General features: G+C 49.3%; 6 protein-coding genes across 16 annotated transcripts in view; 4 read left to right on the top strand and 2 right to left on the bottom strand.

Annotated features, from left to right (window-relative positions):
- Window positions 1-1,199: 1,199 nt before the first annotated feature.
- On the bottom strand, window positions 1,200-5,466 carry MRPL37 (mitochondrial ribosomal protein L37). The gene is made up of 7 exons (XM_075759340.1): window positions 4,951-5,466; window positions 4,509-4,692; window positions 3,847-3,962; window positions 3,148-3,333; window positions 2,689-2,846; window positions 1,985-2,188; window positions 1,200-1,422 (listed from the first exon to the last, which is right to left on the bottom strand). Exons 1-7 carry the CDS (start codon window positions 5,399-5,401, stop codon window positions 1,345-1,347), a joined length of 1,377 nt encoding a protein of 458 aa, XP_075615455.1. The 5' UTR covers window positions 5,402-5,466; the 3' UTR covers window positions 1,200-1,344.
- Window positions 5,467-5,580: 114 nt separating this feature from the next.
- On the top strand, window positions 5,581-17,799 carry CYB5RL (cytochrome b5 reductase like). 10 transcript variants are annotated; one of them, XM_075759350.1, is made up of 8 exons: window positions 5,590-5,627; window positions 6,569-6,813; window positions 6,960-7,166; window positions 8,058-8,206; window positions 9,410-9,497; window positions 12,663-12,767; window positions 14,455-14,658; window positions 16,283-17,799. In XM_075759350.1, the coding sequence occupies exons 3-8, from the start codon at window positions 6,963-6,965 to the stop codon at window positions 16,484-16,486; spliced, it is 954 nt and encodes a 317-aa protein (XP_075615465.1). In that variant the 5' UTR covers window positions 5,590-5,627; window positions 6,569-6,813; window positions 6,960-6,962; the 3' UTR covers window positions 16,487-17,799. The 10 variants fall into 10 exon arrangements, 9 of the variants coding, with proteins under 9 accessions (XP_075615462.1, XP_075615463.1, XP_075615465.1 ...); XM_075759347.1 differs by lacking the exon at window positions 6,569-6,813 and having other exon boundaries at window positions 5,581-5,627; XM_075759348.1 differs by lacking the exon at window positions 6,569-6,813 and having other exon boundaries at window positions 5,581-5,612.
- A 279-nt stretch (window positions 17,800-18,078) lies between these two features.
- On the top strand, window positions 18,079-28,464 carry CDCP2 (CUB domain containing protein 2). The gene is made up of 6 exons (XM_075759341.1): window positions 18,079-21,673; window positions 23,425-23,772; window positions 23,854-24,198; window positions 24,691-25,044; window positions 27,722-27,900; window positions 28,098-28,464. The coding sequence occupies exons 1-6, from the start codon at window positions 21,598-21,600 to the stop codon at window positions 28,410-28,412; spliced, it is 1,617 nt and encodes a 538-aa protein (XP_075615456.1). The 5' UTR covers window positions 18,079-21,597; the 3' UTR covers window positions 28,413-28,464.
- Window positions 28,465-41,727: 13,263 nt separating this feature from the next.
- Window positions 41,728-48,879, bottom strand: TCEANC2 (transcription elongation factor A N-terminal and central domain containing 2). Its single transcript, XM_075759362.1, has 4 exons — window positions 48,729-48,879; window positions 47,161-47,298; window positions 45,640-45,833; window positions 41,728-42,705 (listed from the first exon to the last, which is right to left on the bottom strand). The coding sequence occupies exons 1-4, from the start codon at window positions 48,832-48,834 to the stop codon at window positions 42,517-42,519; spliced, it is 627 nt and encodes a 208-aa protein (XP_075615477.1). The 5' UTR covers window positions 48,835-48,879; the 3' UTR covers window positions 41,728-42,516.
- A 68-nt stretch (window positions 48,880-48,947) lies between these two features.
- On the top strand, window positions 48,948-58,017 carry TMEM59 (transmembrane protein 59). The gene is made up of 8 exons (XM_075759361.1): window positions 48,948-49,240; window positions 51,961-52,066; window positions 54,229-54,323; window positions 54,528-54,680; window positions 54,962-55,046; window positions 55,361-55,445; window positions 56,236-56,344; window positions 57,057-58,017. Exons 1-8 carry the CDS (start codon window positions 49,046-49,048, stop codon window positions 57,210-57,212), a joined length of 984 nt encoding a protein of 327 aa, XP_075615476.1. The 5' UTR covers window positions 48,948-49,045; the 3' UTR covers window positions 57,213-58,017.
- Window positions 58,018-61,069: 3,052 nt separating this feature from the next.
- LDLRAD1 (low density lipoprotein receptor class A domain containing 1) overlaps window positions 61,070-67,516 on the top strand; it is a 6,452-nt gene continuing 5 nt past the window's right edge. Inside the window, exons 1-6 of one of the 2 annotated variants that reach the window (XM_075759365.1) lie at window positions 61,070-61,492; window positions 61,895-61,949; window positions 63,483-63,614; window positions 64,040-64,177; window positions 64,712-64,840; window positions 65,628-67,516. The exon at window positions 65,628-67,516 is cut by the window's right edge and continues 5 nt beyond it. In XM_075759365.1, the coding sequence (XP_075615480.1) occupies window positions 61,472-61,492; window positions 61,895-61,949; window positions 63,483-63,614; window positions 64,040-64,177; window positions 64,712-64,840; window positions 65,628-65,773 (621 nt within the window). In that variant the 5' untranslated portion in view covers window positions 61,070-61,471 and the 3' untranslated portion in view covers window positions 65,774-67,516. Of the gene's footprint in view, window positions 61,493-61,894; window positions 61,950-63,479; window positions 63,615-64,039; window positions 64,178-64,711; window positions 64,841-65,627 lie in introns of both variants that reach the window. The other variant, XM_075759364.1, reaches the window with a different exon arrangement.

Raw genomic sequence — 67,516 nt, forward strand, 5'->3', positions numbered from 1 at the left:
GGGCTGTTGCCTAGAGCCGTTCATGTCCGTGTGACATAGCAGAGCATCGACAGCCTGAGAAACAAACACCTACTGGAACAGTCCTCCACAGAGCATGAACGTATTAAAATATATTCCTAAATACCTGGGTGCAAGTCATAGATCTGAGCAGATTTAAATTGATGAGCTCAATTAGGCATCCCCGGAGCAGGCAGAATTAACATGATTTAGATCAATGCAACACTTACTGGATTATTTCTCTTTCAGGCATCTTCTCCTAACTATTGAGGGATTTGTTAATTTAACTTACAGCTGATGCATCCCAATTTACCAGGTGCAACTGTTGATCTCAAATTTGCCTAGGTTTTCTGAAACCTGCAGAGTAGATCAAGACTCTGATGGATTGAGACTGGAACACCCAAGTGGGGTGTTCACCCAGAGAGGATCACAAAGCACAGACCAGCCTCTGACACAAGACACTGGAGTGAGATTAATTTCTTGGAAATATTCTCTTCCACACCTTAAAATAGCGCAGGCTGTCCTATTCATTCCCATGTGCTGGAGGGTATCAGTGCAGAACTGCAAAACATTCTCCATTTGGCTGGAGCTAATTTAGCCTTCATTTTACAAAAACCACACTAATCCCCCGTCTCAAAAAGAACCTGCTTCCTGCTCAGTTAACTCTGTGTGGCAGGAAGAAACTCTTCCTTTGTGTTTTTAGCTGCAAATACCAGCTACCAGGCACCAAAGTTTCACGCTACATTCTACACCACTTTCCCAAAATGGATAGGTCTCTTCATCCAGGCTTGGGGGATAAAAGAACTGCGGTTCTATAGATCCAACAAAGCCATCTCACCGATTAAGTGCTTTGGGAACTAAGCGCGGGGCAGCACGACACATCCCAAAGCAGCCAGGAGTAAAACAAAAGTAAAAGCCAGGCAGAATGAAAAAGGCTCATGTCTCAGGCTCCCCTCTTGAAGCTTTGTAAGTCTCTTCCACACACTCTGCGTTCAGAGGTACTCAAAGCAAACTCGGAAAATAGGTTTGAGTCTAGCTCGGTGCAAAAGCACCCCGAGAGCAGAACCTGCGTAGAGGAATAATGACTGGTTTATGTTCTTTCTAGGCAACGGTGGAAGAGTGCAGGAGGATGCATTTGATGACTCTCTCTAACCCAAATCCAGAGGTGAGCCCCTAAAATGAAAGAGTTTCTTCACGCACGATTCAGTTTAAAAAATTTTTTACTTTTGGTAACAATATAATTTATTTTTGAAAGTGAATTAATCCACCTTTCTTTAATTATGTGATGGTTCTGGCAAAGAGAAGCAGCAGGTACAGTTGGTGAAGTATTTTCATTCGAGCTGAATTTCACACAGTTCCATGCAGATACAGTGCCAGAAACTTCTTGAATGTGTCTGGCTGAAAGCCATATATTCCAGCGGGCTTCTGCAGAGAAAAAGACATGGATGCTCAGTTTGCTGTGAAGTGATTAATGTAGACAAACAATGGCTTTGAATACGCTTGAGTAAGACTTCAGACGTGGTAGGTTCCAAATTGTGCTCTCCCTCCCCAGATGGGTTTTGTCCACGGGTCCTTCCACCGGTATAAATCTCAGACAGCAAAAAACCCCTTTGCCCATCGCACCGAGACGTCCTCCCGGCGTAACCGGGGCTGACAGCACCACGCTCTATTTACTCCACAGCGAACCTGACAGTTGCACGTAAGCGCTTCCTTCATCAGAGCACGAGTTGATTTTAAACAAGCGTATTACGAGCTGGTAGATTACAGATGGGGATATCTTTATGTAGGAGTTCATATTAAGCTTGGCGTGTGGAGCGCACGCTCTGCAGTACATCAGCGCTACAAATACACCCCGTCAGTAACACCCGCTTCAGTAAGAACAAGGCCAGCACCTGTGTCAGGTGCCTTCAGCTCTACGCCAGCTCCCAAACCTCCGGCAGAGGTGAGAGGGTAGGATTTCCAGGATCATTTCCCAAGTTTTGCTTACCGTAACAACTCTCTTCTTGACTTCAGGAATACACTGGGCTTTTTCATACAGATTCTGATCAGCATCAATCCAGACTAGATTTTTTATGCCATCGCTAGAGACAAGGTCTGTTGTGTTTAACTGGAACACCATGAACTGGAAGAGCTGGCCATCTGTGCCAATGCTCTGCACCACTACTGGCTGCTCCAAAACCTTGGGATCATTCTAGGAAAGAAAGAGAGGGGGAATGTTTAAAAAGCCAGTTACCACAGAAATTGTATGAGTACTTGCTGATTCTGCATCTTCTACTTGGTTTAATGCCAAGATTTTAATAAATGTATTGTTACCTTGCCCAGAAAATTACTCTAGTCAAACAAGTTTTGAATGTAGATTTTGTATTTTAATTAAAATTCTTCCTTCAGCCAGCAATGAAGTATCGATTTACATACTGAGCTGTGGGATGAGTTTTACAGTTAAACCCACTCCCTGGTTCCTACCCATTACCACTCTAACGCGTGTTACATCATGAACATGCTCGCTGCTGAGAGATTTTTTTCTGGATTAGCAGAACCATACCTGAAGGTTAGACCTCTGGACTGAGCAGCTCAGATTTGAAAACTACTGTAACATGCCACAACAAGGGAATTTCATGACTCTTTCCACTAGCTGCAGCTTTAGAGAAAGACCAAAGGCCCAGGAGGCCAGCAGCAGTCTCCAATACGTACCCCGTACAGCACCTTAGCCTTTGCCAGCGCGTTGCCAAAAGCAAACATCAGCATTTTAGCACGAAGCTGTTCTGGTCTGAACCTTTTAGGACGAATGTTGGCCGATTCCAGGAAGAACAGAGTGTGAGGATGAGAGAATGGATAACCATCTCTAAAACCTAAACGGCAGATAATCACGTCAGAAATCGCTCAGTAAGAGACTACACAGCCAATGTTTTCTCCTGTATCTTCAGGAACTGTTAAAGTCATTTGCTGGTATTTAAGTTGTTCTCTCCAGTCTGGCTTAGGCCACAATATCCTTGCCACAGGTCTGGAGTGCTTGCACTGCACACCCTGTGCCCAGCTCCTCTGTCCCCTCATTTGCTCCCTACCCACAGCTGTCTCGCAGAAGGGCAAGGACTCCAGGCCAGCCTGAATGCTTAGTCTGACAGAAAATTAGTTATCGACAGCTAGATTTACCTGTATGGTTGAGCTCTTGGTACACATTCACTTCCTGGAGATCAATTGTAGGAGAGATGGGATAGAAGGTCTCCAGAACATGTCCTTCAGTGGCCAGTATCTCCTCCTTGGAGGCTACTGGTGGTATTGGGGACACAGAGTTCATAAGTATTCCGTTCAGGCCTCGGACCTGAAGGAGAATGGATTCTGGGGAGGGAAATGAGGCTACGTTGAAATAGTGCTGAAATAAGATTAGGGAAAGACGTACGTTTCCTTTTGGGCAGCAGCATTCTAGCAAGTCCTTGTTCTGCAAGGCTCACTCTCTCTCCCTCAGCTCCAAACTCATGTTAAATAGTAGCTCAGCTATAGGTTCTTCTAAAATACTAGTGTTAATTGCTGGTGTTTCTTAACTAAACATACTTAGAAAAACAACAGTACAGATTTCAGACACAAAAAATAAACAATCAGTTCTAAAACACTGGTTCTCTTCTCCTGCCAGCTTGTCAATATTGTCTAACACCCTAACAATCTCCTCAGGGCAAGTATCATGCCACCATCCAAGCCTGCCCACACTTACAGCACTAGTTAAAACAGAAAGAATTGCTTGGTTCTAGAAATTGTTTCATTTTCTCCAAGTCCTCAGCCTTAAAGCTGGCGGCTTTGTTACCCCTCTTCTATTAATGGAGAGAGCTAAATGCTTCCACCGCAGGAGCAACTAACCTCTTTCCCACGTAGCTGCTATCTTGTAGTTTCTAGCCAACATTCTTCTAGTCAGAGAAGGATACTTCACAGACATTAACCGACATAAATGTATCAAGTCTTCAAACAGTACCGGGCTTTAGAATGAGAAAAAAATAGTTACATTAAAAAAAAGTTATCATAATGGCAGGCAGAGGCTTCTGGGACATGAATGCTGTAATGTTACTGTGTGTAAACTATATAACAGTGTAACATTTCCAAACAGTTAACAGGGGTTTCAGATTAAGATCCTGCACACCAGCTCTGTTCCAAGTTGGCAAAGGTAATGCTTATCATTAGGTATTTAAAAAACCAACGTTCTGCATCAGCTAGAAGTAGATCTCAAGCTGAAACACAGACCTTGGCCTAAGGAAAACTTTAATGTAGAGTATGTGCTTGGTAGTACTGCCAGTATTCAGAATTGGGTTTTGTTTTGGTGGTTGTTGTTTGTTTTACAAGTTGACAGCCTGATACAAAGGGTCTAACACTCTTGCACAGTAAGTGAATCTCTCAACAGGAGATCTAGGCATGACTTTTCTTCACGGTGTTAAGACTCTGGTTCTTAAGTTACCTGTTTGATGACCGGCTTGTGCTAAAGCCACAACCACGCAGCAGAAAGATTTTCCCTACGACCAAGGACTTACCAATAATGTTCTCTCCTGGGAGCAACTTCTGTCGTGTCCCAGAACCGTGCGTGTGAGATCGCACGCTTTACCCCCTCCTCGTGCTCCTCGAGCCGGTGAGCCGGGTTGGCGACGATGCCGAGCACGGGCGGCGGTAAGCCTTCCACCAGCTTCGTCTTGGTGAGCCACTGCGCTTGCCGAACTCCTTGAAACAAACAAAAAAACCCCAAGAAAATACGTATCGCCGGGCTGACAAGGGTCCGACAGCGCAGGTAGTTAAGGAGGCAGGGCAGGCTCCCACCGCCTGCTTCTATACACTGCAGGAGGAGAAGCCTCGGCTGGCGGTGAGGGGAAAGTGCTTGGACACGCTGCGCGGCCCGGGGCAGCGCTGGGGGGGGGACAGGGGGGCGGCCCGGGCCGGGGAGGGCCCGGAGGCCCGAAGGCAGGGCGGCCGGGCCGGTACCTTCCAGCATGCGGACGCCCTGGTGGCAGATGTAGCAGCCGCGCTCCTTGTAGAGCGGCATCTCCTCGCAGCGCGGCCCCGGCGAGTGCCACGGGTCGTGCCAGCCGCGGTCCCAGGGCGGGAAGCGCGGCCGGGCCAGGCCGGGCACGTAGTGCTGCCGCCCGGCGTAGGTGATGGTGTCCAGCTCCACCTGCTCCCGCACGGGCCGCCGCTCCACCACCCGGGCCAGCTCCTCCGGCGGCGGCCCGCGGGTGGTCCAGGGCGTGCGAGGCAGCGGCCCGCGGGGACGAGGCGGCGCCGCACGGGTGAGGATGCCGCGGGTGGGGGTGGTGAGGATGCCGCGGGTGGGGGTGGTGAGGATGCCGCGGGTGGGGGTGGTGGGGATGCCCCGGCTCCGCGCCGCCGCCGCCCCCACCCGCCTCAGCGCCATCGGCCCCGGCGCTGCCACCATCCTCCCACCGCCGCCTCAACGCCCGCCCGCCGCCATCTTGGCGCGCGCGGCACGGTGGGAGCGCGGAAGGCGGGCTTGCACACACTCCCCCTTCCCCTCCCCCGAGTGACTGACAGCGACGGCAGCCAATGACAAATAGGCGCCCCGGGGTGAGGGAGGGTCGGTAAATTGCTTGGCGGCGGCGGTTGTGAGGCGGGGTGGTGGGCGAAGGGTAGGTGTCGTGTTGGTAAGTCAGGGGGCGGGTAGGGGAAGGTGCCTTCCCTCTTGTGCGGGGTGAGGGGGCAGTTGGGAGACTGGCCCTTGGCGGGCAGGGGCCGCCGGTGAGGGCCGGGCCGGGGCCTGCAGAGCCGCGGTGTAGGGCCGGGCCGGGGCCCTGTGGGGACGGGGCCGCTCCCTCTGTGGGGCGGCGTGCCCGAGCCCCTGGGTACGCACAGTAAGTGCTCAAAACTCTACAAATGTGGTCAGTCCCGAGCCTGGGCGCCCTGGGCTCCACCTGCGGCCTGGCCGGGGTCCCTCTCCTCAACAGCCCTCCGGGGAGCCATGGGTGCTCAGAGCCCCCGCCTGGCTCTGTGGAGCGCAGGGCCGCTCGCCTTTGGGTTCCCTCTCCTCCCCCTGTAACGTTAGAATAAGTGTATTTGTGTGGCAGGGGTGAGGGTTAATTAATTCACCTAGAAAATGAAGCTGCTCTAGGTGCTAAGTGTTCTCTTTCTCAGGCTCCTCACCTGTGGCTTTATAATTTCCTCTGGACCTTCTTTTGTTTAAATAATACAAGTGCGTTGGTGACAGCGTTAAGCCAAGTGTCGTGTAAAAATAGCAGAGTCCCTGAGAGATCAGCATCTTGATTTTGGTTTGAGGAGTGTTCGGTTTGAGTACAGCTGTGAAGCAAGGGTAGTGCTAAGGGGTGAAAATCACACTGGGCCTCCTGCCCTTCCCTTCGTGTCTGCGTTTAAAGCCAAACTCAAATCTGCTCATAACTCAAGTGTTCCATTTCTTTACCTGTGACTCTACCATGTTTGCCCGTAGTCTCTTGGCTCTACACCCCGCTTTCAGCTCCCTGCCCTCCCCACGTTTTAAAGCAGTGCTCCAGCAGACCACGTCTTGGTGGTTGGGGTTTGTTATCCCTTCTCATTGACTGAGCTGCAGATTTTTAAGATGTTTCTGCTCTAGGTGATCAGACCGCTCTCTTGTTGGAAATCATCACATCAGAACAAGCAGGAATAAGCGTGTGCCTGCTGCTGCTGAAGGTGGCTTTGGCCAGGCAGCCAGGCTGGGAAGCAGAGCCTGAGGTTGGACTGGAGTCTGCTGTGCAGCTCTGGGCCAGTGACTGCGATGTCCAGCATTCCCGTGCCGGACAAGGCAGAGGCAGCGAGCACTTGAGTGAAAATGGAGTGTTGCAGGCACCAGATCAGCTCGTGAGTTTTCAGTTTTCTGAGCCTGTGAGATACACGTGCAAGATGCTCGAGTGAGATTTCTCAGCCCTTTTCCAAATAATGCTTGGCTGATGAGCATGTGCTGCTCTTCATCGTGCTGTTTTTGATGCGGGGCTTGTGTTTTGCAGACAATGAGTGGAAATGAGGATGACTGGTTGGCTCTCAAACCCCAGGAACCTTCTCCATCCCAGTGTTGCGGCAGCGGCTGCAAACCCTGCATCTATGATGTGTATGAGAAGGAGCTTGCACAATGGGAAAGGGCCAAAGCAAAGCAAGACAAAAGCTTCCTCATGGAAAAGAAGGAACAGGTCAATTTGTCTTCATCACATCCTAGAGCAAGCGCTTTGATCGTACTTGTTAGTGTGTGGGGTTGTGGTGATGGGTGAGGGATGCAGCAATAGATGAAAGTCTCAAGGCTGTAAACCCAATTCCCCAAACTCTGCCTTCAGAGCCACCCTCCCCCTTGCCTGCTCTCTCCCTGCTGTAATGTGATTTTCCAAGTGTCGAGTTCGCCCTGGTGTCGCATTACAGCTCTGGGTCTGCAGCTTCTCCTGGCTGGGGCACCCCAGGCAGCCAGAGCCAGCCTCTCTGGAAAGTGGGAATGGGTGAAAGGTACAAAGATTCACAATTTTCTCTGACGGCTTCCTCAGAGAAGCTCAGTTTTCCTGACCTTTTTCATCTTTTCCTGATTTTTAGACTCATACCTTAAGGATGAAAAAAGCTGTGTTGTGGAATAGTTGTCTTCAGACCGTAATTCTAAACTTGTCAGGGCCCTTTTACATAAGATTAACTATGCTGGGTCAAGCAAAAGCGATCAGCATTGAAACAGCTAAAAATATTTCCTATTCGCAGTGGTCATCAGTAGGTTTCAAAGTTGCCCCAAAGCAGCGCTCAGCTCTTTTAGCAGTATTATTTCTGTTTGTTTCCAGACATGAGAAAACGATTGCGGTGAGTCATAATAGGATGACCTTGCTGTAAGGTGTAAAAATGTAATTTAAAAGCGGGGGGGGGGAGGTGAATGCGAGATCCCAAAGTGCATGCCGCAGAACATGATAATGAATCAGCAGAGAGCTGAAATTTGCGCTGGGCCCCAGCATTTAATACATGTTCTTCTGGAGTTCTGAGTATCTCCAGCACTAAATTAGCACACACGTTTTCTTCCAAAGAAAAATGAAATAATAAAAGATACCATCTAACCAAGTAATTATTTATTGTTGTTCTTGCAGAGCAATAATTCAGAACTGAATCCAGATACATTTACTGCATTCAACATAAGCTCAGTGGAGCAGCTAACAGAGGACACCTACCAGTACAAATTTGAATTACCGGGAAACAGCAGTCTGCGATTGAGTTTAGGACAACATATCGTGTTAAGGTATTGTTCTCTGTGCTAGTTAAACAGTCTGCATTATGTAACCTAATACATAGGGTTTTGTCAATAGACAAAGGCTTCATACCAGGCAAATCATAATTTCAATACCTCCACAATGACACAGATGAAAGAACTTGTGAGCTCGCTAGCTCTACTAATTTTATGGTAAAAGCCATTCCAAAGCTGTATTTTTCTTCAGCATTATCCTTGTGTCAGTGGGTCAGAAAGAACTAGGTGTGATTAAGAAAATCCATTTGCAGAAAGAAAGACTCAAAGAATAGATGTTACAACAGATGATTTACTCCAGCGTGTTGGAATGAAGACAATGAACTGCTCTTACCCCAGAGCGCAGTATTTTAGGCCCTGTATCTTGGGGTAACTCAGCACCTGGGGTGTAACCCCCAGTGTCCAGGCATTTCCTGACTGATTTCTAGCAAAACAACCCTCCTGTGTAGCTTATTGCTTGCCAGAAAGGGGCCACTTGGGGAAAGTTTATGTCTCTCTCAGCCATCTGTGGTGATCACTGCCAGATAGAAAAAGTCATGTTATGATGCCATTGATCTGTATCTGTTGACGTTATTTGTACGTTAACAGCTGATGTATACAGCTGGCTAGCTGCTGAAAGTACGTACTTCTCCCTTCAGCCATCTCTCATAATGCAGCAGAGGAAAAGATTCAGTTGCTTCAATCAATTACTGTAGTCAGTAGTAAAGAGCAGAGTGGATACATTCTATGGAAGGAGAAAATAGAGGAAAATACAGTGTATATTGACAAGACCTTGGGTCAAGGCTGTGCCCTAGCCTTCATTATTTAATTACCAGATGCTGTCGGAACACAGAAAGGAAAGCAGACCCCAGCCCAGGAGGGATAACAAACTTAACCATGAAAGCATTTTCTCTCCCCTTTGCCACTCTTGCACGTTCGGCCATTTCTCTCAAACCGGCTCAAGCATCCTTCCAGGGATGTGTCCAAGAGCTGGCTATGCGGTACAGCTGGAGCCACCACCGGGAAAACAAAAGGTGCATTTAGCCATTATGTTCCGCCTGGATTTTTATCTCTGGAAGGGAAATGTTTTGCATCTGTGTGCAGGCCAGACCACTGGGAAGAGAACCTGCTGCCTCCCTCGTCTCCCCAGAGAACTGCAGAAGTTTGGTAATACCAGTCAATGACCCAAGTCACAGTGGGTTCCTGTATTTCTCTCCTCAGAGGAGTGGTGAATGGTTTGGAGGTCCAGCGAGCCTATACTCCGATTAGCCCAGGGAATGCAGAAGGGTACTTTGAAGTGTTAATGAAAGTAAGTAAGCCTGTGCAATATGGATTACAGTCTAAGGTGCTGGGGACTGTGTTTTCTTTAGGAACCAAGCACACTGTCAGCACTTTGAGTGAAACTCTCTCAGATCTCTCATGGACTGTTTCTGTGTTGTTTTGAAGCAGTTGTGCTTTGCTGATAAACATTGCAGGTTTTCCCACAAAACTGAAAGCAGAGGAAGGTGACACACAAACAAGTGCCTTGCAGCATAAGCCCTGTTAAGCACTTGGGAGAGCCTCTCAGGAGCCCTGCGGTCACCAGTGTGGAAAGAGCCCTTTCCACTTCCACAATTTCATTTTGCCTTTTCAATCTGTCTTTGAAATTGCACCCAGTTGTCAGCCAGGTTGAACCACTGATTTTGGCAAGTCTTTACCCAGTCCTTATCCTCCCTGCTGTATTTTGCTTTAAGAACACTCCTCAGGAAAAAAAAAAAAAAATTCATTTCAGTGAAAAATGTAGACAGCAGGCAGCTGGTTCTGGTTTGCAGGCAGGGCTCTGGAGCTGCCTGCAGTCTGAGAGGGTCCCTGTGGCCCACAGGACGAAGAGGTGGCCCATGGGCACAGGCTGCACCTACTGGGGTGGCAGAGCCCTATTTTGGACAAGTGTCCTGGCCCTTCTGGAGGCCACCACAAAATGCTGGTTGAGTTCAAAAGGATTTTATAGGAGAACTTGGCTGGAAATTTGTCCGAATAAAGTCTGCATGACCCTTCATAAATGAGTAGTTTGTGTGGAGAATATCGAATTGAAGAAAATTTTTCTGATGCAGCATTTGTATGTCACTAGTGATTCCTCAGGGCAGACGCAGGCTTCAGTAGAGGCGTGGAATTGAGACTGCTGGCTGTCCCACGTGGCTCACAGAGAATGACCACTTGTCCTCCAGGATTTCACATTTTTGGGGTTTATTATGCATTATACGTTTGAACACAAACCCTGTTCTTTAGAAAAGTGTACAGCTTCTATAGGACACCTGTGGGAGGGTCATTTCACTGTTCTTGTGGCAATTGGTGTGTGGTAGGGAAGAGAAATGTTGCATTTGAGTTGCATTACTAGGATACGTTCACAGGATGACTGTGAAATTTCATGTATACTTGCTTATTACTCACAGGTTTTGCATTTCAATAATAATAGTAATGATTGTAATGATACCTTTCCTTTATATAGAACCTTCCATCCCAAAGGGAGCTGTAGTTACTCTCTGGCAGTGACAAAAGAGGTTGGTAACGCCCAGTGTAAAGCACCCATTTTTATAACTCACTCTGTAGGTTGTGGTATATTTCTCACTATTCAGGCAATTTTGGAAAGTACTGTATTATTATTATTATTACTATGCAGTCCAAGCACTGTTCAAATCCTTCTGTCTCCTGTTATTATAGCATTGCATTTGTGATACTACAGTTAAGAGTGAGGGAGTTGCCATTTACAGAGCATAACCCTCCTTTTGAGTGATTTTATAATGTTAGGGTTTCTCTCCATGTAAAACTGGGTGTAGAAGTTTTCCCCCCAGGAGATAAGTATTTTTTTTCTTTTTATTTAGAAAAATTCATTTTAAACCCACTCAATCACTTCTCACTTCAATTTTTGGAAATAATTTTGGTGAAAGAAGGATTGTTTTAGTTTCCATTACCCTGGTCCACTGGGAATAGGCAATAAGTGGGGCTGACTTTTCTGCTCTTGCTTTGGGTTTCCATATGTATTTGAAGAAGGTAGGTATAAAATACTGCTCCTTTGATGCAGCTGCACACTCTTTGAATGAGACATAGTACCTGCCCAGAGCGCTCTGAACATAAGATGTTTCTGACAGTAGCTCAGTCATCAGTGTATGTTATGCATTTACCTTTTGAACGTAACAACCAGTGCTAAGAGTTCTTAATGCTTTAGGTATCTTGTTTAAGTGAGGTTGTTAGGAGGGGAGGAGCATCTATGTTCTTTATTAGCTAAGGCTGCTTGCAAGCGCAAGCTCTGGCTCACTCGCTCACTTTTTCTTAGCTGCTTTGTGGTTCACCCATTTTGTTTGCCTGCAGTGCAGCTTGGTGGCCAGCCAAGGCACTGGGGTGTGGAGCTGGGCTTCTCTCCAATGCGCGTACGGAAAATACCCCGATGTAAGGTTCTCTTGTATGGGCTGGAGTCTTTGAGGGCTTATATCACATCCCATCTTTTGACCTCTGGTTGTGTTGCTCTTCCTCAGGCTTATCAGTGGCATCGCCTCTGTGCGAGACCAGTTGTCTGCCGCGGCTGTTGGGCTTACCTGCTCTGGCTGTTTGGACCAGCCCTCATTCTCTGGTCAGATCCCATAGACTGTGGCCATTCTTCTGTGCGTGATTGTTCTCAGTAACCACAAAGTGGTCATACGTATAGGACATACGTACACATACAACACGTAGCAACAAGACTGCTTGGATGAGCCTTTTGTTTTCCAGCCTCTCCTTGCTTCTCTGTTTCTAACAAGTACCGACCCTTTCTCATCAGTCATGAGCGAGGTTAGCTTTCCTGTAGGCAAAAGCCTAGATAATATTGTTTGTGTCTGGTAGAAGGTAAGGCAGTTTTTTTGCTAATCTTTTTCTTCCATGAGGCCCACCTTAACATATTTTTTTGAAAATGTGAAGGCATCCCTTATCATCCACATGATCTGTTCTGAAAACAAGAGTTTTATAAATGAGAAACCTGACTTTGGGTCACTAATTGTATCAACACAGCATCTGAAAGACTGAAATAAAGCAAGAGCTATGCAGTGTTTATATAACTATCAGTATCCAGAGGGCATTTCCAGACCCTATACCCTAAGATTTGGAGAACACTTGAAGGCTTGGAGTGTGCTTTGCATTCAAGACACTCTTCTCTGTGTGCTTTGTAAGCAAGAACTCTGATAAGTTTTTTCCAGTTTTGGAAATTCAGACTGCACGAGAGTGGATTGTGTTTACGTTATAGTCAAGCTGGAATGGATCCAATATGATTTAATTTAAATGTCTTTGTTTTGGGTATAACTTTGAGTTATTTTTCAAAGAGAATGATCTTTCTTTCTTTTTAAATGCATGAAATTTTTTTTTGCCCCCTTCTTGTTTAAATGTAGATAACTTTATAATTGACGTTAAGCTGGGAAACTTTCCAGCAGAGTATAATTATTCTTTTCTTTTGTGCAATGTTTTTTATTAGTGCTATGAAGCTGGGCTAATGTCACAATACATAAAAACGTGGAAAAAAGGAGACGCGGTCTTTTGGCGTGGGCCATTTGGAGGGTTCCCATATCAACCTAATAAGGTTAGTTCCCTCAGAGACATAGGATATTTCAGCTTGTGGCAGCTAGCTTTGTTTAATACTCCAAAGGGAAGACATCAATTTGATTACTGTTTTCATGATTATTTTAGGGACTTCCTGGGTTACTGTACAGTGCTACAGCATTAGCAGTCAGTTGGAGAAAGTACACCTTATGGAACTGCAGAATATTTAAGAAGGAAGAGGAGAGGGAGGTGGAGGGGAGACTGGAAAATATTAGCAAGGCGCTCTGTTCATCACTTGCATTAGAAGTTCCTGATGTGTTTAACAAAGGAAACGTATTTTGCACCAGCAATGACCGTGGATCGTTTTTTGCTTTGTTTGAACCACATTGCTGGTTTGTGTCTGTGCACGAGTGAAGGGGAGGTGTTGATCTTTTTCTCTTTTGGGTATTCCCTGAACTGTAGCAGCTCCAGTGAGGTGTCATGTCACCCAGCTACTCTGCAAATGTTGATCCCACCTGCTGATACCAGGCTCGCTGCAAAGAAAGGCAGATCCAGTTTCAGGGGAAGGCTTCTCACACATACTAATTGGGTTACTTAATTCTGACCTTTCAAATGAGGAGCAAAATTGAAACACTGGTCATTAACATCCCAAAGCCTTGTTTTTTCTTCTTCTTTTTCTTTTTTCACCCAACAAAAATAAGGCTGTAAAATCCCAGTGGCCGAGCTCCATGCAGAGCAATTGTGTTCAGCTTCCTGAAATACTCTCCCTGCTGTTTAGGCTACTGTTCCCTTCTCTTCTTAAAAGCTTCCACATAATCATTTGGGACAGAACATGGCAGTCATGCCTGGAAGTGGCTGCGTTCAGGGGCTGTCTGGGTGATGTGTGTACACGTAGTTTGCAAAGCATGTGAGCAATCTTTAAAACAACTTGCTGTAGAAGAACTGTTTACTATTTAGGAGTTATAACATAGGATCCAAATATTAGTTTCATAGTAAAGTGGTTTTTTTAATCTCTATTTTCTGCCACTAAAATAGGATTCAGATTCAGGCAGATCAGATTCACAATAAACTGCCCAGTCAAAACAGAGCACAAACGGCCTCTGAGGGCTTAATAGGGGCTTAAGTCCCAGTTTTGGCATTGGTGCGCTGGCTGGCAGCTGGGGAAAGTGCCGGGAACCTTCTGTCCTCCTACGCACAGCACCTTGCTGCCTGAACATCCCTATCACGAGCAGAGTGAATGTCCTCCCGCCCCTTGCTGCTGGTAGCTCTTTGAGAAAAGTGAGATAATGCACTAGGAAGATATGTGGATTGGGATGGAGAAGAAACCATTTCCTCCAGAGAACAGCCAGGATTTTACCTTGCAGCATCCAAGATAAACACAGGGAGCATTTCCAGTGGGAAAACAACTCGCAGTGGGTCAGGAAAGTGTACTGCAGAATTGAAACTGAAATATAAATTAACTGAAATCAAGGCTAAAGTTAGGATAAATTCTTGTATTTGGGTAAACTCCAGTTTCATTAGATTTGATATTTGAACCCTGAAAGTGCTATCTGTAATCCTTTGCAGAAAAATACATGCTGAGGCTTGAATTTACCAGTTCATGGCTTTCTGATACGTTCTCTCTCTTGAAGGGCTCTTTACCAATGCGGCAGCAAGGAGGAACTGACCATGAGTCCATCCATTTCCAGTCATCACAGCTCATTCAAAATTCTCTGGTTTGTTGTTAGCATGGAGAGCTCCTCATGTTGGCATCTGGTACTGGCCTCGCACCAATGCTTCCCATCCTCCGGTCCATAACAGATGATGAAGATGACGAAACCTTTGTAACTCTTGTTGGCTGCTTCCGTACCTTTGATAAAATTTATTTGAAACCTCTTCTCCAGGATCTGGCTCGATACTGGAACATCAGAATATTTTACGTCCTAAGCCGGGTAAATAAATGAATATGATATGTGTTTGTGTGAGGGTTCTGTGTGCTGGATGAGCCTCTACCTCCTCTGTTTTTCCGTCAACGTGATCTCAATTCTTTCCCAGTCATTGAGGGCATTTTGTGATCCAGTAGCTGCTGTTCTTAAATCTGCTACTTACTCTCACACTGCTGCCAATCTGGAGAATTTCAGGGAAGCAACCATTGCTGCTTGTCCCTCTTTACCTCCTTGGTACCTGTTCTGTTGGGATGGACCCACTGATTCATAGTCACTGTTGATCATTTCCCCCCCCACTTCGGGCAGTTGTTGCTGCACCTAAACATTTGTGCAAAGAAAACTTGACTCTGGGAGACTCACAGCAAATAAACTATTTCTTCTTTCCTAATACCAGTGCCTTAATCTGTCCTCACCTTCCATTCATTGCTCATGGCTAGAGCTCTCTTCTTCTAGTTTGTTAGCACTGTCTTCCCAGCAATTTTTTTTTTTCCAGCTGACCCATTTTTAAACTTCTCACAGTTGTTTCCCTTTCTGTAAAATTACTTTTTCTGCCCAATCCATGGGATGAGGGCATACCTCTCAGTGGTCTTACATTTTGAGCAGTCTTTTTCATTTCCATTTGGTCCCAAAGTTGCCTGTGTTCTGCATGGATTTGGTGCTTGAAAATTACTTCCCTTAGAAATGCGGATTCATTGCAGGGAGGATATAGAAAGAATTATTTATGCTAAGGGAATGAATCCCATTGCATTTTTAGTTTCTCAGATGAATCATTTTTTGTATCTCTATAGTGGATCTGCCTTGTGCGTTATGTTCCACATATGGCTTCGGCAAGTTGAGACTGGGTACAGAGAAAAGTACTCGTGACTTAGGCACCCCCTCAGCTGCTTGTATAGGAGCAGAACCGGTAATTGTCTCTGGTGGCATAGCTTAAATACCCTTTTCAGGACAGTGCTGTCTCAAGAGCGTGAGGAGGTCTTGAAATTCAGTCAGTGAAGGGCAAGAAACCCACCTGACCCCTGTCAACACTGTCTGCCCTGCATGTACATCTCTCCCTTTCTTCTCTTCGCAGGTTTGTTGTAGTCCAGCACTGGCTCGTGCATCCTCCCTTTTAGGATTAAATATCTGTCTCAATATTTCACTCTGCTGCCTGTCACCATCTGAGCACCTTCTGCTTCTAATTAATAGCAGTAGGAGAGTCCCCGCTGGATCCAACGCCACGGGATCTAATATTTCTCATGAGATTGGAGCTGTGTTTGGAGCAGGGCTGGCTTCTTTCAGTTTGGGTCAAGGGAGATGGGACTGAAAGAGACTTGAGAACGGGAGAGGCAATAGAGAGGAATAGACTTGGGATTTAGGATTTGGGAATAGAAGAGGCGTGCTGGGAAGTGGTTGTCAAAGGAGAAGGTTCTGCAGCATTTATTAGTGATAGTTATGCTCTGGTTTTGTTCAGTCCCCTCTGAGTGAGTGGCCGGCTCCCATGGCAGGGAAAGATTTCATTTGTTCTACCCAGATGGAGTCACAAGGGTGAAAAATGTCTTGTGCTGTGCTCTGAGTGGAGGAGGGAGATTCGGCTGTAAGCGATCAATTGTCCTTTTTAACGTGCCATACTGCAAACCTTTTGCCTTTTCAGGAAACTTCACTGGAAAAACTTCCTTGGAGCTACCAGGAAAACACATACACAGGTCGTCTTAATGAAGACTTGATGAAGATGATAATAAATTCTTGTCGAAGAAGGCCATTTGTATTAATCTGTGGCTCCTCTGCATTCAATGAAGATATGAGTAGATACTTGAAAGCTGCAGGAATCGAAGAAAGTTCCTGTTTTGTCTTCTAGCAGGATATTCCTGACCTGAGGACCCTCAGGCCAGGCCTTGGATGTCCTTGTTTCTCTGCAGACATTGCTCAAAATTGGTCATCTCAATAGATTAACTTCCTTGTGCGTATACTTTCATAGGCCTTTGGATCAAATACCTGTCTCCAGTATGATTCTCACTCTTGAGAGCGTTATAAGGAACGGGTGCCGTTCCAGAGCGGCTGCTACATGGCATGGTGCCCACACCTCAGGGAACAGCATGCTGATTTTAATGGACGTCTTCACATGCAATTTTGAGAGAGAGAGAGATCTCTTAAGGGTACTAAAAAGCATGCAAGTACACAGCTGTGCTGTAATACGAAGACCAGTGACTTGCTTTGCAATCCGTGTTAGTCTGCAGTGGTATTGTGCCCTGTTAGATGTCCAGAGGAGACACTTAATCCTTGGGGAGAAGACTGCCCGGCCGTGGGAACAGCAGAGCACTGGCCCCACACTCAGGAGTGCATGGGGTTCGTTTCAGTTGTGTCCTTATCTTGCTGGGGGGTACTGGGCAATTCACTTCAACCGCTCTGTGCCTCAGTTTCCCCGTTACACACTAACACAGAGAAAGTGGCACTGATGTGCTGTGAAAAGAGCCGTTCCAACCACATACGGAAAAACTAAACATAGGGATGGAATTATACGCACTTTGGCAGGCTGTCCTTCCCTAGCACAGCCTGCATTACCTACCCTTGTCCTTAACCCTTGAAATGCTGCCTGGAGAGGGGAAGAGCATGTCCTAAAACTGAGAGAAAGCATCCAGGTTGTAGCTGCTGTCTGTCAGGGAGGCTGGTTGTTTGCTTTCCAGGTCCCCTAAGTGTTGTATAATAGCCCTGGTTCATTAAATTGAACCTCTTTTTCAAATAAACAGCTGTTTCTTTTTGTCACAGGCCTCTCACAGGTGCCCAAGGGGGTGCCTGAAGCCCATGAGACCACCACCTGAGGAGCGAAAACTTCGTGGAGCTTTGGGGTGCTGCCCCACAGAGTGGGGTCAGAGCCAAGGGCGTGCCCTGGGGGATGGCAGCCCCGTGGCTGCCCTGGCACAGCACCCAGCCTGGGTGCCCTGGCCCTTTCCTTCTCTTTCAGTCCCAGGTGCTGCTGCCTTTCCTCCGAGATATCCGCTGTCCTTTACCTTCAGAGGCCACTGGAAATGCAGCCTTTCTGCACAGCTTTCTGTTTTCCCACTCATTCCCAGTTCATCCTGTGTTGTGGTTTCCCAGGCTGTGACAGATGCTGTTGTGTTACCTTTCATGCCTCATTTTTTTACCTGTATTAAATAGTACACCTTACACAAAGGAGATGTAGTTTAACAGTTACTCAAAACAAGCGGTGTGCACTAAAATGATGGCTCCGATTCACATGTTGGGAGGAAGCGTAGGTTCCCCTCCCATCAGCAAGATTTATCTCCAGTTACCAAATACCTAGAATTAATCCAGCGTAGCTGCGGCTTTTCTATTAACCTCATCAGAGGCAGGGCTGACAAGAAAGCCATCTTTGTAACCCAAAATATGGTTCTGGCTTTTAACGCAGAGAGATCTGGGGAAGGTGTCCATGGTAGGTCCAAGGCAAGCCGTAAGACACTGATGTAGTAGAGGCGCTTCTGCACAGCGTGGGGCTGATAAGGAGTTGCTTTCTCCAGTAGCTGTCCCTGCTTTGGCCTTAGCTAGGAATACAGAGAAAATATTTTCCTCAAATATTACATACTCTGAAAACCTTCCTTACACACCTCTTGCTTTAAATGTTCTGCCTTTCTAAGATTTTGTTAAAAATCGACCCAGCCTTTTTGCGAAGGCCTGAAGTAAAACTTCACGCTCGCGTCGGAGAAGCGACGACTTTCTGCGTGAACGCTGGGACTGTTCCTTTAAACACAACCCCAATATGTCTGGGTATTTCAGCACATATGGGCCACGATGGTTAAACCCTACCCAGCTGGTCCGGCCGTTCTGCCGCGAAGCCTCCCGTCTTTGTTCGTGGCTAAAAGGGAGGGTGGTGAGAGACGGAGCAAGCTGTGAATGCTGCGGGTTGCAATCCTGCAAAGGCAGGCTGCAGGCAGAGCGGGAGGAGGTGATGCATGCCGAGCCGGCTCGCCACGCCGGAGAGGGGGTGTCTTTGCGAGACGTTCTCCGTGGGGGACAGGATGTCCTTGGAAGTATGAACTCGAAGGAGCCTTCAAACCGCCCGTGGGCACTTTGTTCTCTATTTTCCGCCCTTCTTTCCCTTCCCCCTGCTGCCTTTGTCGTTTCTGAGGCTGGCTCTCATAGTCCCCAACCCATCCCCGTGGGGACAGCCCCTTCCAGAGGCTTGTCTGGCGCTTCTGCAAAGGCAGGGACGTGGGATGGAAAGGCTCTGGGGCAGGATTTTCTCTACTGAGGGAAGATGAGAGGTTTCCTGCCCTTCGGAGGCCGGGAACTGCCCCAGGGTGGCCGTTTTATAGGGAAATGGCGGCAGTCATGAGGGATCTGTGGGGCTGGAGGTGCATGAGCTCCCTGCGGCGGTGGGTGGCCGCTGCCAGGCCAGGGGCTCGCACCCTGCTGCCGGGGCAGGGGGTGCTGGCAGGATGCTCCGGTGCTCTCGCCACCACCTGTGCAGCGCTGTGCCAGGGAGAGGGGCTTTGCTTCGCTTCCTTTCTTCTTCCTCCTGTGCAGCCTAAATACCTTCTTCATTTCATCTCATTATTTCCTGCCTAAATAATTCCTTTTTCTCCTGGGGACCGTATTTAAACCTTTGATCTTCTCTGAAGTCTCACAGTCCTGATCCCATCCTTTCTATTTAAATGAATCAAACGTCATTTTGACTCATGATTTATAAATAAGCCCACAGAGGAATAGAGGCAGTCCCAATACGGCACACCTCAAAATCACCCTCCATATCTCTGGCCGGAGCCAAATCATCCTGGGCTGATCCACATCACCTCCGGCCAGACCTCTGTGCGGAAGGACCTGCCTGGCTCCTCTGCCCCGCTCCCTGCTGCATCTCGTCCTCTCCCTCCGCCCTCCCGCCCGGCAGCTCTGGCCCAGCCGGGAACGGCCATCCCCAGGTCAGGAGAGGGTGAATGTGCCGGTGGTTGATGGATGCCGTCTCCTGGGAGGGGGACACAGCTGCTGTGCTGCACAGCCCCAGCCCCCGCCCCGTCTCCTGGGGGTATCACCGATGCAGAGCGCAGCTGGAGGGATGGAGAAGAGCGGCCGTGTAGGTGTCGGCGTCCCCGACACCGGCTCCGTGCTGGGAGGTGCCTCGGCGCTGGCGCCGGCTATGGAAGCGCTGGAGGACGGTGGGTGTTGCTGGAGATGGATGCAGCGAGGATGAATGTGTTGCTCTGTCGTGCAGCGATGGAGAAGCTGGGGAGCTGAGCACTCCTGGCTGAGCCGGGGCCATGGTTATGGAAATGTCCAGGAGAGGCCCCTGGACCGTGGGCTGTGGTGCCAGACCTCTGCTGCCTCTTTGCTGCGGGCTCTGGCCCCCGCACATGTTGTACAAAGCGTGGGGACAGACCTCCTCTCCAAGCCCGTTAGGGAAGCAGCTAATTAAGCTCTGCAGTGTCCCTGGGAGGTCAGAAGGAGATGTGCCAGCATCACGGCCATCTCCCAGAGCCTGCACCGGAGTGGGAGCTTTGCGCTGCACCCCGGGACAGGGAGGGCTGCCTTGCATCTCCTGGTTCGAATGTGCATTTGGTCCTGGTGCTCCTGGGGCAATGAGATGCCCAACACCCCGGGACAGGTACCCTGACGTCCCCTGCCTTGACTGGGCTCAGGACGGAGGGCTCCTGGTGGGGTGCCCCGATGCTCCCACCAGCCCTTGGTATGGCTCCAGTGAGGCCGGGCAGCAAGGAGAGAGCCTGTACAAATATTATTGTTGTTATTATTACCCATAAATATATGCAGGCACTTAACGACCTTGGCATGGAGCATTTCCTGGGGATTAATGACCAGTTGGCGTTAATGGTCCTTAGCTGCACCTCGGGCCATCAGCTCCTCCCAGGCCATCATTAATCCACAGGAAACGTCTCAGGCATCGATCCTCATTGCTTAATTAATAAATGCAACTTGTCTCCCCGCCTGAGATTTACAGATACTCACTGCTGCTTTCCCCGCTGCTTTGAAGGTGACTTTTTTTAGCACAGGTCCCTCATGCCAGCAGGCCTTGGTGGGTTTTTGTTTCCTGGCATTCATCTGGGTGGGGGTTATGGCAGCAGGAAAGTCTTTTCTCTCCTGGGCAGGAGGGAAGGAACTGAAACGCTGCTGGGTTTGGGGTTTCTCCAGCTAACGTGGCACAGCAAGGAGCACATCTTTCCCACCAAACGCAAAAGCTTGATTACCTTCAGCCGAGTGCATCCAAAAGCCTGGGCGAGAAGAAGCGTGAGCCAGCACGGAAGAACATGGCAATTCTCCAAGGCCTTAGCACGTTCTATAATAATCGATAGTTTTTGCCCATGAGTCACAAATCATCTCTAATCTTTCTCAGGGGAGGTGGGATTTGCTATCTTTAGTGCTCGCGACTGCTGCTTTCCCGGGCTGAGCATCCCGCTGAGCCTGGGCACTCGCTGCAGGGATGCTGACCCAGCAGCCGACGTGGAGACGCGGCTGCGTTTAAATCCCGTTCCCTGTTTCTCTGGCCTTTACCACCGGTTGGCTTTGTGCAGTGGGTGCCGCAGTATAAATCACGTTAATTCCTGAGGTGCTTTTCCACGGTAAGTCTGAAATTCCCATTTTGGTTCGCTGGCTTGCCTGGCGAACTAAATTATTTTCATAGCCCCTTAAGGGCATATTGTCAGCCCAGACTTACTGCTGTTATACACCATATCTGAAACATTAATATCTCTTCTAAATATAGTGTATTGACAAGGTATCTGGTATAGTGTAAATCCTTGGGACATTTGATCCAGATCATTAAAACTGAGTGAAGGAAGGGAGGAATAGATCAAGTTACCTTGCCGCTCTTAATTCAAACAAGCGATGAATTATTCATTCCGCTATTAATTCTACAGTCCTCCCGCTTTTTATTTATTTCTCTCTTTATTTATTTTTTTTCCTCCTGGACAGACAGCTCCGAAAGGATGCTTGGGTGCCGATGAGGGGAGATTTGCCTGCCAGAGGATGGGGCGCGCAGGGGCGGGCTGCCTGGCAGCGCTGGCCGTGCTGTGCGGGGTTCTTGGGGATGCTCCCAGCAGAGGTAAGAGCCCGGTTCCAGCTCCCAGTGGGGACCTTGGGGCCAGACGGGCATCCGTGGTCCCCGGGGAGGAGAGGGCTGTTTGCGGGCGCAGCAATGGCTCTGGAGTGCGAGCGGGTCCCAGCCCTCAGCCCACGCAGGGAGAGGGGTTCGCTCAGGCCAGGGAAAGGAGCTGGGATCTGCAGCTGCCGTGCGTGGCAGCAAGTGTGGGACACCGCCGCGCGCTTGAGTGTCTGCTTCGTGCTTATTTTACTGCAGATTGCAAGTAGGGGTTGTCCTGTTGTGTATAGGTGCTTTGCTGAAGCCTTTGTTAACTTCTGGAGTTGCACATGCCTATATAAAAATATATACACACATATACATATATATGTGAATGTATGTATACGTGTGTATGTTGCTGTGCATGTACTAAACCCCTCACCTTACCTGGATAAAACACCCGCCGGGACGCAGGGCAGGGTTAGCAGACAACACGGAACTCTGGGCGCAGGGTGGGCCAGGTCAGCCCAGTAACTCGGCTAACGAGCCATACCCCTTCCCGAAAACGGCAGGGCCTTTCTCACAGAAGGGCGACGTCGGAAATCAAAACCCATCCCAGCCCCGATGCGGGTGCTCCTGCCCGGTGCTGCCTGCTCCCCCCCTGCCTGCACCCATCTGGGGTCCCCGGAGCACCTCCAAGGCTCCCAGCCCTTAATCCATCAATATTCCTGCACCGCGGCTACTCACCCCTCCCGCGGACTCCTCTCTTGCATACTTATTTCAATAACGTTATTCTTTTAGTACCAGCCCCATATTACTTTATTGCCTATCCCCGGTAATTAGCAAGGCGATTTTAGATCTGGCCAGCTTTGCTGCTTGTGCCAACACACACACGTGTGCGCACACCCTCCCCTTACCCATTTGCCGTGGTGCTGCATCACGCACATCCGCAGGACACCCCCGCACACGCCTCGCCGGTAGGTCACTGCACCAGCGAGCGTGATGAAAAGCAACGCGCGCTGCCTGACTATTGATTTGCAATATACTTGGCCCAGATTGATGGCAGCCAGCGCCCAGCCTTGCTTGGGAACCCGCACATGTCCCCCGGAGGCTACGCAGGGTCTGCATCCCTTCCAGACGTGATGTATGTGCCCGCTATATCAGCCCCTTCACCCCAACCCTAACCAGACCTCGGGACAGGTGTCAGCCACCCCACCCCCCCGCCTTATTTTACAATAACCATGTCTCAGTATAAAGATTTCATTAGAAAATCGATCCCTATGTGCATAACTCATTGTTAAGCGCATCGAGCCCTTCACCCCTATTTCTTTCGGCTTGAATTCACCGATACCGCCATTACATGGAGAAGCGTCGTCAGCGGGAGGCACAAAGCTGAAGGGCTGGGCAGCCAGGGCCCCGGCGAGGCTGGAACCACTGAACGATTAAAACTCATTCCCTACTTTCTCTTTCCCAGCAATAAATAGACGGGGACGCCGTGCTGGGGCCGGCAGGACAAGCTCACGGGCACGGCGGAGCCCTGCCGCAGCCACGCCATGGGCGGCGGGGGGAGGAGGGGGTGGTGGAGGGATGGAAGGTGATGGGGAGGGACACGTGTCCTCCGGGGAAAAGGGGTGGCCGAGCCCAGCGGAGGGGTGCAGGGCGCTGGTGTTTCACTAGTGTCAGTGGTAGGATGGAGCTAATGCTGTGCACTCCGTCTCCGTCCTTTGAGGCTTCCCCTGGAAAGGGGACATCACATCCACCTCTCTGCTCCCCAGGCATTAAATGCGGGGGGGTGCTCTCAGCACCCTCCGGCAATTTCTCCAGCCCCAACTTCCCGGGGCCGTACCCCTATGAGACGGAGTGCACGTGGCTGATCGTGGTGGCCGAGGGCTCCTCCGTCCTGCTCTCCTTCAGCCACTTTGAGCTGGAGTACCACGTCGCCTGCGCCTACGACTACCTCCAGGTCTACAACGGGGCTGCCCGGGACCGGGGCAACCTCCTGGGCACCTTCTGTGGCCGCAGCCCCCCGCCACCCTTCTCCTCCGCCTGGCACGTTATGGCCGTCGTCTTCCGCTCCGACCGCCACGTGGCCAAGCACGGCTTCGCCGCTGCCTACCAGAAAGGTAGCCGGGAGGGATGGCGGTGGCAAAGCAGCCATCTCTCAGTCCTCCCCCACCATCCTCATCATCCGTGCCCCCTCACAGATGCCTGCGGTGGGCAGCTGACGGGGCTGTCTGGGGAGATCACCAGTCCCCGCTACCCCGAGAGCTACCCCAACGATGCTGAGTGCCGCTGGAGCATTGGGGCGGCTGGCGGTGGTGGCCCCCTCACCTTGGTGTTCACTGACTTCCAGGTGGAGGGGGGCCAGGGCTGCGGCTTCGACTATGTGGCCCTTTTTGATGGCCCCACCCCTGCCGCCCCCCACCTGGGACGCTACTGTGGCAGCACCCGCCCGCCCCGCACCGTCTCCTCTGCCCCGCACCTCTTCGTCCTCTTCAAGTCGGACTTCAACATCGGTGGCAGGGGCTTCAAGGCCCATTTCTACTCAGGTGCGGGGGTCTCGGGGCGGTGGGGCAGTGGGAAGGACGTGGGGATGGGTCCCCGGCGTGGTGGTGGTGATGTTCTCTCTCCCATGACAGCAAGAGGAGATGATAGAGGAGGGGAGCCCTTTGGGGAGAGCTCATGAGATGATGGTGTGAAGTGTAAACCACCACGCAATGCAAAAGGCATTGTTGCGGCTATCCCAGGCCTTGGGTTGTCTTTCTCCTGAGCAAGAGCCGCCCTTCTCCCTTGCTCATGCCATTCCCTGGGGATACAGGTTTTCCCTGTCTGCCCTTGTAGGACTTTGGCCACCTTGGGCATTGCCATCCCCCAAAACTGATGGGTGTCCGTCAGCCAAACGCAAGGCTGGGGAGCTGTGGGGTGGAGGGCAGAGCATGCTTTAGCAATAAAACAAGTGATCACTTATCCACCGGCTCATCCACGCCCAAGGCACTTCAGGTTTGCTTTCGTTTTTTCCTTTCCCCTTGTTCCCTGAGCAGGCGAGTGCCAGGAGGTGTTCACCACCATCAAAGGGAATTTCTCCAGCCCTCAGTACCCCAACTTCTACCCCAACAACCTCAAGTGCCAGTGGAGCATCCAGCTGCCCCCAGGCTACCGGGTCAAGATCTTCTTCTTGGACATGGAGCTGGAGGGCCGGAGCAGCCTGACAGGCAGCTGCGATTACGACCACTTGGCCGCCTTTGATGGCGGCGCCGAGAACGGGTCCCTGCTGGGGCGGTGGTGTGGGCGGGAGAGCCTGGCACCCGTCACCTCCCTCAGTAACCAGCTGCTGCTGGTCCTCCACACCGACCGCAACACGGCCAAGAGGGGCTTCTCCATCGCCTACATGGGAGGTAAGGTCTCACTTGGGTGCTCCGCAACGCATTGTTTCCATCGGGACATGCCTGAGACTGTGTGATTTCCAGAAGGACCATGCGGTGAAGATACTCGTTAGCAGGAGCAAAGCGTGGGGCTCTTCGGGGATGGAGTGGAAAGATGTGGTGGGTGACCCCAGCTCTTGCAGCCTGCAAGACACCCATGCTCCACGTCATGTTTAGTATTCAAGAGATGGTTCCTGGCTTCTCCTCCTCACATCTCTGCTGCTGTCACGCTCTGCTCCTCTCTCAGGGCATGAAGGAGAGAAAACCCAGGGGGTTTTTAGGGGACCAAAGCCCAGGGGGAGGTGACCTGTTCAAACATCACGACCCTGTTCCCCGCTCCCCAGGATGCTCCAGCCCCGCCAGCACAGAGCTGAGCAGGCAGATATAAACCACATCCTCTCCACCGGCAGCAGAGCTGGAGGGGCAGGACCCCTGGGGCACGGCGCTGCCAAATCCGCCCGACCAGCCCTACCCGGCACCTCCCCACCGCCGGCGTGCCCCGTGTCCCAGCCGGTGCATCCACAGCCGGTGGAAGGAGCACTGTGTAACCTTTCTCATGTATTTGCCAACCTTTGCACCTCAAAAGCCGGTTAATTTACGGCGTTCGTTGTATTTCAAGATAATTACATCTGAGCTGACCTGTGTGTCGGGGATGATTCAGACAGGGGCGGCCTCGCTGGAGGGCTGGAGCCGGAGCAGGGCTGCTCGGCCAGAGCTGGGGGTGGCTGGCCCTGGGTTTATGAGCTTTTATCCCTCAGCAGCAAAAATCCTTCTTTGTTTCCAGTGTAGCAGAAGGGATTTGGGGGTATGTGGCTGTAGGAGTAAGAGATGGGATGGAGTTTTGTCCTGAGCCTCTGCAGCCTCTGGAGGGAGAGAGGTTGTACCGGACATCTGGTAGGGCTTTAGTGTGCACGGCAGGTCTGTCCCTGTCCTTGTCCTGCTTATTTCTTACTGTTTTACAGCGGCGTGCAGGGAGAGAAATCTTGGCCTCACTGTGTCTGGTCATGGAGAAACCTCATTCCTGCTGGAGGAGCTTGCAGAGAGATAGATGGGATGCTAGCTGGAGAGCAGGGAGAAGCCCTGTCACGGAGACGGACGTGACTTCTCCCGGCTGCCTGAGGCTCCCGCATCCCCCGGTACACTCTGCCGGATGCATGTTGAGGGAGGACAACAACTTGGCCATGAAACCGAGCCTCCCTCTGTAAAGCTAAGGCTGCCTGCTACGTTTGCCCGGCGATTCGGGCATCTGCTTGCAATTCGCAGCCTGCGCGGCACCTCCAGCCGCCAGCGCCCTGCCAGGAGAGCGGCTGGTCGTGCCGGGAGGCGCTGGCCTCTCCCTGCCACCGGCTTCCTCGGGAGCCCTTGGTGGCAAAGGGGCACCTCAGCCTCCACGTCCGCATCCACAGCTCTTCAGCCATGCGGATGTTTTCTTTTCGGGCCCACAACAGGGCATGACTTGGGCTGGGCATGTATGATTTATGGCCATTGGAATGAAAGCCTTCACGCCAGGAGAGAAGATCCATTTTCTCTTCCTCCTCTTGATCTAATGCACTTTAGTTATTTGGTAAATCTTCTAATGGTTTTATAATGCACTAAGTGGAGCAAAGTGACACTATTTTTTCATATTGATTTTGTTGCGTCTTACCAGTTTCATAAGGCCAAGATTCAGAGGGAGCTGGAATAATTCAATAATTCATACTGCCCAAGTGGTTGGTTCAAGCTGAGCGAGGATTAACTTTAAAGAGGGGGGCATTTTTCCTCCCTGCTTCTTTTCCTGCATGGATGCTTTCTGCATCCAGAGAGGCCAAATACAGTTCCAGAGGCAGAGCGATGGAGAGGGGCTGGGTTCCCCATTGCCTCGCTCCTCAGCATCATGGGCAGCTCAAGAGCAGCTCCCTCCGTGTGCTGTTCGCCAGCTCCCCATCAAAAATAACGTTCTGGGGGAGGTGGAGGGCTGATGATGCTTGGGACAGGACCTGGGTCCCCCCAAGATGCGTCTCCTCCATTTCGTCGCTGTAAGAGTGTCTCTGGCAGGGGTGTCATAGCATGCAGGGGAGCTCTGTGCCCACGGCAAGCCAGCAGCAAAGCTCTCATGGTCAGATCCTGGGCAGCAGCTCGGATGTTTCGCTGGCTTTGCAATGATGGAGAGCGGCTGCTCTCACAGGGTAAATCCTTCCTTGCTTGTGGCAACGACAGCGCGACGATGCTGCCTGTGATGGCACTCGGGTGTCACTCGGAGAGCTGGGAAGGAGGACGAGGCTCGAGAGGGTGTTTGGTGGTGTCCTGCCCAGGGCAGAACGCAGGACAGTGCCTGGGAGCCAACTGTGTCTGACCTCGGCACAGGACAGGGCTAAAATATTGATATACAAAGTAATGCTTTCTGCATTTCATGTGTAGCTCCTTTTTCCCTGAAAACTCATCTTGTCCCGTGAGTCCTGTGGCAGCAAGGCCAGGTACTGCGAGATGCACGGCAAAGTCATGAGGCTGATGTCCCTGCTAGTCCTGGTGCTGTCGGTCGCCTGCTTCGCGTGTGATGGGGACAGCGAGCTTTGAAAGCGGCTGGGGCTCTGCACTGAGCTGCTGCGGTCGCTGCAGCCTGGGGAAATCCCCTCCCAACACGTCACTTGTACCTTGTGTTCTGTCCCGACAGTTGTGCCCATGAACGTCAGCTGCACCCGGACAGACTTCCACATCCAGATCCCCGTGCAGTCCCTGGCCCAGCTGGAGAGGAATAGGGTTTATTTGGGGACCCCCTCCTGTGCAGCCCAGGTGGTTGGTGGGAACTTTAAAATACACACCAGGTTTGACACCTGCGGCACCGAATCCCAGGTAAGCTGTCAGCAAACCTTCCTTTGAAGCGAGCTGAGTAGACGGCTAGCCCCGTTGTACCAGCTGCAGAGAGGAGTTCCCAGTCCCTGTCCCATCTTCCCAGCAGATGCTGGTCTGATTCGTGGCCAACCGCCCTCCAAACCCCTGTGAAAACGAGCTGCACAAAGCCCTGACGAGCTGCGACCCTTGTCTTGCAGAAACGCAACAACACGTCCATCATCGTCAGCACCCTCTACATCGATTTTTCAGCGGGTGACCAGGAGGACATCCACCAGTACGAGGTGCAGTGTGAGCCGAAGAAAAAGGAAGCCTCGGTGACCCTCATCGCTGGCCCTGACCCAGCCAGGCTCAGCCAGGCAGAAAACCTGGTGGATGCCCAGCAGCGGGAGGGGGGAGAGACGGACGCCCGTGAAGTCAAGAGCCAGGACACCAGCGACATCGTCTTCATCAGCATCTGCATCCTGGCCGGGCTCCTCATGGTCATCGCGGTGGTGGGGCTCGTGCTTCTGTAGGATGCTGCTCCCCAAACCTGCGATGCCAGCCCTGCTCGGGGTGGAAATAAGCCCCAAAACCCCACCCTCACCCCAGGCTGAGCACTAACACAGCTGCCCAAATGGAGACACAGCTCCCAGGCCCCGAAACAGAGCCTGAACCCAACCTCCACCTCCTCCCAGTGCCTGAAAAATCTGGGCAATAGGCAGCCATTTCCCTTCCCAATTTGTTTTCCTCTGTCTCAATCTGTCCATTTGGCTCAGGAATGCAATTCTTGTGCTTTCTAACTCTTCCCACACCTGCTTCAATTTGTTTTCTCTCTGGTGCTGCTGCTTTTGGGAAAGTAACGTTGTTTGCCGATGGCTGCAAATCATTCTGTCAATTATTTCTAGCTGAATCCTTGAAGGTACAAACCATCCCCCAATACAGCAATATTCCCAACAAATATTTTCCACGCTCCCGCCTGTGCTCAGGGGAGTAACGTAGAGCTGTGTTATAGGTATCTCCACTTGGCACGTATAGATGTAGCTCGTGTAGATGCTTCCAGGCGGTGTTTCTGGATGTCCACAGACGATGTGATGAGATGCGTTTGCCGGGCACCTTGGAGCTCCTTGTTTGATCTTCTCTTGTCATCTAACCTACCCATCGCTCGCAGGACTCACCTGAGCACTTCAGCCACCAGCAGCTGGAGGGAAGGAGAGTGATGTCTCTTCTCCTCTGTGTTTTCCTTCTTTCCAGCATGCCCAGGTGTCCACCGCTGTGAGCTCTGTACTGGCATCGCTCCTGGAGTCTGACACCGTGGGCTCAGAGGTTTCGGTAACCTTTTAAAGATGGCCTCAGCAGGAGGGGCTGGCTCCTCTGCACTGACAGGGTTTTTGCTGCCAACCTCAGTGACACCAGACCTCCACCCTTGGGCCTCGCAGAAGGTGAGCTCAGCAGCCGACAGCACGAAAATAGGAGTCCTGTGGTCACCTGCACCTCCAGAAAACTTGGGTTCCTCCCCAAGAGCCTGCTGGATGGCCAAATAACCCCCACCTGCCTCTTGTGCCTTACCACACAAAGGAGATTCTCTTTCAGCATCATACAGGGGGTTGGCTATTGCAGAGCAGCCTGTGTTTGTCCCGGCGTACGGCGAAGCCAACGTGAAATCTCGCTGCAGAAGCAGGGTGAACGCAGCCCTGGGAGCCTGGCGTAGCGGCCACCCGCCCCAGCCTGCGCACAACACACTGTGGTGCAGGGAGAGATCTTAAAATGTCCAAACGTGGTCATTCAAGGGCAAAAAAATTGAAGGCGAGGGCAGTGGGTAATCCAGGAGCCCTTTTTTTGGTAGCACTACCTCCCAAGGGGAATCCATCCTAAGGAGGGCACCGGCTATTCCCGCGACAGCGTCGCACCGCACAGCAAACCCCTCGTGCTGCTGAATCCACCTGCGGGATTTTTAGCAGGGGCCAACAGGACAGTCCCGTAGGTGAAAGGCTTTCCTGACCGAAGGTCTGTACCTGCTGCCGACCATCAGAGGAAGCAGCAGGAATGGAAAAGGATGGTGGCCAAGCGGCTTTTCCTCCTGGTTTGCACCAGCCCGTGGATACCTAAGAGGGTGCCTGGGGAGGGAAGAAGGCACAAATCTGCCCATGCCTCCTAACGAGGAGCCTTCGTTATCGGAGCCCTGATTGATTCGGTGTTTGTTGGTGCAACACTTCGGCAAATGCGAGGTTTCCGAGTGAAATATTTGCCGGCACCGTTAAGCTCCATTAAGGCAACATTTTGAGAGCGTGTTGTGTACATAGACGGGAAACAAGGCCAGACCCCCCTGCTGCCTGCAAAGCCTTGCTGCCAGTTAATTGCTAGGTATATAACTGTCAGCTTGAGACGATAGTTACAAGATTTGACAACTGAAGAAACTTAAAGATATAATTAACCTTCCTGGCAGCCCAGATTTTGCTGAAAGAGGTGAATGCTGCAGCCTGCCCGTGCCTGGCGGGGAGCCGGCAGCACCCAGCAGCACCCAGCCCCTCGCCCGCAGGACGGGCACCTCCTCACCCTGCCAGAGCCTCCGGCACCCTGCGACTTGCAGGGAAAAAGGCTTTTCTGGGTAGCTGCTGGTGGTGGTGGTGCACTCAAATAAGGAGTTGGACCTGGTCCCAGAGCCCAGCAGCAACGTGGGCTGCTGCTGCACTCGCCCCAGGGAGATTTTCCAGCTCCGGCTCCGGTCCGAAGCTGCCCAAGCATTCCCGGGTGCGGTGCTTGCCTGTATGCATCCCTTGGGATACAGGACTGGTGCCGTGGGAGCAGCTCCACTCCCCCGAGCCGAGGGGCTCCCCGGCACCCCCGGCACCGCAGGGTGTTATCCGGGGTCTCACAGCTGGGGCGATCAATGTGACTTGAAGGTTTACAAAAGCCCTTTCCCGGCTTGTTCCTGGACACGTTTGCAGCTGCAGCTGCGGCTGCCGCTGGCAGTGAGCCACTCGAGCTGGTCATCCCCCTCGGAGCGAGGAAAGCCTCTGGTGCTCGCCAAGCACCAGCCCTCCTCAGTCTCCAATCATGCTCCGGCGTGTCTCAGCCTCTCGTTTTCTCCATTAGGTTTTGGCATCCAGTCTCTCTCTGCCCCGCAGGAGTTTGCTCACTGACATCCCCTGTTAAACTGCCTCTTTCCTGATATACAGGGCCCTCCCTTCCTGTTCCAAATTTGACACCCTGGGAAGCTGCTTCTGCAAAAAACCTGGAGGTGTCACGACCAGCGCTGGCCAGGAGTCCTCCGTGCTCTCAGATCCCCCCCCACCGAGCATGAGGACCCCAGTTAAAGCCATGCTGGCAGCGTGGGGCAAAGCGCGGGGACAGAGGTAACACTTGAGATGGGGGCCCCAACCATCCTCCTGGTTTGGTGGCTGGGATGTGGCAGCACCACTTCTCCCCAGGCAATGCAGGATTGGTTTTCATCCAAAACAGCAACGGTCAAATGGCTCATGACGTGCCTGCGGCTTTGCAAAGCCTCCCCCCCCATCCTCCTGCACTGCCTGTGATAACCTCCGCTGGATTTCCAGCCCAAACCTGCTCCCGGCTGCTCTAACCCACTTCCCTCCACACCTCCTGCTCCCCAGATAGCCCAACAGCTTCCCCAGCTCCTTCCCTGCACCATGTCCGAGTGTCTCCCTCCCCAGCACCCCTTTCCCAGGGGCTGGTGGCAGCCCAGGACCGTGATGCTGCTGGCTGAGACGTGGTCCCAGAGCAGGACAGCCCCAGCATCCCACACTGGTGCACAGAAAGACCTGGCAGCATGGATGGCACGTCCCCATCCCCGTCCCAGTCACACCCGGGACAAAAGCCCCTTGTAGCCGTCACCGTCCCGGCCTCGGGTGACCTTTCCCCATCAATGGGGCCCTGTGCACGGGGCGCTTGGTGCTTGCCCAGCTCCAAAGCGTGACGGGGAGTGGTTGTGCTCTCCCTTCCAGGGCCGGGGCTCACTGGGCTCTCCCAGAGCCGTCCCTTGCCTTTCCCACAGCCCGGCCGGCCCCTGCCCGCTGCCAGCTGTGACAGGGACACCCGGCATGGAGCGGGGTTCGGGGAGCCTCCGGCTCTTTTGTCACGGTGATAAGTGATGTGATGCAAAACAAGCGGGAGCTAGAGAGAGCGCTAACGGAAAGGGGCCAGGAGGAGAAAGGAGAGGTGTAACTGGGGGCTGGAGCTCTTCCAGCTTTGCAAATTAATTTTAATAAGAGATCTGTGTTCATCTGATCGTCTCCATGCGACCAAAGCTCCCCAGAAGTGGATGGAACGATATCTCTGTGGCCCAGAGGGATTCCCTGCCACCACCCGCACTGCTGCTGAGCACTGCTGCAGATCGGAGCAGGGTGGCACCCACAGCAGTTCTCCTCCAGCAAGCACGTCCATCCTCATCCCCACGGGTGAAGACCCCAGCAGCACCACAGGTCTCATCGGGACAGCCGGGAGGGGAGAAGATCCCCAGTGAGCAGGTGCAAAGTCCCCTGGCTGGGCACTGCCCCAGGGGGACGGTGCAAACCCACAGCCTGGAGAGAGGGACTGCCTGGGTCATTTTGTGAAACAAATCCTTTTTCTCATGTAAAAGACGCTCAGCTATGCTGCAAACAGATGTCAGGAATCCATCACCAGTTCTCCCTCCCTCCACCACGCCCACGGTCCTCGGGCCTCAGTTTCCCTCCTTAGCATTTGCCCGGTGCTTCCTGAGCCGGCGGGGAGAGCGGGAGGCATAGGCAGCGCTCCCATTACTCATCTGATTATTTATTTAGAGCTTGATGATTTGATTGCACTGAGCCGAATGCAGCCGCTCCATCTCCTGGCTTTGCTTATGGACGTGGAGTCGCGTCCCTCCGGAGCAGACAAAGGCTTTGCCGTTGTGCGGGAAGGAGAGCCTCTGTTATCTCTCTGCGAGCGCCTGCATGCAAATCTGATGAAGAATGATTGTTGAAAATCATAGATCACAGAAAACAGGACTGGAAGAGCCCCCAGGAGATTGGTTGTTTTATTCCTCTCCCTCCCTGGGGGCATCGCTTCTACCGGAGAGAAGCTGAGCTAAAACGTCCTAAAAATCCCAGCCATGCTCTCCATGTTTTCTCCATTTACCGGGAAGGTTGTCCTAACGTGTCACGCTGGCGGGATGTGCTCATGGGCACTGCGATTTTGTGCTGCGGCGTTGGGCAAGTGCAACGGTGGTGAAAGCACCCCAAAACGGGTATCGCTGCCTGCGCAGCACCCTGCTCCTCCTGCCCAGAGGCATGGGGCCAGCCCTGGGGTGCTGGGCAGGATGGGGCATCCCACTGGGGCTCCCAGCAAGCACATGGTGTCATAATCCACAACAGGAAGGTCTGGCAGCCTTGGCAAATCCCACCTGCACCCGCAGCAAGCCCATTCAGGTGCAGGTGGTTGTGTCCTGAAGGCCATGAGCAGCCTGGAGGAGCCCCAGGGTGGAAGCGCTCCGCTGAGGATGCAAACCGCATGCAGCTGTGCCCAGGCTTGCACAGAGCCTCTGTGATGCCCCCAAAGCTGTGTGCAGGCAGGCAGGCAGGGCACCGTGGGGCTGGGAAGGAGTGTGGTGCAGGCAGGGTGCCAGCTCGGCCTGTACTGGTGGTGTTGCTCTGCAGTCCCCTGGAGCCAGCCGGTGCCAGGGAGGCCACAGCTGGGTGAGCTCTGGGGATTGCTCGGGGCTGGGTGAGCCCTCGGTGGCCATGCTGGAGCTCCCCCAGGGACGCTGGGTCTGTCCCCATGGTGCAGGGTAGAGCTTGGGGCTCTCCAGCTGCTTGTGCGTGCACCGTCGTGCTGCCTGGCTGCACACACCATGGCGTGGGGAGAGGGACGGGGGGCCCTTCTCGTTGCAGCGCTGTAATTAAGGAGCGGGTGCTTGACTTTTCACGTGAGCTCAGCGCAGCAGGTCTGGCTCTGCTCCTGCAGGCAGACGGATGCTGCAGGTCAGGGGCTGCAAACCCAGCCCTGGGGGTCACTGTGCAGGAGCTGGCTGTTTGGGGGGCTGCCCCTTTCCAAAGCAGTGCTTCAGATGTGACAAGGCGCTTGGGTCTTTCTGCTTCCAGGAATGCTTTATAGAGCTCAGGTTTCCATGCTTGGAAAAAACAAAGGGTGTCCCAATGCTTTCTTGAGCAGAAACGTTGCATTCTCGGCTCGCTTGAGATTTATGTGGCCCGAGGGGCGCAGTGAGGTTCTGCTGACTCATGTCTTTCTTTTAAAATGGAAATAAAATGGCCGGTGTGTGACCTTAGTGGCTGCAGAAAGAGAAAGAAAAGCTTGCTGAGCACCAGCTGGATGTTCACCCCTTACCAGGCAACTACCCTTTGGTGGTTTATTCTATATAATACTCAGTAAAGCTTTCTGTGGTGATGTTAGCGGTGCCTGGGGTGGGAAGGGGAGCCGGGAACGGGGCCGGCCCCACTGCCGTGGGGCACATGTTCTCGCTGCGGGTGCTGGCGATCCCTGAGCTCACTCTCGCCGGGGCTCTCCATTCGCTCCAGAAAGCCATTCCCCTCCACGCTCTTGCAGCAAACCATCAGGACGTAGGTGGTGTCCAGCCTCACGTTGTCATAGATGCAGCATCTGGTCCACTCCCCTGCGTCAGGCTCGTGCTGAGATACAGGTGAAATGTATTTAAATGACTCTCCCAGCTCTCCTCCAGTGATTTCTCCCCTCTCCCACTATTCCTCTGCTCAGAGGGTTATTTGTGTATTTTCGATTTTTATACTCGAGTCCCACAGTCTGGGACTGGGGTGCAGAGAACTGTCACACTCATGACGCCCAGGGAGCCAGTGCTGGAGCTGAGCCCCACATCTCTGAGCTGGTGGGCACCAACGCTGCTGCTTCGGTGAACAGTTTGGGGCTTTTTCCTTCTTCCCAAATGTAGCCCATGGCTGGGAGCGTGCCCTGTATCCTCCATCCTCCCCGAAATCCCCAAAATGCTCCAAAAGCAGTGGTGTGAAGACCTGGGGAGCGGCTGATCGTGGCACCAGCCAGCGGAGAGCTGCCTGCAAGCTCCTTGCTCCCCATGTGGGATGCGTGCGGGGTGGTGCGAACACCGAGGTTGGTACCACCGGCAGCCCCAGCATGAGCGTGCCCCTCGGCAGCGCTGCCCGGCCAGCCCGAGTCCCACACCAGGCCGTGGCTGGGGACCGCCTAGCCGAGAAGTCCCGCTCCGATCCTGCTTTGGCTCTTTACCTTGTTTTTGCCTTTCCCCAGGAATGCCAGGAATGAGGCCGGCTGGGCGCCCCTGATCTGTTCTCCAGCTTCAAACCTGCGTCCTCCTCTCCTCAAATGGGCCTTTACGGTTCATTTAATAGCGGCTGGCCCTGGGGTGACGGCAAGGGCGCTTTGTGGGCTTGTACCAGGAGCAGCTCTGCTGTTCCCCGGGGAAGTTCTCAGGGGTTCGGTGTTTAAGGCCATGTGGTGGGTTGACCCTGGCTGGGGGCCAGGTGCCCACCAGAGCCGCTCTATCACTCCCCTCTTTCATTAGACAGGGGAGAAGAGGCACAATGAAAAGCTTGTGGGTCGAGATAAGGACAGGGAGAGATCACTCACTAATTATCATCACGAGCAAAACAGACCGAACTTAGAGAGGGAATTCATCTCATTTATTACTAAGCAAAACAGAGTAGAGGAATGAGAAATAAAATCAACTCTTAAAACACCTCCCCCCACCCCTCCCATCTTCCTGGGCTCAACTTCACTCCCGGGTTCAACCTCTGCCCCCCCAAGCAGCACAGGGGGACGGGGAGTGGGGGTTATGGTCAGTTCATCACGCGGTGTTTCTGCCGCTTCTTCATCCTCAGGGGGAGGACTCCTCTCATCTTTCCCCTGCTCCAGCGTGGGGTCCCTCTCACGGGAGACAGTCCTTCACGACCTTCTCCAACGTGAGTCTCTCCCACGGGCTACAGTCCTTCACGAACTGCTCCAGCGTGGGTCCCCCACGGGGTCACAAGTCCTGCCAGCAAACCTGCTCTGGCGTGGGCTCCTCTCTCCACGGATCCACAGGTCCTGCCAGGAGCTTGCTCCAGCGTGGTCTTCCCACGGGGCCACAGCCTCCTTCAGGTGTCTCCACCTGCTCCGGTGTGGGGTCCTCCACAGGCTGCAGGTGGAATCTCTACACCCCCTCATCCTCCCTCCATGGGCTGCAGGGGGACAGCCTGCTTCACCATGGTCTTCACCACGGGCTGCAGGGGGATCTCTGCTCCGGCGCCTGGAGCACCTCCTGCCCCTCCTTCTGCACTGACCTTGGTGTCTGCAGATGTTCTTACATCTTCTCACTCCTCTCTCCGGCTGCAAAAGCTCACTCTCTAGCTGTTTTTTTTCCTTCTTAAATATGTTATCACAGAGGCGCTGATTGGCTTGGCCTTGGCCAGCGGCAGGTCTGTCTTGTAGCCGGCTGGCATTGGCTCTATCAGACACAGGGGAAGCTTCTAGCAGCTTCTCACAGAAGCCACCCCTGTAGCCCCCCCCCTACCAAAACCTTGCCACACAAACCCAACACAGGCCAGAAGGGTCCCAGACACTTTTGCCACTGAGCCAGTCATGGCTCCCCAGAACCTTGGCACAGATGGGCTGGTGGGTGTCGCACCGAGAAGGACGAAGGACCCACCACCCTTGTGCTGCTGCCCAGCTCCCGGTACCACAGCTGGAACAGCAGTGGGAAGTAAGAGGGGGTGATGCCCAGCGGGTACTGCCAGTCCACCGACAGGTAGGTGCCCTGGCTGCTGGCCATCGCACCCTGGGGGGTGGGGGGGTCTGTCTTGGCCGCTCAAGCAGCAGGAGCAAAACCGAGGACAGGGATTTGTGTTGGGGTGCCTGCTCCCCCTCTTCCCTCCCAGCACAGTGACGGTCTCACCGATGTACCCTGTGTTCACCACCAGCCTCTCGGATGCCCAGCCCTCCGCCTCCACCCAGATCTCATGCGTCAGGTAAGGGCAGAATTATTCCCGGCTGAAGCAGCAGGAGTTGGAGCCGGCGGTGACGTGGTCTTTGCGCTCTTCCACTTCTGGGGCTCCCCTGCGCCCCAAGGAGGCGGTGAGGATGCCGGCAGCCCCCTCCCTCAGCATGTCCCAGGGTACAAGTGGGCACAATATACACAGTGGGTACAAGGCGAGCGACCCCACGGGGGGGGTGCTGCTCTGCACCCCAGCGCTGCTCCCCAGCACAGAGCCACCCCCGCAGCCTCCCCTTCTATTTGTGGGTGGGAAAAACCCCTCAGCAAATGCCTCCCCAAGCCCTGTTTCAGGGAGGGGGTGAGCCATAGCATTTCAGTACCCGCCGATGCCTGGGGGGGAGAAGGGGAGCAGGAAACCCTCCTGCCAGGCCAGGATATGGTTTCCAGGCTTTCCAGGACTTAATTTATCCTGTACCAGAGGCAGATTGGGCTGCAAAATGGGGACTTGTTTTAGCTCCCTGACAGGAGGTTATTTGTTTCTAGATCTGGATAAAACATCGATTTGTTCCTATTTAGGAGCGTATAAAAGCCAAAGCACAAGTAGGATTCCAGGTACTTTTCTGCTCTGGCTGAGCTCACAGTTTGGGCAGGTCACTTTTGTTTGTGTCCGAGGGTGTAGAACAACAAAGGAGCTTTGGAGAGCTGGGATGGGGGAGCAGTAGAAAGCCTGAAGTTATTTTCTTGAGCTGTGTGGCTTTCAGACCTTGTTCCTGGGATTCCTTCCTTCCCCACCAGTGACTCATGCCCAGCCCTCGGCCATCCAGTCTCCCTACAGTGTCCCTGCACGGACTGAAGTCCCGTGATGCAGACCAGCCATAAGGGAAACAAGACCCTCCAACCCCTTTGGCCTCGCCGCAGGCAAAGCCCCCCTCCCCGGCAAACCAAAGCCCCTCTCCGCAGGGAAGTGGCTGACCCTGCCTGCTCAGGTGGGCAATGCCAGCCCGCCGCAGGGGCGTCTCCACCTTGGGGATTCGGGTACCTGGCGGAGACCCCAGCCGTGGCGGCACAGATGAGGAGACAGTAGTCAAACAGCCCTGCCATCTGGGGAAACATGATGGATCAAGCATATGGACAATTAAAAATACAATGATGGCATTTACCGGGAGTTTTTTCCCCAGCTTATTTTAAACTCTGCTTGCCGGTCATCGCAGCCCCGGGGACAGTGAGGTCCTCTTCCCCTGCTCGTGGGGGGTTTGGCATGCGGAGGCTGAATGGGGCATTTGCTCCATGATGGATGGGAGAGTTTACAGCTGGATTTGCAGTTTATGGTCATGCCTCTGTGGCAGGTTTGGGGGTGCAGATTTAACCCTGCCTCCCCTCTCCAGCTGGCCCTGCATGTCACAGCCCTCCTCCCCTCTCCGTCTGGGACGGGAGTGCAGCATTTGCAATGTGAAAATTTCAGCTTAGGCAAAATATTTGCCACAGCCGAACTGGTTTTGGCTTTTCGTTTTGCCATTGGGGCTGGCTGTGTTAGAGGAACAGCATTTGTCCATTATAGGAGCACCCTTTATGGGGAGATAACTGCTTGCTGGATAATAATATATAATTAGCAAGGATTATCCCATAATCTAGTCTAATTGATAGAGACTGTGGATGTCATTCAGTGGACTGCCAGCAGAAGAATTAAGAGCATCATTAATTACAGTGTAACCCTAGCATGGGCTTCCCTTCTTTTTGCATCCTGTGGCATGTCAGTGTTCCTTCATGCCTCAGTTTCCCCTCCTGTGAGATGCCAGTTCATCCACTTAAATGGGGGCAATTTATCCTGCAATATCTACACCTGTGCAGAGGGGTGTTTACATAAATGCAGGAGAGCTCTCCAGTGTTCCTGGGATTCTCCACAACATGATGTCTGCTACGGGAGGGCTCACTCATTAGCATTAAAAAAATGCTACAGCTATTTAAAGCAGCAAGGGAGACTCAGTGCTTCTGGTGCTGTGCCCTGCATGGAAGAGTGAGAGTTTGCAGCCAGCCGGGTTGGGGAGCTCCCTGATGTGTTTCCCTCCCTCTGCCTCTTCCTTTCTGTTTTCCTCTGTCCTTCCTCTGCTCCAGAGCCTCCTTCAAATGATCTGGGCTCCAAAAGGCATCTGTGGCTGCTCCTTGCCTTAGCATCTCTTAATCTGGGGGTCAGCCCAGCAAACCCTTCATATTACACAGCTGCCAGGGAAGAAAATGAGATCTAAAAGTTTGGATTCTTTGCGGAGAAACCTTTGAAGAGCCTCTTAAAAGATGAAAAATGGTAAGCTGCTGCGCACTTTCTTTTCTGAAGGACAGGGAGGGTCTTGTCTACTCCTGTCTTTTTTCGCCCAAGTAATTTGCGGTAGGACAAAGCTCTCCTGAGCTGTGCCTGCTGATGGGGAATGCAGCAAGCTGTTGCCTGGTGCCTTCCCAAACTTGCTGATCAGAAGTCAGCTCTGGTGGGGGTGAATTCCCCCTCCATCCCTGCCGGTGCCGCCCCGAGCCCACCCTGTACTCCCTAAGCACCAGCAGCACAGGCAGTGGGAGCAGGGGGTGTCCCTCACCTCCACAAGGTGCTTCCCTCCTCTCTTCGCTGGGTGCAGCAAGTCTCTATAGGGCCATTGTCTTTATATACCCTTTCACTGAAAGGAATCTGTAGGCTGGGCTTAATCTGGTAAGAAAAGGAAAAAAAGAAGAACCTTTTCTCCAGATTGGGTGGCTTCTTGATCTAATGTTTCCCCTGTAAAAAGGGAACCAGCTATTTCAAAGGCACCATGCCAGAGAAACTTGCACAAGGGAGCCACTGCTCAGCCCTTTCATCCTCGCTTTTAATCTAAAAGGGTTTCCCCAGCGTGAAGACAGGAGCTTGTGGAGAGTCCCTGCCTTTGTAATGTGTCTTACCGGTACCCTGTGGCTGGTCTGCACCACACTGCAGCTGCCAAGTAAAACTGGAGGAGAAAGAGCAGAATTTAGGAGAAATGCATGTCTGGACCAGTGAGGCCAAGCTTTAGGATGTGTGAGTGGTACCTTCACCCCCCAGCCTGACGTGTAACCCATGTGGCAGGGGAATTGATGCCGGAGAGGGTCCTGCAGGACTCCCCTGTGAGTGGGTTTGCACTCACAGATAGCAGATCAGGTATTTCAGAGCCAGGCCAGCCTTGGGAGCAATGCACTCTGTATGATTCACATGCTTGTGCCCTTCCAGACCCTTTATTTCAAGAGATTTCCAGAAGTCACACAGACTACAGCAACTGAACAGATCACAGCGCTGGGAACCGGCCATGCCTGGCCACCTGCTTCATCCACGAGTCACACGCTCCCAGTCTCCCCGCTGGCTGCACTGGCCAGGGGAGGGAACGAAGAATGGGCTGTGCTCGGCTTTAGCTGGAGTAGCAAACCGATCCAGTAGGTAACCTAAGCCATAAATAAATGCAGTTGCGCAGGTGAAAAAAATCCTCTCTGCAATGTGTACCTTAAAGAGCTGGAGGTATCCAAAGCAGATCAAACAAACAAACAGTCTCTCTTCCCTGAAGGCTGCTCTGAAAAGGAAGGTGTCAGGGACCAGGAGAGCACATGGAAAAAGTCACCTGGAAGAGACGGGCCTGGCAGAGTCTTGCTTATATCTCAGCCTGATGGCATAGGACGGACTGTGGCGCAGAAGAGCTCACATGCACCTCTAAGTTGTTCCATGCTGTCTGCAGAGTTGGGGAGGCGCTGGCTGTCCCACACTAACCCCAACTGATGTTCAGACAGCCCGCAAGATTACAGCGAACAGATCTCAGACAGGCCTGCTGACAGTGGTTGCTATCGCTTTTGCCAATCCATTTTCAGGATTTTTGCTTCTCATGCATTACCTAAACAGAAGAAACAGCCCAGCACCAGGAAAATAAATACTGCAGGTCTTGGCATTGCAGCTCTGGAAGCAATGTTGTTCATTGATCCCGAACTCTTTCTGTGACAGTACAGGACACGTGAACTCAATTACAGCTGTGCAGTTTGAAGTTATTTAAGTGGGAAATGGAGCTGAATCCTCCTAAGAAATAAATTGAGGGTTTTCACATCTCTTACTACAGTTTGGTCAACAAGTGTTAAGTCTTTATTGACGTATTATCCATATAATCACCACTCACATATTCGCCAATTTGTGTCTCATACTGTCTGCAACACACCTAACCTTAACTTTCTGCAAATAAAATGTCTGTACGCCAGAGCATCACCGTTTTCAGAAAAGCTGGCTGTTTGAAGGTACCGTCACAATCTGTACAGAAAGAAATGGTCTTGCACTGGCCCAAGCAAACAAAACAGGACTTGGGTGTTAAGAGAACCTGCAACTATCTAATGAAATGTAGGGAGTTCAACACCATAGGTAAGTTTTGAATGTTTCTTTAGCTTTTAGCGTCCCGAGAAGAAAAAAGTATTTAGCAGGTCCACATAATGACACTCAGTCCTGTTTTAGGATGAAGACTAATTCGTAGTTTTCCCACTGCATTATTTGTCCTTAAGTTACTCTTCAGAAATAGTGCTGCCCAGACTGATAAAAAGATAGATACTTCTTCATGGTATATTAGACTTCAACTCCCATGACCATGAACAGACAGGTTTCACTCATCCCCATATTTGCTTCTACCCTGATAACTCAGAAAAAGGTTTGTGACCAGTCCCTTGTGTACATACACACACAGAGGCAGAACAGAGAATGCTTTATTACCTACCAGCAGAGAAACATCGTGCCTGTCACAGCCTTAATAATAGCTTATGGATAACAAGATGATTTGTGGCACTAGAGAAATCAGCAAAATGAAAGGCAAAATTTCCAGTTTTTAACTGGAAAGAATTAAAACAATAGTTTGTTGCTTAAATTTGTTCACACAATCATTCTGAACCATGTTCCTCCTGGAGGAAAAAAGCCTTTAAAAGGAGTATTTTGCTCATAACCTAATTTTATTTAGAAAATTCATTTCAAGTTTTTTTCACGTTACAGTAAGAACAAGCACCATGTTTAAACCATGAGTGAGGTACGGAGGTCTGAGTGAGCAGCTCATTAGACAGCACCTATACTCCAGGGCACTTTGATTTACCCCGGGGCTTTAGAAAATGCCCACAATTACAGGATGACTGAGCCTACGGAATGGTGGATAGCAAGTTATGGAAACCCATTTTGCATCCAACTCTGGAATGCAGCAAAGGCAAATCACCTGGCTTGGCAAAACAGCTAGCTCTTGCCACAGAGCAGGGCCCAGCCGCAGCAGGGATTTAGGGGTAACTACAGTTTGCAGTTATCCACTAGCAATCTCCTCCCTGGACCAATTACCCTGAATTCCCAGTATTTCCTACCAGCACAGCACAGAGCTGCTCCTTTGTGTTATTCAGCTGATTACACCTGAAGAACCACATCAGGGATGGAGCTAAACTGAGGCGTGACAAAGGGACAGAAGTAAGAAACAGGTAAGTCAGAGAAGGCTTTGTAGCATGAAATCATACAGCAGCGTGGAAGAAACTTTTCTTGCAACAAGCCCACATGGATTTCCACTGAGTCGGATTTACAGCACCACTTTCATCATTAGTTCTTGTCTTCAGCAGCCCTGCTCATAGAGAGGTGCCAAGTGAGTCACGCTGCCAGCACTTCTGCACTCCCCTCACAACAGAAAGGGCTCCCAGTTCCACAGAGATGTAGGCGCACGAAGTTCTCACTCAGGATCAAGCACGACACCTCACTTTTTATGGCTCTGTACAAACGCAGGGACAGTGAGCGTGCCAGTCTTGACTTCTGCTCGGATTTCAGGTTTGTGCTTTAATGAGAAGACAAGAGCTCGCACCGTTCTGCGATACGGTGTGCTAATGAGACGGGAAGAGAGATGAAAAGCTTCTCGCTCAATATTTTCAGCCAGTGGGTGATCAATCTGAAAACAACAAAGTACAAAATTAGATCTTTACATTTAATAAGGAGACCGACTCATTGAAATTAGAGTTTGATGCTTTTCAGTGTTTCTTCATTAATCAGCTTAGATTCAAGGAAATCTACTTCCCATCACAACTGTAACAGGAAGAGCAATTTAATTCCACCCTAGCAATTAAGGAACAAGGCAATGTGGTCAGTAGCAGGGAACACAGCCGCATCTCCAGCTGGGTGGCAGTACTTTGCCGTCACAACAGGAAACTAATCTGCAGCTAGCTCTGGGTATCAAGCTCAACTGCAATTATAAGCGATGTTGGACCATCTCCATAAAGCTCACATTTGATCTTGCCGATGTAAGGTACCTTGGATACTATTTTAAACTTAATTCAGACAGCAACTCTAAGATATGTCAAACACTTGTGTACTGGGTTTGCGTGGCAAGGTTTTGGTAGCGGAGGGGCTACAGGGATGGTTTCTGCGAGAAGCTGCTAGAAGCTTCCACTCTGTCTGATAGAGCCAAGGCCAGTCGGCTCCAAGACAGACCCGCTGCTGGCCAAGGCCAAGCCCATCAGCAACAGCGGTAGTGCCTCTGGGATAACAGAGTTAAGAAGGGGAAAAAAAACCAACTGTGAAACTGCAGCTGGAGAAGGAGTGAGAATATGTGAGAGAAACAACTCTGCAGACACCCAGGTCAGTGCAGAAGGAGGGGCAGGAGGTGCTCCAGGTGCTCGAGCAGAGATTCCCCTGCAGCCCATGGAGGATGATGGTGGAGTAGAGATTCCACCTGCAGCCTGTGGAGGACCCCACACCAGAGCAGGTGGAGACACCTGAAGGAGGCTGACCCCAAGGAAAGCCCACATTGGAGCAAGCTCCTGGCAGGACCTGTGGACAGAGGAGCCCAGGCTGAGAGCAGGTTTTCTGGCAGGACTTGTGACCCCGTGGGGGACCCACGCTGGAGCAGTCTGCTCCTGAAGGACTGCACCCCGTGGAAGGGACCCATGCTAGAGCAGTTCATGAAGAACTGCAGCCCACAGGAAGGAATCATGTTGGAAAAGTTCATGGAGGACTGTCTCCCATGAGAGCGACCCCATGCTGGAGCAAGGGAAGAGTGTGAGGAGTCCTCCCCCTGAGGAGGAAGGAGCAGCAGAGACATGTGATGAACTGACCACAACCCCCATTCCCCATCCCCCTGTGCTGCTCAGAGGGGAGGAAGGAGGGAAAATCAGGAGTAAAGTTAAGACTGGGAAGAATGGAGGGGTGGGGAGAAGGTGTTTTTAAGATTTGGTTTTATTTCTCATTATCCTACTCTGATTTGATTGGTAATAATTGAATTATTTGTCCCAAGCTGAGCCTGTTCTGCCCAAGATGGTAATTGGTGAGTGATCTCTCCCTGTCCTTACCTTGACTCACAAGCTTTTTGTTATATTTTCTCTCCTCTGTCCAGCTGAGGAGGGGAGTAATAGAGCAGCTCTGGTGGGCAGCTGGCCTCCAGCCAGGGTCAACCCACCACAACTTGGCAACTCTGCCTGGTGCTATAAAGGGAAATGTGGGCTCTCTGTGTGTAGAAGGAGGTATAATTAAGAATGCAGAAAGGGATTTGCTAAATGTTAATTATGTAGTTATTGCTTCAACATGTGCCAAAACCTGTAATTTAGCACAGCTTAGAAAAAAAATTCCCCACCCACCAAGAAACAGTTTTAATTTCACTTCTGTCTTTTGTGATGGGGCATCTCCCATGCTTTGCATACAGGAGATTCCAGCATGCCAAGTAGTATTCCTCCAAGTCCTTTGCTACCCATCACTAAACTGCTGCTCTGCTGGGCAGCACTAGAAGCCCCTTGGATCCATTCAGCCCCAACTTCCCTTCTCCTTTTTGTCAGCCTCTCAAAGGTGCCCCTGCTCCCCATTTGCTGGACCTCTGTAGCTCCCTGCCTATAAATGCTGTTCATCTGCTGCTGCAAGTTCTGCTTGGACATACACTGGTAGCTGCAAGCTAGAAGGGTGTTTCTCCTTGCTGTGCTTTCAGGTGAGTCCTGTTCAGAGGTGATTCTGCTTTACCCAATACTGCTTATTTTAGGGTAGTACCATAGCCTGTATGTCCCACAGGTTCAGGCTTTACTACCAGTCTTATCACTGTGCTTTCCAAGAACTAAGCTCGATCCAGTGGCCTGGCAAAGACGAGCTCCCACCTTTCCATTCTGAGGCATTCCCACAGCAAACCATCCTTTTGTGCTGCCTCAGTCCAGACGGACTGGAATTTGGAGAGGTTGTTCTCACAGCTAGCAAGCACATAGCTTTGAAACTCCTGAGTGCTTATCACTTGACTTGCCATTTAAAGGATAATTAATGAATAAATTAAAAAGGATAATTATTATGGCATTTCATAGACCAAGCAAACTAGTCATTAAGCCTTTCAGCAAAGCCCTGTTCATTTACTTAAAGATACCTGAGGGATCTGGTATTTATCACCACTTTATATACTGTCAACCTTGCCTCTCTGTTTTTGCAATAGATTTAAATTTACAAATGTTTAATTACTTAAATATGAAACACCTAAAAGGTCCCAGTGTTGCTTTCACAGCTGTTATGTAGTAGGAAAAACTTTATTTCTATTAACTTCCTCCTTTTCTTGTACAACTCAACTGCAGTAGATACACATCTATTCTGTTGACTAGTTATGTAAATGAGAGCAAATACACCTGACTTACAATTAGCACATTTACTTGGTTAACAACCAAAAAAAAAATTACCTACCTTGAAAACAAAGCTACTTATAAATAGTGACACGCAGTGAATCACTGAAAATAGGAACAGATCATCTGGTCTTGTCCCCACTCTGCCGGCAGGACCAGTTTTACAATAGCTGAAAAAGGTTTGTTTAACTTTTTCCTACAAGAAGTAACTCTTTGAGCCGAAGACAAATAGATCTGAATGCTACCTCTAGATCCAGGGCTTCACAAAGCAGCTTCCGTGCGTTCTTTCTGAAAGCCTCGCTCTTGGGATCGCTCCTGACCTCTATTGAGGGCTTGTTTGAATGGTTTTTGATGAAAGTTCGCCACTCCGTGTAAATATCTTTGGCGAGGCTGGCCACATCGTGATCTGAATGTTTGCGCATCTTATTCACTGTGTGACCTGGAAAACAGCGACAGCTCCTTCAGCTTTGGTGGGTGGACAAAATATAACAGACACGGGTCAAATCATATTGGTGCTAAAACAGCCACATGCATTTTTAATTCAGGTAATGTCAGTAAAACAACCAGAGCGTTGACACAAACATAAAATTATTAGGAATGATGCCTGAAGTTCTCACACCTTGACTTCTGCAGCGATTTTTGCCTGAGCAATTAACAAGTAATTGATCTATGCATGTGAAAATTACCTTTCCAAATCACCAAGGTGTGGACAGACACTTATGTAATACAGGGCTACATTAATTTTCTAAAAAGATACTAGATCTGGTGAAAGCTTCTAATACTGGCCTACACAGAATGTTGTTGTTACACTGAAAACCCCTTTAAGGAAGCAGATGTTGCTGGTGATGGCTGTAGCATTTTAACATGCAAACATCATGGTGACTCCAAGCAGAATCTTTCCAATCGACAGGGCCTGCAGAAAGGGTTTCCTCTGAGAGGAGACAAAAGGGACCTTCTTCCAGCGGGGTATTTCTTTCTGACCAGTAGCGCTGTTGGCCAGGAGATGTCACTGTTAGGCTTCCGTGGCTCTTCCAGCCCAGGCACTCAGGGAAAAAGAATCTCAGGAAAAGCCTGAATAAGCTGAACATGGCAAACGAAATGACATCACAGAGGTACAGGGAAAGGGGCAGATCGCATCTCCTTTTCTAAGGCTCTTTGAATAGAGATCCAGCTGCTCTAATGGCAAACAAAGGCCAACACGACCATCTTTCACACCAGGATGCTCTCTGCAGACAGGAAAGGCAGGGACCATGTGGTGTCACATCATCCCTCCCCCAAGTCCTATGTAAAAGAGCCAAACATAAGGCTGTGGCATTGCATGGAGCTGCTCTTCCGCTGGGGATTTCTCAGTGTGAGGATGCAATGAGCAGTTCTGGGCCAATCTGAGGAGAAATTTTCACGTGTTCAGAAGATTCAGCCAGGTCAAATAGATGAGCCATGTCTCGGATGTCAAGAGAGCACTCTGCCATGTCCCTGACAGCAAGAGAAGGAATAAGACACCCAGGTGACCAAGAAGAACTTTTCAAAAATTTGACCACAGAAGGGATGATGCAGTATTTGGTAATAAGCAAGCAACCTGGGAGCAATTAGAGGATAGCTGACTTTTTCAGTACAAGCTCTGAAAACTGCAGGCTGGATATCAACAATTTTTTATTGGCAGCTACACTCGTTTCTTAAAAAGCTTGCAAGCTAGTCTCTTTTGTGATGACAAGCCAAGCAGACACAAGACAGCCTAATATTCACAGTCTAGATCAGACAAGATGTACCTATTTTTGTTGAAAGTAACACTTCTTTGGAAGGTATCTTCTTCTTCAGCTCCTCCAAAGCTTCAATCAAATTCTCTTTTGGTTGCCCAGGAAGTTCAAGCATACACTTCCATCGTTTTATGTCTTCCACAACCACCACTCTCTGGAAAAGAGAAAAGCCATTAGGAAAGCGGAATGTTCTTATTATAAATAAGGACACTGGCTTCATCTCAGCTAATGGGGCTGTTATCAACACATGAATTATTGATTATGGCATGAATCAGAGCACAGAATACATGAAGGCTTAGAATAATGAGTACTTGCTTGAGATCAGCACCCTACTGCAAATCAAGACAGAAATAACTAGAAGACAAAGTGAGATGCTTAACCTTGGTCTGCCAAACTTAGGCACGTAACAGCAAATGTCTGCTAGAAGAGGTGTTTTGAACTTAAGGAGTCCATTGTATAAATGTCTCTTAATAAAAAAAGGGATAAGAAGGAGGCAGCTAATTATCTTTAGCAGCTTAGCAGAATCTGAATCCTGCTTAGATTGGCTTTAAAGTAATGACAGCAGAGAGAGAAACAAAGCATTAGGGAGCATGAAGACAAAATAAAGTACACTGGCTGTTTGCACAATGTTTTTCACCGAAACTGGTTTTGCCACCGATGTTGACAGAACAGGCTGCAAAAAGTGCGAGTCTCATATTTTGGATGTGAGGCATCTTGTAAAGATTAAGTAATGGCTGGACAGCTGGGGTACTTCATGTGCCAGTCTTTTGTTTTTGGCTTTACGTTAACAAGCTCTTTGGTGCAGCAAATGTTTTCCTGCTCTGTTTCCACAAACAGGTGGCAAAGAGGAGCTCAGTTCCTATGCAGGTCTCACGCAGGACCACCACAAGGGCTCTCTTTGCTGGAGAGAGGTGGTGCCAGCTGCCTGAACTTGAACTGTGCGCCCAACCTGACCCTACACCACACCAAACGGGCAGGAAGGACCCATGTTATAACCCATCTCAGTTTAGGAAACCTCTTTCAATGCAGCAGACCCCTCTGCACCTTTCTAACCGTTTCCGAACGCACCCATCCCGCTCTCAGTGAGGATGCCACCTCAACGCTGCAAAGATTTCAGTGAAGAACTGGAACCACAGGTGAATCCCTACATGGGCACAGAGCGACTGCTGGGAAGGCACGCCGGGATTAACACCTTCGGGATCTTCCCGAACTGATGTCTGTTACGATCAGGGTTTAATCTACAAAACGTTCCTCCCGCTGTCACCCCACGCTGCTCAGCAATGTGCAGAGGCGGGATGGCAAAGGCCTGACACCCCTTGTTCTGCCCGAGGCGCCTCAGGGCCCGGCTGGCTCCTCCCGGGGTGCTCCCGCCACCCTCGCACACAGCCTCTGGGGAACAGCGCGGTCCCGCCCCAGCGCAAGGCCGGGGGAAGGTCTCGCCTTGTGCCCTCGAAGGTAGCGGGCCCCGCAATAGCACCCGGTGCCGTGGGGAGAACACCTCCCCTCAGGCCCGGGAGGCCGGGGCGAGCCATACCCTACACCCCACCCCACCCTGCCCAGTGCCGGCTCCCGGCTGTGACCTGCCTTGAGGGACTCGAGGGTGGCCTGCCGGTAGGCGCGGGGGGCCGGCCCGGCCCGGCGGGGACTCTCCGGGCAGCGGGCCCTGCGCACCACGAACCGGTCCATCCTCCCGCTCCGCCGCCCTCCCGGAGGCCGCTGCCCTGCCCTTTCCGCCGGGTAGTTCCCGGCGGAGGCGAGGCCCGATGGGATGGCTGGAGCTGCCCCGCCGCACGGACTACATCTCCCAGCAGGCACCGCGCGGAGGAGGCGAGGGGATTAATCTCGCGAGAGTCCCCCGGCGCCTGATCCGTCAGAGGGGGCCTGCGGGAGGAGGAAGATGGCGGCGCGGCGGGGTGGTCTCCTCTGCGTCCCTCTCGCCCTGGCGTTCCTGGCGGGCGGCGGCAGCAGCACCGCTCGGGCGGCCGGGCCGTTGCCTGCCGCGTCGTCCGAAGCCTTTGATTCCGTGCTGGGCAACACGGCGTCGTGTCACCGCGCCTGCCAGCTGACCTACTCCCTGCACACCTACCCCAAGGTACGGGCGGGCTCTGCCTCAGGGCTCCCCGCGGCCGCGCTCGGCGGGGCGGGTACCTTCCCGGGCTCGGCCCCGCTCCCCTTCTCCCTCCCCCGGGAGCCGTGTTGCGGGGCTGCCGGGCAGCACGGCCCCGACCTCCCGGGCGCGGCCGTTCCCTGGCCTGTCGCTTGCCCCTCTTCCCTTTGCAGCCCCCATCTCCTTTCTTCTTCCTTCTTGTGCTCCAGAGTGACAGGACATAGCCGGGATTTTCTCGGGCAGGAGCTCTTTTCGAGGCATGTCCCCGTGCTTGTTTTCCCAAACAGTGTTGGACGTGTTTAAGTAAACATAAATATGAGGGAAGCTCATGCTCGGGTGCAGTCAGCGGCCTGCCCTTCCTCTTCCGTGGCATATCTCGTCTGGCTTGGGCTTTCGTCCCCTCAAAGTAGGGAAGGCCGTGGCTTCACTAAAGATAGGTATTTCAGTTTGAAAATAGATGGTTAGGCTGTAGCTTGCCAAAGAAATGCTGCTTTCAAAGTATAGCTTTGTTAGCGCGGGGTACTTTTGTGGATTTGGGGGGGGGGGGGGGGGGGTGTTGCTTTTTTTTTCTTCCAGTTCCTAAAGAGGCAGCTGTAATTTGACTTAAGCTGTTCCATATTTTTGGGCACTAAAACAGAGCAGTGTCCATGACAGGCCAAAGATCCTGAGTCAGGGTGCCAGTGTGGCACTTGCGTGTTGAGGGATGAAGCATAAACAATGATAAGTGAGTAGCTTGTCAGAACCTTCAACCTGTGTTTTGATTTGTTTGCATGGATTTTTTTTTTATTTCCCGATAAAGTACTGTAACAGTGTCTAATGGGAATCAAATTTCATACTCCAGAGTTTGCTTTTGGTTCAAGCTTTGTACAGCTTTAAACTATTGGCTTGACTTTGGAAAATCTAGTACCAAAAATCTCATCTTTCCCAGTTCTTTTTTGACTATATATTAATATATTTTATTATCACTATATTATTTCAGAATATTTCATTATCAGCTGCAGCTATGTAGCAGGTTGAACTCTAAATGACAGGACCTCTCACCCCATTTGAGATTTCACACGAGGGCAGCAGAGAAATGGAAGTGGTGACAGTGTTAGGTAATAGGGCTTTGTCTGCTTTCATGTGGAACTTCAATCCAATTTTGTGACTCTGTACCTGATATCGGTATCCCCACAGAGAGAGGTAACAGAGAGTTGTGTGGAATACAAGTAAACTTAGATCTGTACATATTGTATGTTTTGGTGTCTACATGTGATGATAGTGAGGAGAAAGAACTAAACCTGAGAAATTAGGGATAAACATGATCCTTATATATTTCCATGTAGTTTTGGTGTAATGCTCTTTTTTCTCTTATAGGACTCTTTCAAGTTCAGGGAAAGCTGATATTTCTTTGATTTTTTTACTGTACTTTTTAATTCTTTGTTGTGTGTTGGAGCTGTCAAATAATACAGCCATCTCTTCCTTTATATTTAGTCTTACTTCCGTTTGTCACAAAACTACCAGTTGAATTGCAGGGAAATGTTTTAGTTGTCATTGGAAAATAAGACAAGCTTCAATAAGCCTTTCATGGAAGACTGTCATATAAATCTCTCTGCTAAAGCTAATTCTGTATAGATACCAAATTACAGAAGGTTGTCTGCAAAGATCTTAGCCATCTTGTCAGTGTTGTTAGAGTTAAGTTTTAATTTACATTCACAGTTTTCTACTTTTGTGCCTTTAAAGCATGTGAACTTGTGCTCTCAGAAACAAACAATGGCCAGTTAATTTACAATAGGTTACACAGTAAGGTGTGGTATGTTTGAGTTTTGTTAAATTAATTCAGAGATGGTTTTCCACCTGCGTAGCAACTGGCTGCAGTCATCTGAGTGGTTATGTAGTTAGTAGTTCTGATGGATCTGATTCGTGATAGGGTGTGATCATAAGTAGGAACACTCACGTGATAGAGGCTCTCTTTAGTTTTGCAACGTGGAGAGTGCTGTATGTAGAAAACGCACATCCACCCCTTTGGTATTGTGGATAGAAGAAATACTAGGTGTAAGTTTTTTATATTTGCATAATGTTAACAGTTGCAGTGAGGAAGCATTTTCCCCCTTCAGTTCAATATATTAAATAAATGATTTGGCAAGTAAGCAGTTAACTATGGTACTGGTATAGTACATCAGAAGAAAATCTCTTATTTTGACAGTTCTGTTGTAGTTCTGATTAGAGTCAGGTAGATCTATTGTAATACGCTGTCAAAATAAGTTTGGGGATTTTTGTCCTCTCCTATTGGGTTCTACAGTTTAAGTTCTGAGATGGAAGACTACTCTTTGTAGGGTTAAATGTCTGTAGATCTTTTACAGCTGTGTCTCTTATTTTTAAAACCAACACTGTAAAAAAAGAATGCAGTGCAACTTTGCTTGTGAGTCGTAGGACTGGAATTACGAAATAGAATTTGCTGTTCCAGGTCTGCCCTACCACGCATTAAAAAGATCTGCTTGAAATAAATCAGTAGCTATATTACAGTGTTAAAGAGCTGTAGCTTGTTTTTATTTCAGATCATCCAGAGTGTTACATTTAGCTGGCTTCTAGGTCTAGTGGAGAGGAGGAGGATGGTGCTCTGGTGGGTGGCTTTTTATAGCACTTCCAAAAAAAATAAACTTGTTTGTTTTCTGACAATTTATTCTTGAATAGAGGGATGCAAGTCTTTTCTTGTGCCTTCCCAGGAAGAGGAACTGTACGCGTGCCAGCGAGGTTGCAGACTGTTTTCCATTTGTCAGTTTGTGGACGATGGCATTGATTTGAATCGAACCAAACTGGAATGCGACTCTGGTAAGACTTCAGTACTCTTTCAACATCCCATAATGTGGAGACATAACAGAGGAAAGAGCATGAATGTCTGAAAGGGTGTTGTTAAACTGGTGGGATTACTTCAGTTGCTTTCTGGTTTTGTTTAACAACTTCTTAAAGGTTATGTAGAGGATGTAAAAAAAAAAAAAAACCTTACAGAAGGGTTGTCTGCTGTCTGTAGGGTTCTCCTTACCTGATTCTTAGTGTTGCTCTTTTCCTGGATTTCTTAAGCATCATCAGTCTCTGTAAATAAATTATAAATACTTCATTTTACTATAAACGGTTTGTCATAGAAAACACAAAATGGCTGAGGGGAAAATCTAGTCAAATTAACACTTTTCCTGTAATAATTCTGTGTGGTAATCAGTCCCATTTACCATTCCTGACAAACTTGTTTATAGAAGTGAGTTGTTCAGATAGAGTAAGAACACAGATCTTAATGTGCTGTCTGCCTTGTAACTTGTGGTCTAGGCTACATCCTGAGATTTACCTACAGCTAAGCTCTTGGGAATGAGGTACGTGTTTTGTTTGAAATAAGCCAGTAAATACTTGTGACTAATTCTCTCAGGTTATCTGTGTTAGAGCAAAATTTTCACAGTGAAGATGAAATATGTGTACTATAGGCCAATTTTTTTTGGAATTGTATAGAACTTTCATTCAAGAATATTGAGGCAGCTGATTAACAGTTTTATTCAGAGAGTAAGTGGGATGTAACCACCTAAAGCAGGAAAGGTAGGAGCTCTCTGTCTGTATTTCCAATACAATTAAGCACCAAGCCAGTACTCAAAGGAGGCTTTTATCCTCTCAGTAGCTCATAAAAACAAGAGGGCTGGTGGCTAGCTCAGGGAGCTAGTGGGAGGTACATAAGTAGAAAGCCTGACATGCAAAGGTGCTAATGTGACACAAAACTGCATTAAATACTCTAGAAACGGGCTAATGCTCTAGTCTGTCATACACAGTGTATAGCTGTGATACAGCATGTCAATCTAGTTGTCAAACCACACATGAAAGAGTGCCATAAAAAGGGGTAATGTAGCAATAGACCACATGTAGAGGTAATTGAACAGTTGCTTACTTTCTGGTTTAACTCTCCTTCCTGAGGCTCTTGTCTTTTGCTGGCTTATGTTCTGTAATCTGTTACACTGATTGGTGCCCTGACTAAGTATGCTGTGCTTGGCAAGATACATCTTGGCTGATCTGCTCAGTTCTGTCTTCTGATCCTTATTTGTGCCTACAAACACTAGTTTGGTGGCAGTTTTACCATGGAATTGCTGTTCAGGTGCTATGAGCTGAATACTCAAACATTTAGCTGCTCATGCCATGCGTCCTGCCAGCATCTTAGCCTTTATGATGATCCATTTGTTCGTGCAGGAAAACTGGGAGAGCTACCATCCTCCATGTTGCTACTTGGTTTGATTCTTTAGTTCAGGTAGTACTGCAACGTTGTCCACTCAAGCTTTAGAGTTTTGGGGAAGAGCTATGCCCATGTATTTTCTGCCTGATTTCTCAATGGGCAGAATAATCTAAATTATTCTCTCTGAATAGTGTACGTTTCTTGGTCTTTTTGATCTCTAGTGAATGATTAATAGAAGCTATCTGTAAAACAAAGAGTGGACTTCATTTTTCATTTTTTAAAAAATAATATTCTATAATACTTCCAATGCAGTTTCTGTATTCCTCGCACTAGCAGGAAAACACTCCTTTGGTTTTCTGGTGATACCATGACTTCTATTGTTACCTTGAAGGGATTTAATGGACTGATCCTCCCTCTATTCTTTTTAGGATTCTATCTCTGTTCTCTGAGGTAAAAATTCAGGTTTTACTTGATATGTAGAGGAAAAACTAAAGTGGTAGTGGGAGGATCAGTGAAAACTTGCATCTCTGAGTTTGTCCAGGGTAACATTTCTGATCAATTGCTCTGATTGCATTCAGATTTAGACTACCTCATCTGTCTAAGCTCTGATTCCTTAACCTTCATTAGACCTCAGAGCACTACCTTTGGAGTGATTGCCATCTCTTTCCCTGCAAATGGGATTCTCAGTCCTTTAACTGCTGCTTTTTTTCTGATCCAATTTATACTGAAAATGTTTTCTTAACTCAAATGCAGAATTTATCTTCTCATTTGGGGAACTTCTTCCTTGCAGCCTGTACTGAGGCATACTCCCAATCTGATGAACAATATGCTTGCCATCTTGGATGCCAGAACCAACTGCCATTTGCTGAGTTAAGGCAAGAGCAAGTAAGTAGATGACATGTTTTTTCAAATACCACCTACTTGTTTTCTGTTCAGCGTGTCTCTTCTCTTTTTTTTTAAATTTCTTCAAACGGAAGATAAATCTTCCTAAGGACTGAAATCTAGATGGGACAAGGGGTGAGCAAGAGCATGACTTCTGTCTTTTTCATATAAAAACAAATGGAAAACCAGTTAACATTATGCTTGCAGTTAATGTCCCTGATGCCAAGAATTCATCTCCTCTTTCCTCTCACACTGGTGAGATCATTCTGGAGTGACATGATGGATTCAGCTCAGAGCTTCATAACATCCTCGTGGACTTTCTACCTTCAAGCAGATGATGGCAAAATCGTCATATTCCAGGTGCTTACTTTTTTTGTTGAGATTAAGATGTTCTGGCTGCTAAATGTTTATCTCTGCTCCTTCCAGTCACAGAAAAGACTGTGGAGCACTATCAGAAATGGGGTTTTTTTATAGTACTTCACTACCTTTAGGGCCAGTGCAGGGGGGAAAAAAATTAAAATCAAACTTATGTGAATGGTGCATGTCTTAAGGTTAAATTCTATATTAGGTTTGAAAATGTAAATGATCAAGATCAGTGGAAGCCTGCTAGCAAGATCCCCTAACTCCTTATTTTGTTTTAGTCAAAGCCAGAAGTACAGTATGTTCCACAGCTTGATCAGGAAACTGGAGATACAAGAGGATCCTTGTCGCTGAGTAAAACAGCCTGTAAGTTGTTCTTTGTGCTTTGGAAGAGCAAATGCAAATGTTGCCTGTCATGAAAGAAAATAAAAATGAAGTTGCAGGTGGCATACGAAAGCAAATTTTTAGAAAGCTGAAATATAATTGTTTGCTGTGTAGACTGCACTATGTACACTTAGCAAAGTCTGTGGTAGAAACCAAACTCTGCTGGAAATGGAAACATGCAAGCTAGGGCCATTTAAAAATCTTTCTTTTGTGCTGTCTGCATAGACAAACTGTGTGGCATTTGGGTCTTCTCTTGTATTGCTTTGCTGACCGCTGTTTCTGCTGTTGTATTTCAGCGGACCTACGTCCAGGAAGTTCGCAGACATACCGAGGACTTCTTGAAGAGCGAGAAAATGACAGCTTTTTCAAGTGTCTTTCCATGTATGTACATTGTAGAATGTCTTTACCCACTAAGGAGAATAATGGCCTTTCCTCTGTGTGTATGGGGACATTGTTGCAAGATCTCAAAGTGCTACAAGTCTGTTAGGTTCAGGATGCTTTGCAGTTAAAATTGTGTATCTGACTGTTTGTTGTTGTTACTTTTCTGTGCTGGCCCCATGTTATTTGCAGGCTATTCTGCCAACTTGGATGCTCCTTTCCGTTTCAAGTGAACATCATATTGATCATCTCCTACACTGTGTTTTGAGTGTGTTCTGTGAACTGTTTGATCAATACTGTGTTTTGCTGTTCTTTAGCTCTGGATGTGTTTCAGGGCAAAGCACTTGTTTTGTTTTGGGATTGTCTGATATGAAGGATGCTGTTATGTCTCATTTCCAGGCTGAAAATACCCGGTATATCTTTATTAAAGCTCTGCTGAAGATCAGCATTTGATTCTTCTTTCCCTTATTCTGATTACTTTCTCCTTAAAAGTTTACACAGGAAGGATCAGTGAATTGCACCCCAAATGTGTAACAGAAAAATCTGTTTTTAAAACTCTAAATGGAAGGATGCTTAGGGCCCAATAAACAGAATCCAGAAAGTCTTTTGTGTATTTCACGTCAGATACTAAATAGTCAATAGAGTACCCAGGAGTCTGAAGTGGGCTATGTAGCTGGAAGAGCTAGAGACAATGAATCAGCAGGAAATGCAGTCAAAATTGAGCCAAACTGTTTAGATGGTCAATTGTCTTGTGTTCAGTATCTGAAATCTGGTAACATTCTTTTCATTTCAGAAATTCCAGCTGGATTTTAACCACTACGCTCGTCCTGTCAGTGCTGGTGCTGCTCTGGATTTGTTGTGCAACTGTAGCTACGGCTGTAGAGCAATATGTTCCATCTGAGGTAATGCTATTTGATAACTTACCATATTTTTAATTTATTCATTATATTACTTTTATGTTACAGCTGTCTAGAAACTAAGAAACATTTGGGAGGAGATTCAACTAGAAAGAGATGTGGTAATTTTATTTAAATGATGATTTTATAGCTGAACAACTCTTGCTTATTCCTGTGGCTGATTGGTGCTCTGAGCCTTACCCAGGCAGCCCAGGTATGATGTCTTTTGGCTTATAGCGCTCTCCTCTTGACAACCTCCAGCTTACTCTTAACATATGGAGGCAGCTTCTAATTTCTCTGGGAATAAAGCTATCCTGAGGCTTGGATGGTGCATGTGGAACCCGGTATGGGTTTAATCCAGGAGGATTGGAAGTGACCAGGTGAGCACAGAGTCTGATCAGAGGGGAATGGGTTGAACTAGCATCTCTAGTGCCCAGAGAGTCCCCGCACTTCTAAACAAACAATGCTCACAGTATTTGCACGCTGACGGAGCTGTTACACGAGCACTGTATCTACTATTGTTCTGGCAGATTTAATACACTTCTTTTGGACTCAAATCTAGTTCCAGCCATGAATTTCAGACGTTACAGAAAGCCTGATTTAACTTGTGTTAAAGGGCTGCGGCCATCAGGACCAGGAATGTGGTTGCATAATGAAATGCAATTTATTCACAGTATGGAGAGTCTTTGTCTTAAAGTGAATTGTTTAAATATTTCAGAAGCTGAGCATCTATGGAGATTTGGAATACATGAATGAACAAAAGCTGAACAGATACCCATCTTCTGCACTCGTTGTGGTTAGATGCAAGACTGAGGAACATGAAGAAGCAGGACCTCTTCCTACAAAAGTCAATCTGGCTCAATCAGCAATTTAAATGTCTCCATTGGATCCAATAGACTAATTCTAACAGAGCTAGCAACTCCTGATTGTTTGTGGTGGTTCTTCAGATAAGAAGCTTAGCAGCCAGTCTTTAAATGCAAATAAAGTTACAGAATCAACAAATGTCATGGGATTTTCAACTAGTAGTGAAGATTCAGACATCTTGAATTTATGTTTGTTTCCAGACATAATCACTTCTCACTGGTGTTTGCTATGTGTCTTTTTGCTTACAAAAGTTGTAAGCATGCTTTCCATACTTCTGCCATGACACTTTCAAACTTATTTGTGTGTTCTAGGATGTAATGTGTACATTCAGAGTTAGCTTTGTAAAGGTATAAGAAATTCTGAGTAGGCAGGAGATGCCTTTTTAGTGTTGCACTTTCTGTTGTAGTTAAGAGAAAATATTATAAAATTATCTGCTGAATTTTTGTACTTGTTAATGTTCATGCACAAACAACTCTGTCTCCAAAAATAGAAATATATTTTTTCTACAGTGTGGCAATATGCAAGGTGGAAAACATTTGTGAAGTACTGTAGGCTAGAACTCAGTTTGCGAAAGATGGAAACCTTGTTAAAGCTTGTGGACATATCCTTTCACACATAGAACGTAACACAGTCCATTATTTTGTCAAACCTTAGCTTTCAAGTCTTAAATTGCTTGTAAAGTTAGCACCTGTGTTTTCTGAAGAAATTCTACTTTCTGTTCTTGATTAACTATTCTAGTCTTGTAACTTCATTTACAGAAACAAGTTGATTCCTGAGAAATGAGAACAGACAAATAAAATTGACCGTATAGAAAATACTGACTATATAGCTTTTTGCTATGCTTAGTTATTGACCATACATTCAGTACGAAAGCCTGTCTGTACCATTCCTCTCGGGCAGTGTGACTTGATTTTTGCTACGCGATTCACTAATGCAACCACAACAAACGACGCCCCTCGTATTTCTAATAGTTTTTTTGGTTTTTGCAGCTTTCTTATTTGAGGGGATTACTATATGCTGGTTCCCATGACATTGACAAGTTGGAGGGTGTGTGGTTTATTTTACGATCTCTAAGTGTTTGAAACTGGCTAGGATGCATGATCTTTAACTCATCATCATATTTTGTGGCTTATACAGAACTCCCTTGAAGATTTAAAAACAAAAAACCAAAACAAAACCCAACACCTCTTCGGGTTTTGGATTCTGATGAGAACTGTGGTGTTTCTGGAGGATACAGTATAACGTTCCCTCACTGTTAGAACTGGTTCAACAGCCATTCCTAGTTCCGCTGTAAGGCTGATGGTTGTGTAAGGACATGATGGAGCCTTGCAGGGACAATTAAGCAGGAATGTGCATTAAGTGGTCTGTACCTTCGGCTGAAAACCCTAGAAGCGCTCAAGCAGGTTTTCTGTCAATGAGGTTTAAGAGCATTAAGATGTTTGTTTTAAGCAGACTGGTATCAACGTGCAGAAATTTCAATCTGAAGTCTTAAATTAGTGGTACCTCTTCGTGCTAAATGCTTCAGTGGGACAACATCGTAGCCCAGAAATTTGGGTGCCAGCAGCCACTGATGGGTACCTTTGTGTCTAGGTGGCATTATCGCAAAGGCCTCGAGCATGACTTGTGAAAATTGGTGGCGTGATGTTTTCAGAACACCATTCGCACGATAGCAGCGGGAAATCCCTCTGTCTGCAGTGGTGATTCAGTTGAGACGTGCGTTTCTGCTCGCGTCACGTGACCCTCAGCGTACAGCCCCGTTTCAGTGCAGTGTTCCACTCCGAGCGGTATCGAGTAAGATTTGTGCAATGGATGTTTAAATTTATTTGTAAATATGGGCTTTACTTCACTGATTATTGCCTGTCGTCTTAGCACTGTGTTGTTGGGGATTGCCTTTCCAGAAGAGACTTTAGCAATCCCAGTTTTCCTAACTGAATTACTAACATGGAAATGTTTTCAATTCTGTTAAAATGTTTTCCTTTACTATTTTATGTAGTTGCAGAGGGAGTGTTACAGCTTCACGAGAACATGGCTATTCGCCTGTTTCAAATGTGTACAGTACAACTTCTGTTATGTTGATGACTTGATTTCATAAAACTTTCTCATCCAAAACGTTTGACTTTATTGCTTACATTCCAAGATTTGAGTTAAACAACTTCTGCTTTCATTTGGCATTGTATCTGCCTACAACAAAGGGAAAAAACTGCAAGTTTTAGGGGGTTTTTGCATCTTTTTTTTTTTTTTTTCTGTTTAATGACATTTTCAGCTAAGTGATCTGTGCAGTGAAGTCAGTGATTCAGTAATGTGCTGTTAGGTCACAGGAAACTCTGTGCCTGTGGCATCTGTCAGCACTGCTGTTCCCAGAGTGAACTGGAGTCTCAAGAATTTAAGTGTTGTACTCGTAAGCTCTTGTCAAAGTATCTTCCCTCAGTAAAATGAGGTACTAGCTAGGCTGCAGTAATTGACCTGTTTCTCGAGATTTCTAATCTAAACGGACTATTTAAGCTCTCTTGGCATTTGACTTTGCAAAATGCCTTGTCCTACTCCTTTTTTGTTAAATGTTTGACTTCCTAACATCTTCAGAGGCTGCAGTTTGGGTTTGATCTCTGCCTAAGACCACTGTTTAAATGAAGGGCCTTAAATTATTGAAGTTGCAGGAAGAAAGCATTTCATATTCTCTTTAGGCGTGTGTTCAGTTGAACTCGTAGCAGATTTTAAATGGAATTATCTTGACACAAATGAGGCAACCCTCTCAAGTGTGTGCGATTCATTGCTGGCAGAAATAGCCGTGGTACATTTGGGGGGGGCATGGGGGTTTTTAGGTGCTAGAATTAACAACAGTCTCCTAATATACTGGATATCTTGATCTGTGTTCCCTCTTCAGCTTCTTTTTGGCAAAGTTGTTTGTTTGTTTGTGGGGTTTTTTTTTTTTTACACTTCAGAAATGCTTGCTTGCGTTTGTTACCTCATTCTCACGTACTCATTTTTCTGAAGTCTTTGATGTGGAGTAGCTGCTCTGAAATCCAACTGCCTGGTTGGCTACGGCTGAGCTTGATAATCTTGGTGTAGGAAATAGACGGTGATAGATGTCAGGTCTTACAAACATGTGTCTCTAAGAGTGGGTTTACTCCGCGTTTTAAACACTTCCATCATAGATTGTTCTGCGGGGTATGCAGAGCTAGCCTGCCTGACCTGGCTTTTACATGGGACTCTCGGCAAACTCACTGTCACCTAATGAGCTTTCTGAATGCTCAAAATAGTCCTTCTGAATCAAGCCTGATTAGAAACTAAAACTTCCTTTTTAAAGACAAACAGATCCAGAATTTAAGATAGGCAGGTTTTAACCCTTCAGCTGTTGTTCTTCCACATTGTAGCAGGTGTCTGCAGCCCAGGCTTGCAGACCGTTTGCTACTTGGTGTTTGGTGTTTTTACCCAAAATCCCCCTTGGAACAGGAGAGCTTTCTAGCACCAAGTTTAACAGTGACATATTGCTGTGAGAAGCTTCTGCTTTGGACAAGTGGTGGTGTTGCCATGCCGAAGGAGGAGCTCCTACAAGGCTGTATTTAATTCTGGGTGGTCTGTGAACAGGTGAGCGCAGGGCTGGCAGATGCCCTTGTCAAGAAGCGTGTATAAACTCCATGGAATCAAGAAATAGCTGTATGTGTGGGGATGGAAAGGGAGGTAGCTGTAATCCTTCCTCCGTATTGGGCATTATTTCATGCTTTCAATCAATTTGAAGCCAGCTTGTAGGCAATATAGCTGCCAGCTTCTCCTCCGAAGCCCTGGTAAGCAGTGTGTCAGCTCTGTCTTGGGAAGGAGGTGGGGAGAAAGGAGACTTGCACGAAGATGATGAGACACTCTTCCCTCAAGCTTTCGTCGTGAAGGGGTGTTCTCCCTGACCGGCAGCAGGGTAGCTGCAGTGAGTATCAGCTAGGCGTGAGCCTTCATCTTCTGAACTGGCATCAGGAGTGGCAGCGGGCATCAGTTCTCGGCATCCAAAATCTCCGTGTCCTTTATGATTTGCCTGTTGTGGAACCAAGATGGAGCCAGGAGGAATGAGAAGCAAACCAGAAACCCTGTTTCCAACCGGAGCTGGAGCATGGGCTCGGTGCTGCCTTCCCCATCCCCTCCTGCTTGCGTGCCCAGGCGGCAGCATGCTCCTTGCTCTCCTGCCTCTGTTGGTTTTTGTATCCTGGTAACAGAGCTCCTGTTAGCTGCAGAAAACTCCCCGCGGTCCTTTGAGCTGCTGTGAGGGCTGTCGCTCTGGGAAGCATGAACAAAACTCACCCCCAGGTACAGTCCTTCTCTTTGGGGAAAAATCTTATGTTCAGCTGTTTCCTAAAGTACATATGTTCTTGATCACGCTGTTTGTCTGACCTCGTTATCACTGGTTTCTGTGAGATTTCAAGTCATTTCTACTTAACCTAATTTGATACAAAAGTATTGATATAAAGCACTGCACTTGCATTAATGTTTGTTTTACAAATGGGTAACTGAGATTTAAAAAGCAATCTGATTGATCACTTTGTGAATTAAACCTGGGCCACGTTGCCACCGAGGCAATTTTTGCTTGTATGTGAAAATAAAGGAATGCATTATATATTCCTGGGTAAGATGGTATGAGAACTAGAAAGGCATACCTTGTGTGGTTACTGCATGCTGCTTCTGTAAAGTCTTTTATTCCTTTCCTTCTAGAGAAATGGTGATGTAGCTACTTTTGATTCAACAAAGTCCTTCTCTGAAGAAAGAGGTAACGAATAAAATGCACAGCTTAATATTCTTATTATTAAATATAAATCAATTGAAACTATCTATGTAATGTAAAATACAACAAGTATTTATGATCTGTTGAGATTGATTTTTTTTTTTTTTCTTCCCCCTTCTGTCTAGTGAAACATCCAGACTATAAATTTAATAAACTTAAACTGCTCTTTGTTGGCCTGGAATTGGCAGTCTTATGGTTTAGGAGCATGATAGGCAATTCTTGTCTGTCACAGAAAGGCTCATAATGAACTTGCTAATGGCCCAACTTCAGCAAATTTTGGCCGTGTTAAGGTGAGATCAAACAGAATCAATAGCAAACCTGTAGATCGAGTTGCAACATTTCGTCACTGCCATTATTTTAGACTCGTGGCTGTTTGCAGCTGTTGTGCTTTCTGGTCAAAAGTGTCTTGTAGACACAGACATGCTGTAATTCATCACTCTTCTTTTAAGCTGAAATGTTCTGTGTTTGATTCCTGCTCAAGCATGACAGAGGGGGTGTTACTGCAGCCAGGATCCCTTTGCCATTGAGCAAAGGCCGCGTCTTCACTTCCGTTTCTATAACACAACTACTAAGTAAATATGAAGCAGAGCTAAGACAAATTCTAAATTTTCAATGAAAGTTTAGAAATACCAAAATCCAATTATACATGATCGGTTATGTGTTTCTCTGACCACATTAATTTTTATTCTATTGGTCTGGCGATACAAAGGGATGTAAGAAAATACAACGTTGGTTTAGAAACAAAGCTCTGGTGCCGCAGATTGCAGGGGGCAGCTGAACGGCGTTGCTCTTACGTGCGCTGCTCTGTGGTGCAATGACTGTGGGTTTGGCCTTTAGCTTCCGGATTTTGCTTGATTTATGTATGTGACTTTCTGAAAGTTGGACTCCCTGGAAGGTTGCTGCCCTTTGTACCCTGGAGATGTCTTTAGGGAGGGAAAGGGATGATCTTCAGCCAATTCTCACTATTTTGAGCTGATAATTCAGCCTTATTTTGTGGGAGCATTAAAGTCCTCGTTGGGGCAGAAAGCCCAAAATGCTGTAAAATTTCATTTTACCTCTTGAGGAGTTTTGCTGTGGGCTCTGGGAGGGGAGGGCACCTTTCCCAGCCTTACACTGACCTGCCCTGTGCTTTGGCTGCTCGGGCTGTGAAAAGGGTATTGCTGTCCCACGGGGCCGGGCAGGGGCTTGGCATCCGCCACCCTTCTGCATCCGAGAGCGTTGGGTAAGCTCCAACGGAGACGCAGCACTTCAGGGTTGGCAGAGACCTCAGGGGTCGCTCCCAGTGCTCTGTAATGGCAGCACGGGCTCTTCCACACTGCAAGCAGCAAAATTGCCTGCGAGGGGGTGTTGTCATTGTCATTTAGCTACTAAAACTCAACGATCAGCCCACACCAGTCCTGCATGCAGACCCCCCTGAAACACCCCGTGGCTCTGTGCCGTTCCCCTCTGAAACACCCCGACCCCGCTCAGACCCACCGGACCCTTCCCCGGCCCCTCACCTCTCTCACCTCCCAGCAGACTGCTGCCAGCCACGCAGCGCCCGTGCGGGCTGCACGTGGAGACGCGCCTGCATCTCCGCCGCGGTGCTGCTCGTCCTCGCTGCCGCCGTGGGCTTGGCCGTGGCGCTGGGACTCCTGTTACGTGCGCCAGGTTGGTATCCCAGGAGTCATTATTTTTTTTGGTAAGGGAGGCAGAAAATGATGTTGCTTGAGAAAAGCCTTTGTGTGCATCACCACGCGTGAAGTCGTGTTTCCCGGCGCAGACCGGGAGGAAGGAAAGGGACCAGCAGCGTGGTGCGGGGCTGTGCCAGCCTTGCACAGACTGAGTCACCACCAGCCGTTCCTCGGCTCCAGTGTCCTGCTCCACAGGGCTGTGGTAACTCTGGTTGCACGGTCATGCTTCAGACCAGTAGTATAGTTTTCAGACTCTGCCATGAACCTACAAGAAATTAATCCTGGCCCCTGGTTATTTCCAGAACAACAAATGAATTTCAGAAATCCCCTTCTCTTCCCCTTGATCTATTCCTCATACAATGAAAATGTTGGAAAATAAAGTCTTTCTTGCTTTCCCTTCAGTGAACCGCTTCTGTACAGCTTCCAAAAACAGGACAGGTTTCTTGTGTGACGACAGCGTGACGTGCGTCCCTGCCAGCCAGGTCTGTGACAGAATCAGCGACTGCAGGAATGGAGAGGACGAGCAGGAGAAACTCTGTGGTGAGTGGTTTTGTTGTGACCATCCTCCCCGCGCTGGTCTTCCTGTCATGAGACAGAGCAGCCAGTGTCCCTCTAATCCTGCTCCGTGCTTCTGGCCGTGTATGTGAGCAGATAAGCCTGGTAGAGCCTTTGTAGGGCAGATGCTGAAGAGGTGGCACTGCCCAAAACCCAGCGGGAATGCCAGAAATCAAGGACTCTGAGCTCCTCTGATCTTCCTAGGGTTTTTTAAACTGCAATGCAGTTTTCCTCCATTGATTAAGCTGTATGCCTACATGGTTAATTTATTGTCCAGTTACCCTAGGAAAAAACTCATTAAAGCAGAAGCCTGGGGCGCCCAGACTCGGCTTCTAGCTTGGCCACAAGCATCCCTTTCCCTCTCCAACCGCAGCTTCCCCGTCTGCGGCATCATTCATGCCCTGACACCGCACAGGGAAGGACCGACTGACCCCCCCCCACTCCATAACAGCAGCCTTTGGCAGCCACCATCCCCATTTTAGCCAGCACATCTGTCCCCTGTGTGTTCCACCCTTGCAGGTGACTTGCCCCGCAGCCTTCCGGGATACCTGGTTTTCCGCTGCAGTAACCCCGCGTACTGGGTCTATGCTGATCGGAGGTGTAACGGGCTGAACGACTGCGGAGACTGCTCTGATGAGATGGGGAGCTGTAAGTCTCTCTTCTGGCTACTGTTGGGCAAAAGATCTCTTCTGCTGATTGATTGAAAGAGGTTGCACAGGTGTGGCACTCACTGATGCTGCTGGAAATGTCTAGAGGCTGGCATCCACCACTAAAACACAAAATAGCTGGGATAGGATGTGAATATGAACCATGCAGGCTCCATCCCATCAGCTGCTAAGGCTTCTGGTGGCAATCAAGAGAGGAAAGGCTCCATGTTTTTCTCCCAGCTCCAAAAGTTGCTGCTCCTCTGTGGCTTGCTGAGTGTGGAGCAGTTCCATCATGATGTGTAGTTGTAGGCAGCAGTGATCGTTCAAACCGACCTTTGGTTGTTGGTCAGGAGAAGGGTACATGTCTGAGCCAGGAGGGCTGAGCATGCCTCAGCAGCTTCAAAGCCATCTAGATCCTTCTCTCACTAAAATGGGCAGCAGGTTTGTTTCTAAGTCACCTCCCTGGTTTTGAACCTCAGACAAGACCTGCCTGTATCATCAGCTTTCTCTAGAGTAGCTTGCTAAAAAAAAAAAATAAAATTACAACTCATTGTTCTTCCCAGGATGGCATGTCTGCCATGAAGGTCATTGCAATATCACGCTCCGTGGTTGTCTCCCACAAGTAGCACCAAGCGAGTGTCCTCTTTGGTGGGTTCACAGATACAGGGTCATCACCAGTGGCTTTTCAGTAGCTGCCAGGGGACAAAAGGGTAGCTACCTGCGTGAAAAAGAAGGAAGGGGTCAGTGCAGCAGAGGCATTTCTATTCTCTGTTTTCCATCCCTCCCAGTGGCGGACTGTCCTCCGTGCGGGTCGGAGTGGTGGAGCTGCAGCCCTGTGTTCTACCAGTACTGCTCCTGCGTCCCCAGGAGGCTGTGCCGGGACGGCGTCCAGCACTGCCTCAGCTGGTCCGATGAGTATATCTGCAGACCGTGAAGTCTTGGCAGCGCTGGAGACAGCACGGTGCTTCCTGCGTTGTCACCTTTAAGCCTTGGTGTCCTCCTGCTCTGCCACCCACTTGGGAAGCTCCAACCCAAGCAAATCCTCAGCAGCAGCACACTGACTGTCACACAGCGACACCGAACAGGGATGAAGTGCGTATTGCAGGCCAGAGGCTGGCTGTGGGACACCTTCCAGGGTTCTCCTGTCATGTGAGGGTGAGTCCTTTCTACATGAGCCGAGCGCTGCCTTGCAGCATTGACTGGATGGGCTGTGTGCAGGCTGCTGGCGACTGTTGAGCAGCTGCTGCCAACACAGATACTGTGTCTGGCCAACCCTGGGCGAGGGGTTTCTCCTGCGTGGACATGCTGGTGCCTTCACAGGCAGCCAGATGAAGGTATGTTGAGGACTACCCTAAAGAGCAGGAGCTGAGCGAGGTCTTTCCAGCCCTTGGGTTAGCGTTTCCCTCCAATGTGTCTTCACGCTCCTGACCCTCAGGGGCAAGAGGAGAAGCTTGTGTTTGTGTTCAAAGCATGTCTGCAGATGGTTCCAGCGGTGGCTTTGAAGGATCTGCATTGATGTTCCCAGGATGCTTCCTTGGGAACGCTGTGCTGAGGATGGCACCGTGGGGACCTGCTGCACAGGCCACCTCCCATGCCCTTCTCAAACACGAAGGCCAACGTGGAGAGTGTAATGGCAAGGAAAACTGCCGTGGAGAGGCTCAAGGGTTTGTGGGGATAAATTACCGTGCCCTTGTGACTGTGTAGCTGTTCCTAAAAGCCAGGGCAGGGAACCAGCATGTATATAAAATGTACTTCTCTCTGGGCTGTACAGTTTTGGAGCAGGAGCTCAGCAGGTTGAGAACAGCCGTGGGGCCGGGGTGTGTTTGCACTGAAGTTGGCAAAGAGAGGAAAAAAAACCAGTCGCAGCTTCAGAGCAGAGAGCAGCAGAAAACCAAGTGCTGCTCCTGGGGTGGTGTGGGATGACACGGGATCCGTTTGTTGCTTATTTCATTCCTCTGCCAGCAAAGCAGGATCAGGCAGCCAAACCTTCAAAGCAGTCCTCAGGATGTAGGTACAGATGTGCCACTGAAATTTCAGAAAGATGGAGTCTTTCTCTGCTGCTTTGAAAATCTCACCTGTGTCTAAAACATTGTGTCTGAGAACTCCACATTTACAGTGAGTGCACTTACTTTTCTAGGCCCAAAATAAACTTCAGGCGATCTCCTTCCCACCACCATCCCAGGTCATAGATCTTTAAGAATACAACCCCGTTCAATCATTTCCTCTCCGTCCTGTGATCTGCGACTCTGCATGTCACCATGACTTGTATCAACGGTGAATATTTCTTCTAATTTGTCCCCGGAATACAGTTGTAGGTCTGACAGATCTTTTAAAAATAGCTTTACTGTATTCTGACTCATACTTCACCTGGAATGAGATGGTAAAACTCTGTGTAATGGAACCGGTACTACAGGAAACTTTTAAAGCCATATTTAATAACCCGTCCTTCTCCACGCCTGGCTAGGATGGATGGCTTGCTTTGTGCCTGTAAAAGTTCACTGCAGTGCATTCAGTGCTGCAGCTCGGAAGAGCAGTTAAGAGTTTCTTACCTAAACGTTTCTCAGTTGCAAGCTTCCAGCCTCAAAGCCTGAAATCGAGATGTACGTTTTTACTGGAAAGTCACGGACATCTAAGGCTTCAACAAGGCTGAGTTGGGGCTGGTAAATAAAGCCTGGCT

This window comes from Balearica regulorum, chromosome 8 (genome assembly GCF_011004875.1).
Source record: "Balearica regulorum gibbericeps isolate bBalReg1 chromosome 8, bBalReg1.pri, whole genome shotgun sequence".
NCBI lineage: Eukaryota > Metazoa > Chordata > Aves > Gruiformes > Gruidae > Balearica > Balearica regulorum.

Excerpts from the sequence above, each read along its gene's own strand:
- CYB5RL (XM_075759342.1), top strand. The coding sequence starts at position 7,543 with ATGAAAAAAGCTGTGTTGTGGAATAGTTGTCTTCAGACCGTAATTCTA. Across the intron at positions 12,768-14,454 it reads TCCCATATCAACCTAATAAG|CATGGAGAGCTCCTCATGTT; the intron begins GTTAGTTCCCTC and ends GTTTGTTGTTAG. Across the intron at positions 14,659-16,282 it reads TATTTTACGTCCTAAGCCGG|GAAACTTCACTGGAAAAACT; the intron begins GTAAATAAATGA and ends TTGCCTTTTCAG.
- TMEM59 (XM_075759361.1), top strand. The coding sequence starts at position 49,046 with ATGGCGGCGCGGCGGGGTGGTCTCCTCTGCGTCCCTCTCGCCCTGGCG. Across the intron at positions 54,681-54,961 it reads GCAAAATCGTCATATTCCAG|TCAAAGCCAGAAGTACAGTA; the intron begins GTGCTTACTTTT and ends ATTTTGTTTTAG. Across the intron at positions 56,345-57,056 it reads AGCAATATGTTCCATCTGAG|AAGCTGAGCATCTATGGAGA; the intron begins GTAATGCTATTT and ends TAAATATTTCAG.
- TCEANC2 (XM_075759362.1), bottom strand. The coding sequence starts at position 48,834 with ATGGACCGGTTCGTGGTGCGCAGGGCCCGCTGCCCGGAGAGTCCCCGC. Across the intron at positions 45,834-47,160 it reads GTTACTTTCAACAAAAATAG|GTCACACAGTGAATAAGATG; the intron begins GTACATCTTGTC and ends GCTGTTTTCCAG. Across the intron at positions 42,706-45,639 it reads GTGAAGCCCTGGATCTAGAG|ATTGATCACCCACTGGCTGA; the intron begins GTAGCATTCAGA and ends TGTTGTTTTCAG.
- CDCP2 (XM_075759341.1), top strand. The coding sequence starts at position 21,598 with ATGGGGCGCGCAGGGGCGGGCTGCCTGGCAGCGCTGGCCGTGCTGTGC. Across the intron at positions 23,773-23,853 it reads CGCCGCTGCCTACCAGAAAG|ATGCCTGCGGTGGGCAGCTG; the intron begins GTAGCCGGGAGG and ends GCCCCCTCACAG. Across the intron at positions 27,901-28,097 it reads CCTGCGGCACCGAATCCCAG|AAACGCAACAACACGTCCAT; the intron begins GTAAGCTGTCAG and ends CTTGTCTTGCAG.
- MRPL37 (XM_075759340.1), bottom strand. The coding sequence starts at position 5,401 with ATGGTGGCAGCGCCGGGGCCGATGGCGCTGAGGCGGGTGGGGGCGGCG. Across the intron at positions 4,693-4,950 it reads GGGCGTCCGCATGCTGGAAG|GAGTTCGGCAAGCGCAGTGG; the intron begins GTACCGGCCCGG and ends GTTTGTTTCAAG. Across the intron at positions 3,963-4,508 it reads CCCAGGAGAGAACATTATTG|CCCGGTACTGTTTGAAGACT; the intron begins GTAAGTCCTTGG and ends CTCATTCTAAAG.